The sequence below is a fragment of the Lagopus muta genome, chromosome 27 (assembly GCF_023343835.1).
Source record: "Lagopus muta isolate bLagMut1 chromosome 27, bLagMut1 primary, whole genome shotgun sequence".
Classification (NCBI taxonomy): Eukaryota; Metazoa; Chordata; class Aves; order Galliformes; family Phasianidae; genus Lagopus; species Lagopus muta.
Window position 1 is genome coordinate 1,804,196 of NC_064459.1, and position 62,085 is coordinate 1,866,280.

Genomic DNA, 62,085 nt, shown 5'->3' on the forward strand with positions numbered 1-62,085 from the left:
TTCACTGGCTTCAGGCTGAGATCCTCTTTCTTGCAAGTACAGAAGCGGACGGTGCGTTTTCCTGCTTGGCTCCAATCCCTGTGTGCACGCACAGCTGAAAGCTTGGCGGTGCAAGCCAGCTGCCCCCCCCAAAGGGAGCACTGTCACAGCCGTGTCCCCTTGCCGAGTGCCCTCCCCACATTTCCCTGTACTCACCCCGGCACGGCGGCCGGCAGCTGGCACCGGCACACAGAAAGGTCCCCATGGAGGGGAAGGCATGAAGACCCCCACCATGAGGTTAGCGAGGCAGCAAGGCTGGGGTTGAGTAGGGCAAGCTCCTTGTCTGCCCTATGTATGGGCTCAGACACATGCTCAGTCAGAGCTGCTGCATCTCTCCTACACACAGCGCTGAAGAACCACCTGAAAAGCGAGCAGGAGCCTTTCTACACAAGGACGAGTTTGCATCACATCCTTTCAATGCAGTCCTGATCAGCACCGGCACAACGGCTTCTGCAGCACACCGCACAAAATCTCCCTTTTTTCTCCCCCAGAAAATGACAGCCCCCTCCCACCTCAGCTGCCTCCTGGGGTCCGCAGTGCCGCTGAGTCAGCGCTGGCGCTGCTGAGTCACCGCAGCCACATCAGCCACGATGAGCTCAGCGCGGGGGCTCCAGCACCTCCGTGCACGCAGCCAGAGGCCGATGCTCCATGCCATGTCAGGGGACACGCACAGCTCCGAGCTCAGCCCAATGGATGCCACCGGTTCCTCGGCCCTCTCCAAAATCTCTGGGTGTAACACCACATTCGCACATCCCCCAGATAAAGGCTGTGCTGCCATCCTCTCCCAAAACGCCCCATCACAGGCGATGCCACAAACAGACGTGGCATCATCACGGCCGTCACCGCCGCGCCTTCTTCATCTCGCTCAACCTTTTCCATGACCGAAAAAGGGAGGGGAAAAAAACACCCAATTTCTATTTTTTTTCCTCCGCTGGGGTCATCAGCGCCAAGGGGGGAAGCGCAGACGCCGCCTCCGGCTTCCCTGGCCTGCGCTCCCCTGCACTGGTGACGGGGCTGATGACTCACGGGAAGGGAGGGGGGAAGCGACGTGTGCACGGGGCCGTAATGTTTGTAAACCTAAAAAAAGCCATGTGCAGGCAGGCAGCGTGCTCCGGCCAGGAGCTCCGGCTGCCAGCGGCTCGGAGAGGCTGCGGCCGCCAGCGAGGAGCCCTGGGACAGCAGGGACAGGCAGCAGCTGTCTCTGCACGAGCATCACCAGGGAAGGGTCAGCCCCATTCCTCTGCTACAACACCTGTAACCGGGACGGCTCGAATCGCCACGGGTTTAAAAGCAGAGGCTTTAAATACATGCGCTTTAAGTGCGACGGCTCTAATTGTAACAGCTCCAATGGCAACACCAAGCCAGGGCTTCCGGGGTCATTAAAGCCCTGTGCTCTCGTGTTTCTCAGCCTTCTGCTGCACCCGACTGCCTTCTGGCACGGCACTCACACAGGCCCACGGCTCCCTGTGCCCTCATCCACCTGGGGAGCAAGAAGCTGCTCCAGGGAGTGCGGTGGCCATGCCACCAGCAGCCAGCACTGCAGCCAGTGAGCTGGAGCCGAGCCCTCCAGACATTACACAGCATCCCCCGGCTTCCACGCTGACGACTGCAGCAATTAGAACTTGCTCCAATCAATTTTTTACAGCGTTTGGAGTGCTCGGAGTGGGTTGGTCCACCCCCATCCCCCCTCCCCTGCTCATTTGGCTGCATTGGAAATTGCAGCAGTGGGAGCTCCCAGGTCCCCAACTCCACCACTCGACAGCAAAACCTCGTTGAATCAAAAAGATGCAGTCAAGAGATGTGCAGAAACCATCTTTTTTTTTTTCCTTTTTTTTTTCCCCCCTTTAAGAACTGCCATTTTAGCTGAAGCAAACAAGCATTCTGCATCATCAGCCACAACAGGACCCCCTACAACATCCAGCAGACACCTGCCCACCGTTCCAACACCACATATCCCTCACCCCATGGGCAAAGGGATGGGGAGAGAGCAGCTCCCAGTGCTGGCAGCAGTGTGGTGGGTGGATGTGGAGCGAGGACAGCTTGCAGCTGTTCCACCTCCAGCCCCTTCCTGTTTCATTTCATCTCCCCTTGGATCCCAGCCCAGGGGAAAAAAAAAAGCTCTTTTATCCTCAAAAAAAGAAAAAATAGGGTCTGGCACCCTCTTGCACTGAGCTCAAAGGAGAGATAAAAGAAGCGCTGGAGCCTCAAGGGTGGCACAGATGGGGCTCAGGTTGGGGAGCTCCCACTCGTGCCCTGTGCTGCAGTGGGGACAGAACATCAACCATGGTGAAGGCAGGGCTGTGCCATTAGAAACACACACACAGAACAAGGCTATAGGGTCAGGGACTGAAGTGGGCACAGGATAGGGACCCCAACACACACAGGCAGAGGGCTGAAGACCCCAAGCCATGGGGACAAAGACAAGGGACACATGCAGGCAGGAGACCAAGCAACCTGATAACACAGGACCAAGGACAAGGGAGCCCAGCACACATGGGAAGGGGACGAGGGACCCTGAAACCATAGGGATTCAAACCAGGGAACCTGACACTGCAGAAACTAGGAGGAAGGACCTTTGCATGTACAAGCAGGTGTGGGATAGCAATGTCCCAAGGATGGGGACACCAGCATGCACAAACAGGAGATGAAGGACACTGATGCAGTAGGGATAGGGACCAGAGAACGGGCACACAGGGGAGAGCCAACCCAATAGCCTGGGGCTGTAGGGGCAAGAGAGGGACCTCAGTACCAGGTGACACAGAGCCCAGCACATGTGGGCAGGGAACCGAGGGCTGTGACACTGTGAGGATGGGGGCCCCAGGACACGCAGGCAGAGGACTAGGGGACAAGTTGCTCCCCAATGTGCCAAGACCCCACGGGAAAGGCTCTCTAGGGCACAGACAACAGCACAACCGTGTCGTTGCCGTGCCACCCCACATCTGGGGACAGCCACACCACACCAGGGCTGGGCTGGGGGCACCACGCCACCCTCCAAGATCCCAGCAGCTTCCTCCGTCACCTGCAGTCACGGGTCCAAGGCTGGAGACCGGGACACCCCCAAAAGGTGGCATTCCGGGGCCACCGCCAGATCCATCCCCGGGGCCACCCCCTCACCCCCCGCACCCCCCGGTACTCCCGCACCCGGCGGAGCCTCGCGGTAGCCCCGGCACACGGCTGATGGAGGATCCCCACCGCGTTCGGGGCCGAGCCCGGTGCCGCCGCCGGGGTGCGCCGAGGGATGAGCTGGGGGGGGACGAGGGGGGAGGGGAGGAAGGGGGAGGGGAGGGAAGGGGGGGGGACCCGCGGCCCCCGCCCCGTACCCCGCAGTGACGCAGAGCGGGGACCGACCCGGTGCGGGGTGACAGCCGTGACGTCACCGCGGCCCCCGGCTGCCATGGCGCTCGGTGCAGCGGGGCACGAGATGGGGGAGGGGAATGGGGGGGGGTGGAGGAGGGGGTCGGGGAGGGGATAGGAGGGGAGAACCGCGGAGAAAGGGGAGGGGGTTGGGAGGCAGGAATCGCCGGAAAATATATTAAAAGCGGAAAAAACGGTATTTTTCGGTAAGGATGGGGGGAGGGGGGCACCGGGGCGGGTTGGGCGCACGGGGAACCCGTGTTGGGGGGGGCAGCCGAAGGAGGGGTCCCGCCCCGCCGCCCCGCTTTGTCCCCAACCTCCGCCACGCCGCCCCCGCCCCGGCCCCACCGGGCCCCGCCGCTCCCTACCTCGCCCCGCCGCTGCCCCCGCCGCTACGAGGCGGCCATCTTGTGCGGCGCTGCGCCCGCCCCGGCGCGGGGGGGCTCCGCCTCCACCCGCCGAGCGGCCCCGACCGGGGGTGGCCCGGGGACGGCGGCCAGCAGCGAGCCGTCCCGGAGCGTCGGGCGGGGGAGGCGGGGTGTCGAAGCGGGGGAGGGGGAGAGGGCTGCGGTTTGGGGGGCTGCAGGCCGACCGCAGGGATTGGGCGCGGGTTCGGCTGCAGGCCAAGCACGGAGCAGGACAGCCGAGCAGCTGCAGGTCCAGCGGCAGCACCAGCCACAGGCCCGGCTGGAGACATGGCTGCAGTCACAGCCACGGGAGCAGAGACGGGTCGTGCTGCAGGCCGGCTATGGATCCAGCTGCGGGCCCAGCCAAGGCCCAGCTATAGGCCGCACTGCAGCTGTAGGTCCAACCTTAGGCCCAGCCACGGGCCCTGCAGCCACAGGCCCTAATACAGGCCCAGCCACAGGAGCAGCTATAGGTGTCCAGCTGCAGGCCCGGCCACGAGCCCAACCAGAGACATGGCCACAGAGCAGCGTAGTCTGAAGTTGATAGCAGTAGCCACAGGCCCAGCCACAGGACCGGCTCCAGGCCTGGCTGCAGCCCAACGGCAAGCCCAGCTGCAGGCCCAACCGCAGGCTTGGCCACAGGCCCGGCTGCTGTGAGCTGACCTGGCCAAGACGTTCTGCCAGCACAAAGTGGGTCACAACAAAGCAGGAGCAAAGCATCAAGAGTGGGTGGTGGTTGAAGGTACCAACATAGAACCAGAGTGCTGTGATGCTGTCGTGCTCCATGTTGGCAGTGGGACCAGGCTGTGGTGAACGGGGTGTAGATGGACTTGTGGTCTGTGTGCCCTACATGAGGAGGTGGCAGCAGCACTGTGGTGGTGTGGCAGGTGTCACACAGCCGTCCCCAAAGTGGCTGAATTCACACCCGGCCCGTAAAACAGGGTCCACTGCCTCCATTTAGGCTGTTATACCACAAAATCACAATGGTGGTGTAATATTCCTCTCCCCAGTACCTCCTCAGGGACAAACCTGCCTTGTCCTGGGTTGGAGTGATATCACAGCTTTTCTGCCAGCAAACACTGACCCATTTGGGTGTCAGGATAAACTTCTGTCAGACAGAGTGGTGATACACTGGCACAGCTGCACAGGGAGGTGGTGGAGTCACTGTCCCTGGGGGTGTTTGAGAGCCATGGAGATGTGACACTTGGGTCAGTGGACATAGGGGGTGGGCTGGGGTTGAACTTAGGGATTTTAGAGATCTTTTGCAACCTTTATGATTCCATGAAATCAGGGAAACCCTCCTGCCCAAAAGATGGACAAATTCAGTGCAGAACAGCTCAGGGTCCCGTGCACCAGTACCAGGGTTTCCCTTCGGCATTTGCTCCCTCAAAGCTGATGGAGGGCAGCCAAGAAGGGGTTTGCAGTGTGCTTTTTGTGTTGATAGGGAGCAGTTGGTGAGAAGCTGATTTTTTACACTAATGAAGCAGGAAGACGGAGAGCCATTTGAGGAGGGTGGCATTGGCAGCATCACTGAGCAACGACAAATTTCAGCCTCCAGCATCCTCCTTCTCTGTTTTGCAAGAATACCCATGGCTCAAAGAAACCCAGCAGGAGGAGGAACAAGTGCAGTGCTGGAGTGATGGAGATGCGAGGGCTGAGCACAGGAGGTTCACAGCCAGCGGCGCTCAGGGAGGAACAGGCAGAACCGGTCATGGTACAGCCAACCCTTGGGAGAGGCAAGGGGACGTGGGAACAGCATGCTGAGCCCAGGGCGTGCAGAGACCCGCTGGGAGCTCTTGCCCCTTGACATGAGGGGGGCTTTGGGGAAGCCCCTCTGCTGCCACCATCATCCCCAGCGGTGTCTTATTGAGCCACTTTTAACGTTGCAGCGACGCAGAAGGGCAGCCTCAAAGTCCAGGCTCAAGGATGTTTTTAATGGCTTTTTGTCAAGGGCAAAGTGCGTGCTGCTGGGAGGCAAAGGGGCTGATTTACAATGCAGGGGCAGAAAGCCCCAGTGTCCCCAAAATCAGCTGCTCCCTGGGCCTCAGCTGTCACCTCGCCTGTGGCTTTAAGGCAAAATCCTGCCCTCACAGGCAGCCACTCATCCACCTGCAGCGGCTGTGAGGCCCCAAAAAGTGAAGCAGCAACGCTTGGTGCAGGGCAGAATCCCACAGAGACGAGCAGGGAGCGCTGCCCCATCCACACCTCTTGGCTTAAAGCTTTGCCTGAAGTAAAAACTGTGCTCTGAACAACCAAAAAGAGCCAGGAACCCCCCTGAAATCGAGCCCCAGAGACAAGGGAGGGCCAACCTTCGCCATCTCCTATGGTTAAAGAACCGTATGTGCCGTATCATAAATCAGCTCACTGCAACCACCAACCACCCAAAGCCGGTAAAACCAGAAATGTGGGTGCAAGGTGCTGCACTCTTTGTCCCGTGTGCAGATACAGAAATTGCCCTGACTTGTTGGCCTCACAGCTGGTGCCAGGGGCGCTGGGCAGGGCGGGGTGGCCTGGGGACAGGGCTGTCTCCTTGTCGTGGGGCCCCCCAACAGCACAGGGGTGGGGATGGGGGTGGCGGTGGGAGAGCTCTTGCACAGTGTTTTGCCATTCTAACACGAAGAATTGGCAGAAAGAAACAAGTCATAGTGCTGGGCGATCCCCCATCCCCACGCACTGGCATTTTGAGGGGACCAGCTGAGATTTTGGGGGCCATCACTGCAGCCTTTAAGCCAACCTAAGCCCACAGATAAGCACCCTCTGACCCCGCACATCGCCCCGAACCACAGCGGGGGGGTGCAGGGAGGGCAGCACTCACCTCTCAGTGCCCCATGGCCAAGGGAGAGTGATGCGCTGGGGGGGGGGGGGGGTGAGGAGGGGCTCCCTGCTTCCCCCTCCTGAAGGCTCATGCAGGGACAGAGGGAAGCGCGGGAGAGACGACTTCACTTTGCTACCCTGCTTCCAACAGACAGCATCCATGCGCCCCAAACTCTTGGTAAAAAGGGGTGCTTTCCCCTTCCCCCCCCCTCTTTTTTTTTTCTTAATTCTTTGCAAAACTTCAGCCTTCGCTCGTGCAATTTCAGCCCGAGGCACAGCGGCAACTTTCTGTCTGCCGATACGTACAGAAAGAGCGTTATCCGATTAAGAAAAGGGGAGGGGGGAGGTCGGCACGGCTGGGGTTGGGGACGGAGCGATGGAGCCGCCGCCGCCGTCCTTTGTTCTGCGGCCGCCACTCGGGGGGGTGCGGGGAGGGCAACGCGGGGCTCTGCGGGGAGCGAGGGGAGAACTGAGCCCAAAGGATGTGGGGTCGGAGGTGGCCCCAGAGGGGAGGTGCGCTCCGCTGCGGGAACGGGGGGCCGGGGGGGGAGGGGGCGGTCGGTGGGGGTGTGCGGCGGTGGTCGTTGTTGTTGTAGGGCTGTTGTAAGGGCTGCGTCAGCGTCCCGCTCGGGTGTTACTGCAGGGTACTCAGCAGTGGGGCTGATGGTTACCGCAGGGCTGTGGCGGACTGTTGTTGGCGAGGTCCATGTCAGCATCCCTGCTGCTTATTGTTGTTGTTGTTGTTGTAGGGTTGCCAGCTGTGGGCCCGTGCCGGGAACCTGCTCTGTGGTTGCTGGGTGGCTGTGGGGGCTCTACAGGTCCCACTGTTACTGTGGGGCTGCCTCTGCCCCCCTCTCCCACTCCCACCAGGCTGCCCTGCCCCACAGCTTCCTACCCGCCCCACCCGTGTTTACATTGGATCAGTCAGGTGGCCGCAGCCTCCCGCACTCAGGGCAGAGTCCTCCTTGCACCCCCCTCCCCACCCATTCCAGGGGTGTTCAATCCAGACATGAGGACACTGCCCACCCAGTGGGCACCGAACCCTCACCATTCCCCTGCCAAAGCAGTGCAGTCCTGGGAGCCACAGCCGAGCACTGTGCCCCACTGCAGCAAGCAGCAGAGGGACCCCAATCTCCCCCTCCTCCCCCCCCAGAGATAACCAAGGGGGAAAGAAAACCAGGAGAAGCAGCATCCCTGCACTGTTGTTATCCAAGCACGACTCCCGCACAGGCCCTAACAGCCACCTGGGGGCACAGCAAAGCTCTCCCTGCCCTGGACAAAAAGGATTTAGGAGATGAAAGACACCTCTGACCTGTAGCAGCCCTCACGAGAGATTTTATCCTGTAAGAAGAAAGGGAGAGATGAGCCCGCTGTCTGTCCCAGGAGGCCCTGTCCCCAGCAGTGGACATGGGGAGTGGGGGGGGGGTTCTATGTGGATCTCATCCTCTGCACAGTGAGGTGCCCCCACATCTCTCCTTTGCTCAAGGCAGAGAAGAGCTGCGTGACGCTTTTGGTTTCAAGGAGAAAATAAAAAGAAAAAACAAACAAGAAAGCATCTGGATTTTGTTGTACCCTAAACACAAATAAAAGCAGAGATTTTTTCTTTTTTTTTTCTTTTTTTTTCCTCTGTTTTCCATTGGAATGGACCCAAGCATGTTCACCCTGTGCTGCAGAACAGATGTGGGGGGGGATCTGTGGCACGTGTAGGGCTGCAGCTCCCAGCGGCCTCGTGGATACCCACAGTGCTGCTGCAGGGAGTGCAGCTCAGGGCCCAGCAGTAGTGCCAGCCGTGTGCCCATCCTCGTGGCCACGGGGCTCATTTGGCCTCGGGGTGTTGTGGTGGAGCTCCGTCTCGCAGCGCCTTCACGAAATCCTCCACCTGCAGGATGGGATGGATGGCACCAGCTGTGCAGCACGGCGGGGATGGGCAGCGTCACCCATGGATGAAGGCTGAAGGCTGCAGGTCAGTTGGTGCTGTACCCACCCGTGCCATCAGCGCGTCCTGTGCAGCTGCGTCGTGCTCAAAGTCCCCCTCGACGTCCAGCACCAGGACGGGGACGTGCCTCACCTCTGCGAAATGCACCCTGCGGAGGGGCGGGGGTCAGAACTGGGGAGGGGCAGAGCAGGGGCGGGTAGAACCGGGCAGGGCCCTCACTCAGCGCTGCGCTCCAGCAGCCACCGCTCGTGCTGCGCGTGGAGCTGCTGCAGGTACCGCAGGGTCACGTCGCGCTCCTCCGGCCTCGCCCGGCACCGCAGCCGCTCCAGGCATCTCTGCGAAGCAAAGCGCCGCGTATCGCACCCGCACCGCTTTCCCGGCCCCTTCCTCCTCCTCTCCCTCCCGCACACCTGCGGGGAGGCGCGGAGATAGAGGAACGCGTGCGGGGCGGTGTGCGCGCCCAGCTGCCCCACGAGGAACGTGTGCCACTCCTGGTAGATGGCCCACTCCAGAGCGTCCAGCTGCCCGCCCTCGAACAGGCTCTTGGCGAACACGTACCTGCGGGCGGAGCAGAGGGGGGCTGACACACCCGCAGCGGCACCGGACCCGCACGGGGTCCCCCCCGCCCCGCACCTGTCGCTGTACACGGAGCGTTCAGAGACCCGCACGGGGCCCTCCGGCCGCTCGAGCTGCGCCTGCAGGCGGCCCAGGCACGAGAAGGTCTGAAAGGTGAAGGCCCAGCGCGCCGGGTCGCGGTACAGCCGCTGCAGGAGATTTCCGCCCTGCGGGGAAGGGCCGGCGCTCAGCCGCGGGTCCGCACCCACGCGGGTCTCTCCCCGCACCGCCGCCGCTCACCTCCGCCGCGCCCGCCACCACCTCCCGCCAGCGCGCCACCGGCTCTGCCGCCCGCTGCCAGGCAGGGAAGGCGCGGCCCAGCAGCCGCAGGAACGTCGATTTGCCCACGGCTGCGGGCGGAGCGCGGCGGTTACGCGTGGGACCCGCGCTCCGCCGCCGCCCCGCCCCGCCCCGCCCCGCCGCCCGGTACCGATGTTGCCCTCCAGCGCCAGGCGCAGCGCCGCGCCGCTCCGCCCCATCCCAGCGCCGCCGCTCCCGGTGTCGCCGCGCGCGAATGCCATGCAAATGAGGGGGCGGGGCTTTGCTGCTTCCGCGTGACGTCGTGGCGCGGGAGAAGGGGCGGTGTCAGCGTGCGTGGGCGGGGAGATGGGGCGGGAATATGGTGATTTATGCAAATGAACCACCGCCATAGGGGTGGTCTCGGCTGCGTTGGAACGAGGAAAGGGTGGGAACGGGGAGTGGTGTTGAGGGGGCACCGGGACGGGGTGAGGGAGGTGTCAGCGCGGGGAGACGCTGCGAAGTCGGGAACACCACCGTAGGGTCCGAGCACCACCACGTGGTTGGAGGCATCAGCGACATCTGGGGCACCGAGATCGGGGTGGGACATCGCGATAGGATCAGGGCAACGCCATGGCGCTGGGGTTGTCGTTATCAGGTCGGTCACCACCATGCGGTCAGGGAAACCATCACGGGGTCAGGACACCACTGTGGGGTCGGGGCAGCACCGTGGGGTGTGGGCACCAACAAGAGTTGGAGGCACTCACAGCAGAGTGGGAGCGTGACCGTGAGGCTGGGGGCACCAAGAGAGGGCTGGGGGTCAGGATTGCGCTCATCCTCCCCCCGCTGCTCCCTGCTTTCCATCCCGCCCCCTCCCACCCCACAACACTTCAAAATCTCCCAGAGAGGGGGCAGAGCCTGGAGAAAAGGCTTTATTGCGCAGTGGGGGATGGGGAGGAGCAGTGGGGTGGAGGAGGAGCGGGGTGCCCCAGCCCAGGCACGGGGCAGGGCGCTTAGAAGCACTTTCGGTGGACGATGGAGGGCCCGGCCTCGTCGTACTCGGGTTTGCTGATCCACATCTGCTGGAAGGTGGAGAGGGACGCCAGGATGGAGCCACCGATCCACACCGAGTACTTCCGCTCTGGTGGGGCGATGATCTGTCAAAGCAGGGGCTGTTAGCGTGAGATCGGGACCCCCAAAGCACCCCGAGGTCACCCCACCAAAGGGAGGGTTTGGGGTGGGATGATCCCCATCGCCTACTTTGATCTTCATGGTGCTGGGGGCCAGCGCTGTGATTTCCTTCTGCATGCGGTCGGCGATGCCGGGGTACATGGTGGTGCCTCCGGACAGCACGTTATTGGCATACAGGTCCTTGCGGATGTCGATGTCGCACTTCATGATGGAGTTGTAGGTGGTCTCGTGGATGCCGGCAGATTCCATGCCTGGGATGGAAGGGAGGCTCTCAGCACCCCAACCTCCCCACACCTACACAGGGCTCCCCCAAAGGGCTGCCTATGGCTCATGAGTGCAGTGGGGTGCGCTGGGGTGTGAGCAGTGGGGCAGCATTGGGGTGGGCTCACCGATAAATGAGGGCTGGAAGAGGGTCTCGGGGCAGCGGAAGCGCTCGTTGCCGATGGTGATGACCTGCCCATCGGGCAGCTCGTAGCTCTTCTCCAGGGAGGAGGAGGAAGCAGCCGTGGCCATCTCGTTCTCAAAGTCCAGGGCCACGTAGCAGAGCTTCTCCTTGATGTCACGCACGATTTCCCGCTCGGCTGCAGGGGACAGGTGGGCTCAGCGTGGCTCTGCGGGACCCCCATCCCACCACCCCCATCCCTGACCCCGTACCGGTGGTGACGAAGGAGTAGCCCCTCTCCGTGAGGATCTTCATGAGGTAGTCAGTGAGGTCGCGGCCGGCCAAGTCCAGACGCATGATGGCGTGGGGCAGAGCGTAGCCCTCATAGATGGGCACATTGTGGGTGACACCGTCCCCAGAGTCAAGAACGATGCCTGGGAGGGGAAGAAGGGTGAGGGATGGGGCTCGGAGGCATCCAAAGAGCCCCCGATGGTGGACACCATATGTGGGACTCACCGGTGGTGCGGCCGGACGCGTAGAGGGAGAGCACGGCCTGGATGGCGACGTACATGGCCGGGACATTGAAGGTCTCGAACATGATCTGCGAGGAGGGGCGGTGGGTTGGATGGGGTCACACATCTCCATGCCCCCCCCCACGCACACTGAACCCCGCGGCACCGTACCTGGGTCATCTTCTCACGGTTGGCTTTGGGGTTGAGCGGCGCCTCGGTCAGCAGTGTGGGGTGCTCCTCGGGGGCCACGCGCAGCTCGTTGTAGAAGGAGTGGTGCCAGATCTACGCAGGCAGAAGGGAGGTGGGGTCATCCCGTGGGATGGAACCGGGCCTCTCCCCTCTCCCTGTCCCAGGAGGGCTCTCACCTTCTCCATGTCATCCCAGTTGGTGATGATGCCGTGCTCGATGGGGTACTTGAGTGTGAGGATACCCCTCTTGCTCTGCGCCTCATCACCCACATAGCTGTCTTTCTGCCCCATGCCTACCATGACGCCCTAACGCCAGCGGGAGAAATGGCCTTGTTAGCTTCATTTAAGCAATCAGAGGAAGGAGCAGAGAAAGGAGACATCCTGGGACCCACCTGGTGCCGGGGCCGCCCCACGATGGAGGGGAAGACGGCGCGAGGGGCATCGTCACCAGCAAAGCCGGCTTTGCAGAGCCCAGAGCCGTTGTCACAGACCAGGGCGGTGGTCTCCTCCTCACACATGGTGGGGCTGGGAGAGGCTGGCGCTCAGGGGGACCTGGGGGAAAAGCTGGGGTGGGAGGGAAAAATGCATTAAATGTAGCAGATTCAGCTTTCTGCCCGGCTGCCAGGTTGGGCTCTGCATGGTTTGAGGGTTTGAGTTCTTTTGCTGCTGGGGATGCACAGCTCAGCAAAATCCTATGCGGGCCACGATGTTCAAAGTGGGGCAATGCTCAGCCCCAGCACTGCTCCTTCATCTCGTGCCAGCTGATGCCCAAAGTTTGCTCCAAAGCTGTCAGCTCATGGCTGGGAGCTCCGCGTGGCATCCTGAGCTGATACCCCTGAGTGGGGCAGGAGATGCCCAGCGGTGGCCGATCCCATCTCAGTGACAGCCCCTCTGCAGCCTTTCCCAAAAATGGGAAAAAATGCTCAAATGTGCTCTCTCCAGACTGGAGGAAAGCAGGCAAATAGCCCCAAATAAAATAATAATAATAAAGACAGGGATTTCTCCGTGCCTGGAATCATGCAACCCACGCTGGCTGCAGCCTGGTTCTCTTCGGCTCCATGGACGCCGTGGCTGGAGGGGGATCGTGGTGGGGCTCAGCCCCCCCTATGCAGTGTAAATGAAGCTGGGGGTATCCCAAAGCCCCGGGGCACCCCAAAGCCCCCAGGGCTGTGCAGGGGGGGTGGGGTTGTTCCTTCCTGTTCCCGCGAGCAAAGAGAAATCAGTGCTGGGCAGTACTCACCGCAGACGTGAGAGCTCCTTTCCTCTGGGACCGAGTCCCGATCTGCTTTGGTATAAATACCACGAGCCCACGAAACCTCAGAGGCGGATCCTCTCTACACAAAGACCCTAAATAGGCTAAGTGATGGTGTGTTAGCCATATGGCCATATAAGGTGTTTTATTGCATTAAATTGACCTTGGACTGATGGTAGGACCCAGCACAGTTAATTATTGTAAGGGAAAAAAAAATCTATGTGGGGATGCTTAGGAGGCAACATCCCATTGGTGAGTCTGTTCCTTTTGTGCTACGCTTCAATAAACAGGCGAGACACAAGTCCTTATAAGTGACGTTCAGCAAAAGCGAGGTGGAAGTGCTCCGGTCCGATGGCCTTTGGTCCTCTCTGGTTACAACCCTGCCCGGGAGGGCGGTGGCTGTAGGGATGGCGCAGGACTGTACTGTGCACCTGAGTCATAAAATCATGGCATATCCCAATTTGGAAGAGGTTCAGCATCCCAACAGCACACCAGGTGATGGGCAGTGCGTCACAGCCTCGAGGTGCTGTGCTCATCCCTGTGTCTCGGCGTCTCCATCCTGGGGGTTTCCTCCATGGGATTTTTTTCCCTCCCATTATTGCAGTTGTTGGGACCCCGTGGGGCAAATGGGCCCAATTCAGTGCAAGGCTGAAGGTGCTGCAGGAGTCCTAGAAGTGCTTCGTTCACCCTGACAGGGAAAAGATCCCCTGGGCACCATGCAGCCTCACTAAAACCCCAAACCCTCATCGTTGAGCCCCACGTGGTCCTTCCAAGCCTGGCCCTGTGTGATGGGTGCATCCTCAGCTGCCTTCCAGGAGGGTTTGGAAGCAGGACAAGCCCCAATCCCAGGGGGAGGTGGAGATCTGCTGCCCCCGAGCAGCACTGGGGCCACCCCAGTGCCCCACCATGACAAAGGCACCAGCCCCCATCCCTCACACAGCACCTGCTGAACTGCCTGGTGCCTTTTTAAGGGCAGCCGTCCTCTTCTGGGGCCTCTCAGAAGAGCCTGAGGATGGGAGGAAGCCACGGAGCTGCTATGGGGAGCTGTGGGAAGTGAGGCTGCAGCTGGGGAAACTGAGGCACAGCGCAGGCACTGCCTCTTGCCTTGTTTTGCTGCATCCCGATCCATTCTCGGGGTGAGGGTGGGGAGGTGAGGGTGCAGCAGTGAGGACCCACGAGCTGCGGGGCCGCTGCCAAAAGGGACACAGGAGATCCCACATGGCCTCGGAGCTGTCATTATGTCAGTGAGGATGTGGGCACGGTCCCAGAGCGTCCCACAGCGGTGACTCTGCCCCGGTTCCCCCCGTCCCTGGGGGCTGGATGTGTCCCCAGGTCCCAGCTGAGTGTTCAGTGCTGTCGGCACCGCAGCTCACGCGAGACACCCGCAGCCACTTTCATCCATCCCAGCCCGCGTCACAAGGCCTGCTGCCAAACATGAGGTCACCAAGGCAAAAGGTTGCCATATATGACTGCAAAAAAAAAAAAAAAAAAAAAAAAAAAAAAGCCAAACAAACACACACAAAAAAAACCAACCCAGCAGAGGGGTAAGGAAAAAAAAAAATCAAAAGGGAGTGGTGGGATGGAGGCAGCCTGGCCACAGGGTTCCATTGCACCCACACTGCGGGGGGACCACAGCCACACAGAGCTGACGGCGTCCCAGCAATGGAAAAGGGAACTGTGCCCACAGCCACGCCACCTCCAGCCCCGCTGTGCCCAAACCATAGCGGTCCCAGCCCTCCTCAGCCCCCCGGTTCTCTCCCAGGGCCACGCAGGGCTGTTCCACGGCCACAGCAGTCCCTGTGCTGGGTCTCAGCCTCGGCACGGAGAGGCTGAAGCCGGGACCGCGGTGGCAGAGCCCAGAGCCGGAGCAGACGCAGCCTAAAAAGGAAAGGTTCGGCCACCGCAGCCAATCCAGCTGCCGGAGCGTGGCCGTGCCCGGGCTGCAGGGAGGGCTGCAGGCAGCCTGGGATGCTCGCAGGAACGCCCGGCATCCCACGGCACGCGAGGCCAACCCCAGCGCCACGAGCGGGAGGGGGCCGCAGGCTGAGGGCAGCGGGGGGAACGCAGAGCTCCCCGCACACCGCCAGACCTCCGCACCTCCCTATATGGGTAACATTCGCACGTTCCGCTGCTGAGGGCTCCTGGCTGGGAGCTCGGGCACGGGCTTGGTCCCGTTCCTGTGTGCCTGAGGGCACAGAGAGGCACGGGTGGTGGGAAACCCCCCGCAAAACATTCAGCCCTCGTTGTTGCAGCAAATAAAGCATTTCCTGCAAAGCGTGGTTTCGTTCGGGCGTCGCTTTGTAGCAAACTCCTTTGAAGGTCCGACAGTCCCAGCTGCAGATGGACGGGGTGCTGGGATGGGGGGGATCTCCCTGACGCAACGAAGCGATGACTGAGTGACTCCAAGTGAAAAACGCGATTGGAAAAGGCAGCAGCTCAGAGTGCAGCACCGGGAGCACGGCTGCTGCTGGGAGAAGTGCAGCCCTCGGGCACAGCCACACTGCGAGGAATCCGAAAAATCCCCCGTGAGGGTTTATGGGTCACTGGGACAACATGGAGAGGAGGCAGTGAAATGCCCCCGGCTCCTCTCTGCTCGCTGCCGGGCTCTGCTCAGTCCTGAGGCTGCACCAGGATCTGGAAAGCAGCCCTGCTTCAGGAGCTGCAAGGCTGAAGAGCAGACTGCTTCCTTTCACCCTCGGGCAGGGGATGGACACTCCGACAGCAAAACCCACCTGGGACAACAGCTTAAAGAAATGAGGGCTGGAAGTCAATTCCCAAGGATGCCATGAGATCCCAGTGCTTCCCTCCTGCTGCTGAAACCACACCGATAACTGCAGCAGCAGTTTGTCAGATAAACCATAAATAAACGGATTCCCTCCCCATTCTCAGCAGCTCCTTCCAGCCCAAGGCGTTAACTCAAAGAAAACAGAGAGAAGCAGCCCATAATACAACCTGTCTGTATTAAACTGTACACCAACGAATGTTTGCTGTTTTGTAGGTAGGAGTACAAGGGCACAGTATATCCATGTCTGTGCGTCTCCCGGGTGGGAAGGCAGCTCCAGCCCTCCCCCCTGCCCATGCAGATACATGCACACGATCAGAGCATCCCGACAGAGGACACGGAGAGGTGATGTGTCACACTTTGAGCCTTCCACTTTTCAGTTGTGCTCTTTCAGTGCTGATACAGGTGAGGGCGGAGGCTCAGCGCGACAGCTCAGGGATGCAAAGTCACTGCTTGGCTTTCAACAATGAGGAGCACAGAGAAGGACCCCAGATGGTGCCCTGCATCACTGCAACACCGTGGAGTGCTTGGTTTGGCAAGGACAGGCTTCATAATGCTTTAAGGACTGCAGAGGCAGTCAAGAGCGAGTGTTTAAGGATTCAAGAAACACAACATGCCCAGGAGTTTGGGTGAGCAGCTGAGCCCCACGTGTGGATCAGCCACGGAGTGTACCAGTAACCATGGGATGGGAGAGCCTTCTCTGTCACATCACCAGCACCAGCCAAACCAAAACCTCGCTGGAGTGAGCGCCCCATCCAGGAAAAGGAAGAAAGTAAGCAGATGCCCCCCTCACCATCACTGGAATTAAGCAGTCCTGCATCCAGGAATCTTCTCACCCTAAACTCTTGAAATGGGGGTTCCCAAAGGAAGGGGAGCACAATGGTTGGGCCCCTTCTTGTTCCACTGGGCAGAAATGCGAGCACCAGGAGGGAGGATGGGTTCTTGCATGGAGTGAGAGGTGTTAGGAAGGTTTAATTTTGAACATTAGCAAAGATGTATCTGCTCCAACCAGCCACGCTCGAGGCCACAGTTTACCAACCCAGAAAGAAAGTCAAAGCAGAACATGGGTTAATTTGGGCGAGACCCACTTTGGAAAGCACTTGAAGAGGTTTCACAGCTCAAGGATGCAGCAACTTGCAGGACCCTCCCCATCCAAGAAGCTGGTCAAGCTACAAATTAAATATTTGCTTCAGTGTTAGCTTCTGTCTTTCAATCTCCTGTTAGCTTTTCCCCACACCTTGAACCTCCACACCATTTCCCCAGTCCAACACCAGGCACCAAGTTCATGAGCTGAGGTCAGGGAATCACTTTCACCCTGACTGCTCAGGAGGAAGGGAAAGGGGCACCACATGGTGGAAATCATCTGCTACAGAAGGAACCAAAACTTTACCTAGGCCTAGAGGGAAGGTAGGTGGTTTTACAGTGGGTATTTAAGGCAAGAGGCCTATCGTAGATCCATCAGCACCACATCTCTCTCGACTACTGACACATGATTGCAAGTCTGGAAGAGAAAGAAGAAATGGGGTTATTCAGATATTCCTACAGCTCAGGCGTCTCCTCCGTCTCCTGATGCAATCTGCATCCATTGGCCTTCTGAGAACTGCCCTCTCCTTGCAGTGAAGAAACAAAAGAAAGCTTTTGCATCCCAACTCCAGTGAGAAGCCCCTGTGAGGCTCTCTCCTGTCCTGGGCCACAGAGCAGTGACTCACCACGGATATAAACTCAAGTCAACTGTCCAGTATGCTAACGTCTGGTACTACAGTCCCCAGTGCCCCATGAGGCAACTTACAGTGAAGAGAGGAGGGTCTTTGGAGTGTGGGTGGAATCCTTTCTGTCGACAAGAGGAGATCTCCTCCAGGCCGTGTTCTGTCAGCTTGAAAAACCCTGTCCTAGAAATAAGCACAAACTTCATAAAGCTCGAGCCTCTGCAAGCAGAAACAGCTGCTTGTGCACTTCAAGAGCATGTTTGAATCTGCTTGTCTCAAGCACGAGACCCCACACGCTCTGCAAGGCACTCCTCTGGCAGCTTTGTGGCTGCAGAGCTGCTCCCTACCACAGCTGGGCAACCACACTTACTCCTGGTACTTTGGAGAACACACAATAGCAATGGACTCTGGCAGCATCATCTGGTAGGAGCAGTGTGTGTGCAGGTCGACGCTGGAGAGGAAAGCTGTCTGCGTGGGGTGAGTCTGAAACACAGGGTAAGAGAAGAGAGAACACCAGAGCAGGTTTGGATGGGTTTTTTCACTTGGCATCTGCCAAGTGGAACAGTAAAGAGGCACAGCTCCTCAGATGGCACAGAGGACTTGCTAACATGCTGAAAGTTGTTCTGGATTGCTCCAAAACATCTGCTCCTCCTTTGCATTTGGAAAGAGGACAGGAGAAGCTCTACTTTTCTGGCCACGTCCCTTGCAAACTATATTGTAATACACAGCATTTCCCTTGCCCTAAATGCAGGGCACCCTGCAGGGCAGTCACCTCACACGCTTCTGAAGTGCGGCTATCTCAGGGCACAGCATCACCAGATGCACAACATATCACCACGACATTCCAAGAGACCACATCCCACGAAGATGGCAAAGCTTTTACAAATCACAGACAACATCCAACGCACTCAGCTCCTGCTGAGAGATTTCATAGCCTCACTCTGGCACAAAGGCCTTTCCTTCTTCCCCTGTAAGGCTTTCGTTGCCTTTTTGTAGCAGAAAGCTCCAAGGGATTCCCAAGGGTGCCTGGATGTTGCGGGGCCATCACTGAAGAGTTAACACTGACAGCAGACACCCGCACATATCAGGCACACTCAGCAGGCATTTATTTGTCAAAGTCTGCAAAGCAGCTGCTGCTTTCGAGAGATTACTCAGCAGCACCAAACGTTTTGCTTGGCACACATCCGACTGCCAAAGGCTCCACGGGGACAGGCAGCAGGGAGCCAGAGGAGGAATCTGGAGCTGGCACACCCTGCGGCAGAGCAGCACACAGCTGTCTGCAAAAAGCTGTGTACTATAGGGACACATCACTGCAGAGGCCATGCACCGACAGCAGGAGCTCCAGACAGAAGGCTGGGATGTCCTAAGTCTGCTTTTAGCCCAGTGTCCCACTTCTAAAGGGGTCAGTGTTCTAGGAAGGGATCTGAACCTCCACTAGGCCTGAATTTCTCAAGCAACACAAGTTGTGAGCAAGACTGCATCACAGAGGAAAGGATGCAGATAATGGGAGGACAAGGGGAAATGGTTTTAAGTCGAGGAAGGGAAGATTTAGGTTGGATGTCAAGGGGAAGTTCTTTACAGAGAGAGCGGTGAGGTGCTGGAACAGCTGCCCAGAGAGGCTGTGATGCCCCGTCCAGCCCTGGAGGTGCTCAAGGCCAGGTTGGATGGGGCTCTGGGCAGCCTGGGCTGCTGTGAAATGTGGAGGTTGGTGGCCCTGCGTGTGGCAGGGGTTGGAGCTCTGTGATCCTTGATGTCCCTTCCAATCCAACCCATTCTATGATTCTATGATGCTGACAGCTCCACACCAAATCCTCCATCAAATCCTCCTCCCCCAGCCCATCTCCCCACACCCCTTTCCTTCCCAGCTCAAAGCAACATCAGACTGGAAGTGAAGCAGGGATGAGCGGCTCACATGGATCCAGCCGAGTGTAACGAGGCCATGCTGGTCCTGGATCAGGAAGAGTTCCTCCTCATTCTCTGTGTTGCAATAATCAGGGCCTCCATATTGCTTGGGAATGATGACGTGGGTTATGGTGAACTCGTTCCTCATCTGCAAGGCAGCACAGGGAGGCTGTTACCCTCCAGAAACGCCCCCCAAACAGGAAATCTACTGCCGCCCACTGGTGCAAAGGTAATTTCCTAAGCTTTGGGAATGAAGCATTTCTGTGTTCATCACTCAGGGGCCCAGCAAGGGGAAGAGCAGCTCTACAAACAAGCTCGAGTGCATCTACCATCCACGGTAAGGGAAACTGTATGATAACTGTATCTGAAAAAGGAGTCACAGATTCAGTCTGAGTCAGCCTGTGGCTGTTAGTTCATCTTCTCTGTGAGCACCCACAGGAGCTCAGCCCCACACTCCCATCTGAAGGAAATCTCTGCACTCACTCAGAGCTTTTGCCTCATAATTAAATAGTCACCAAGTATCCGGAGGGAACCAGATTGCAGAAAGTTGCTACATCAAACTATTTCATTTCAAAGGAAACTTCAGTGAGCAAAACAGCCCCAGGTGACAAAGGAGAGAGGCTGGAGCTGCCAGCAGAAACCTCTGCACACAAACTCATTGAGGGAAAACTGCCTTCAGCCTGTGCTTGCACAGCCTTGTCTTGGTGAGGGTCCTGGCTCACAGATGGGACTCATGGCAGAGAGAGGAAGCTGAACACTCACAGGAACTGCTGGCTGTCACTCCACATTGAGGCACATTTCCTTACACACAGACTGAGGAAACCTTTGGGTTAAAAGCAGAGGCAGCCTGGCCCCTACACTCCTATGAAATCATCAGTGAAACTGCACTCTGGCAGAGTCCTCCAACCACTTCCAAACCTATTCTACTTAAGGAAAAGGCCTCTGTCCTGCTTCCAGGGGCTTAATTACTATTATCATCTTACCAGCTTACCACAGAGGATCCCACAGGTCTCCACACCTCGGGCTGTGTTAGCATCAGCCAGCTGGAGGAATTTATGGCACAGCTCTCTGGGGACAATGACCTGGCGAAGGGCTTCCATGCCTGCAGCTGTGGGGAGAATTGGGAGCACAATGAGCAATGATAGCCAGTGCCACTGGAGAGGAGTTTCCTCAGTCCAGACCTAGAGGGACTAGACAGAAAGAAATCAGCCTGGAAACATTAAGTGCTCTGCTAACTCTAATGCCTACTCCTCTATTGGCAGTCACAGGTAAATAAAGTCACAGTGACACTCCATAAAAGACAGTCAATACCTCTTTCAAAATAAGGAAAGAGATATGTAGAAAGAAAAGAGGTTTAGAATTCTATTAGTATGTGTTTGGCTGAAGAAAATGAAAACACGAACACTCATAAAATGTTACTTAAAAGTAATGCTACTTAAAAGTAAGATGTTTCTCTGGTTAAGAACCAGTTGTTTAAAAATGTCTGGATTGCTATTTTGGATCTATTTTGGCAAAAAAGGAGAGTTCAGCCAGTCTAGCCAGGAATTAAGCCCCAATCTCCAAAAAGTATTTGGATCTAGGAAGGTCAAAAGCCAAACAGGTTGTAGATTTTAGGTCAGCAGAGAAAGACTGAGGCTGGATTATTAGAAAACAGTTTCTCTCCAGCCTGCAAACCTTTGCTGGACATTGGGGAGAGCACCCCCAGTAGCCTGGAAGACCAAATCCCCAGAAAGAATGGAGATCTGAAGTTTGGAGTTCCAAAAGCCTCTCAGACAGCTCAGCTCCTTGGCTCTGTTTGGCTCAGCCCCAGAAAGGGAGAAGAATGCACAGGAGATGTACTAACTGTGTTCTGTGCTCCCCAAAGCACAAGGTTTCAAAGATCTGTCCACAACAGGAGGTTTGGCTGAGACAGTGGGGGATGGACTCCCAGAGTGAAGTGGAGAGACAGGAACCCTTGGGGTTAAATCAGTAGGTGGCTTTTCCATGCCAGGGATGAGGGGTCCATCCAGAGACTCAGCACTTGGCTCAGGCTTTCCAAATTCCTGCACTATCCTCAAACGTTCCTTTTCCAGCTCCTGTCGTCGAATCATCTCCTCGAAGGCAAGAAACTGCTCTTGCTCTGCCTGCTGCTGCTTCATTAAGGCTACACGATTTCTTTCCTCTTCTAACTGTTGCTGCAAAGCCAAGTTCCGTGCGTCTTCCTCTTCCTTCTCTTTCTGCAAGACAAAATACACCAAAGGACATCAGCAGACTCGAAGGACATCAGCAAATATCACTCCTTTAGAACTGCAGCTTCCAGCCTGCTTGGAGACCCTCAGCAACCACAGACCATCCCTAAATGGTCTGCAGAGATTAACCAACAAGATGTACTTCTGCACAGATCAGCACTTCTATCAGAAAACCAGCAAGACCAGAGCAGTAAACTGCTGCCTCACCCAGGCTGTTGTGTGGGAACATGATTCTAGATTGATTTCTCTCTCTTCTCTCCAAAATAGCATTTTCATAAAGCAAAACTGACTGCAGAGCTTTCTGCTTCGCCCACAGAACCCCAGATCCCTGCTCATACTGTCATGAGGCATCTGCAGAATTTCTGAGCCATAAGACCTCACACACTGAAACAAAAAGAAAGCCAAATAAATGTCCCAGCTCAGACTGCAACAAAATGAGACGCAGGGACACCTGTGACAAGTTCACCCACGTAATGACAGCAGAGACAGCGCCATGCTGCAGGTGATGAGGATGGACTCCGAAAGCTGGGGCCTCCCAGAGTTCGTCTTTCAGAGCGCTCAAGGAGCCCTGGAGACCCCTTCCAACCCCTTGGTGGCTGAGAATGGAAACCCTTCCAAACCTTTTGAGGCTCTGCACGCTTCCCAAGAAGCAGAAGCCTCCAATCTCCTCTCACTCACCTTCTGCTCCATGTACTTAGTGTAGTCCTTCGTGTACCTCTGTAATAGCTCCTTCTTGAGGACTTCAGCTCTAGGAAAGGCTATTTCCTTCAGCTTCTGAAGGGAAGAAACACAATTCTAAGTGCAAGAGCACCAAGGCAAGAAAAGCAGGCCCAGAATGGATGAAAGAAGCAATAGATTCTTGGAGAAAATAAACCCCAAAGCGTTTTCAACAGCAGCCACTGAAGACTTGGAACATTACTGCTTACTTTCATTGTCTCCTTCCTTTCAGGTACGACGGCAGTTTTGTAATCACGATGCTTTGGCAGCTTCTCAATGAAGAGCCTATAAACACAGGAGAGAAACCTGAATTCCTGAATCCCAGCAGAATGGTGCCAGCAGAAGGAAACGGCATTTGGGGAGGTATGTATCATTTGCCCCCAGCACAGCATCTCTGCTCTGCCACTTCCCTGAGCCCTGTGCAATCAGGATGGCTGTCTGCCTTTCTGCAATCAACTCTCCACCAAACAGTGGCTTTCTGAGCTCTCTGTGGCATGCAGGGTTCTTGCTCAGCCCCAGGAGAGCACCTTGCACAGGGCTTTTCTCCCATCTGGGCTTTGGTGATGATCCTCTGGGTTAAATACTTCCTTAATTTTTATTTTTTTTGGAAAACCAGTTTGATAAACCAGTCTAAAACCATCGATAAACCAGTCTGAAACACCAAGGATGCTGTCGGTGTTTCAGGAAGGACTTGGGCACCTGCCTTCACCTCTGAGAACATCCAAAGGGAGAACAGACAAGCTCAAGGACTCATCTTAACTCAGTGCTCACACAGTCCTGCATGGGGGGAGAGAACAGTTTCTGCAAGGGAAGGAGAAATTAACTCAGACCTTGAATAGGAAACCTGCAGAAAGGCTGTGCACAACCCCACGAGGTCAGGGCAATATTTCAGGCCTTTTTCTAGGCAGCAGAGCTGGTTCTAAGCAGATTTCTGGGAGAGAAACTCAAGACTGAGCTCGATATTACCTCGCTCCCAGCACAGATACAAAGAGATTAATTTGTGGTTTCTCTACAGATAAACCTGCACCAGAATAGAAGCTCCTCCTCCTTCCAGGGTGCAGCTTAGGACACAGGAAAAGAACACTGCAAGCACAGCAGCCAGGTGGGAAGCCCACAGACACAGGGCCGTCTTCTCAGCACCACGGTGCTTCCCAGGCTGCAGGCATCCCATCATTACCCCCAAGTGTGAGTCCAAACCCAATGCTCCCTGAGCAGCTCAGAGCCGTGCCCACTGCCCAGGGGAGCTGTGCCACCCCCTCCACTCTCCAGTGCAGAATCCCTCCCTCACCCCCACCTGCCTGTTGCAGCTCTGTGCCATTCCCTCAGTCCCTGTTGCTGTCACCAGAGAGCAGAGCTCAGTGCTGTCCCTGTGCTCCCTGTGAGGAGCTGCAGCCACCACGAGGCCTCCCCCCAACCCCTGTGCTGAACAAACCAAGGGACCCCATCTCCATAGCCTTCCTTTGGATGCTCTCCAAGAGTTTTACGTCCCTCTTGTATTGTGGTGCACTCAGGGCGTGTGGTGAGGCTGCACCAGTGCAGAGCAGAAGGGGAATAAGAGCAATGATCAGGGACAGAGCAGGGAGCAGCTCCGTGTGCAGGCAGAAGGAAGAAGAGTAGAGAGCACAGCACAAACAAGCCAAGCAGAGCCAAGTGGGAAAGCCACGGTGTGAGCAAAGAGCTTTCCTCCTGCTATGAAACCACTGCATGTGCACTAAATAAACCCATCTGCTTTAAAACCCAGCCCTCTGGGAAAAGGAAGACCTTCTCACAATCCCAGCCCTTGGTTGTACTTGTGGTTACCATGGAGAGCATGAGGATGCCAGAGACCGCGGGATCAGCACAGCCATGGCACGGAGAAGCTGTGAGGTCCCTGCTTGGGGCTGGTGGATGCAAAGTAGGTCACTGTGTCAAGGAGACAAAACAAGGCAGTGATCACTGCCAACAGATTGAAGATTAAAATGGAAGGGATTCATTAAGAAGGATTAAGAGCAGATGCTAGCCTGGGGAAGACAGCAGAAACAGCAGAGGCAGCTGGCTTTCCAGAAGGCAAGAAGGGGAACAGCGAGCAGCGGGGTGCAGGGAGGACCTCAGGCAGCCAGAGGAAAACCTTGAGGGAAGACTAGCAGCAGGCTGAGGAAGGAATAAGGAAGGAATAATTCTCTGAATAAGAATGCTTCACATTTCCTACCCACAGCCCAGATGAGGCTTGGCAAGGCTTAAACCCTCAGCCCCCATCACCAGAAGCTTTGGGTTGGTTCAAACCTCTGCCTGTTGCGAGTCCGCTGTGAACGGAGCGGCTGCTTGGCACTGAGCAGCCACATCGTAGGCTATTTTTAAGCACTGCTACAGCACACATGCCAAACCAGTGTCTCTCGAGTCCCTTTACACCCCTCACAAACCCTTGGAGCCAATCCTAGCAGCTCACAGTCACACGGACAAACCAGGAATCCACATCTCCCAGGAAATTCGTCTCACGTTTCCCTGCTCTGCTCTGCCTTGGCTCAAAAAGGCTCCAGCAAACTCCTGCTTCGAGAACAAATCCATTCTGAATGGTGCAGAAGCTGATGATGAAGACAAACAAGCAGATGTCTTTCAAAGTGACAGCACTGACATCTTTAAAGTGCAGCCTGGTTGTTCTTAGAGACACTCGTGCCTCCCTCCTGCCCACTGCGGGATGGGCACGAGCTTCATTTCAGCATGGGAAACAGAAACACCGAAAACACGTCGAGATCAAGTGGGAGACTGAGCACCAAGAATGGAACTGGCTGCTTCAGTGGGAATCTCAGTGTAGATCCACCCTCAGATTATCCCATATCGATCGAAAATCCTCCCCAAACAAATGGCTCTCGCTCAGGTGTCACTACCTGAGGAGTTCCTGCAGGGAAATAAAGGGACATCCAGCTTCCCAAAGCCATGCAGTCGACACAAAGCCAAGGACTTGCTCCTGAGGATGGCACGCTTGCTCCTAACAAAGACACCACGTGCAGAGCTGTAGCCAGGAGCCTCTCACACACTTCTCAGCGCTGAAGTCCTCCTCTTCACAGAGCTGCAGCCTGCACTAGTCCATACTTTCCTGCTGGGGAGCTGAGGAGAGGCAGCCAAGCCCAGAGTCACACCAGTGACCACGGATTTGGGCTGAAGGAGCCAGAGAGGGGGGTGGGAATAAATCAAATCCCATTTCTAGAAATGGGAGAGCAGAGCAAGCTCCACCAGAGACTCCAGTTACAGCGCTTTGCTCCTGCCTTCCAGATCACAGTCTCAGGGAAGGACACCTCAAACAACGCTCTGCCAAGCCTCTCACTTCCACAAGAACATTACTCTTCCATTTAAAGAAATGAGATGATGGCATTAACTTTGTATCTTCAGATAATGCAAGCTGGCAGCTCATACTCATCAACATGAGAAATCACACCACCAAAAGGGAAAGCTTTTCACCTTTCCTGCAGCCTGAGAGCCAGGCTAATGTAAATGCCACAGGCATCTGAAAGTTGCTGGAAGAACAGCACGCCAGCACCTAGCATTGCTGTAATGAAAGAGCAAAGGCACGTTTCGTTCATTTGTTTAGTTAAAGAGCTTCTCCTTCAGCCTCAGCTATGTAACCAGCCTGGAAACCTTCCCGATGGTTTTACACTTTGCAGCTCCCTACGCAGCGACAATGACCATAAAAGCTCAGGAAGTGCAGGGCGGGAAGAAAAGCTAATCAGAGAAAAATGTGTTGGGTTGAAGGAGGCTGGGGCAGGAACCCTGTGCACACAGGCAGGCAAGAAAGGAAAACACCCATAGAACTGCCAAGCTCGTTCTGGATACTTGGGTAGAACAGCAGAAAGGAGACTCGACCCTCTGGTGAGTGAGAATGGGAGGATTTGGGGCAAAAAGCCTGAGGGAACAGGATACTCAGTGCTGCCAGGGTATTTCCTGAGCATCACTACTTTCAGCCCTTTGAACACAGCAAGAGACACACGTTTGCACCACTCGTACTCCGAGCTGCCCAGGCAAAAGCAGAGCTGCTGCCACGTCACTGCATCGGCACGGCGCACGCTCTGCTCTGCAGCGTGGCTTTCGGACCCAAGATGGTTTGTTCCCAGCCAGCCCTGGAGGTGACAGCAGGAACAACTCCACGCTTGTCCACATGGACAGCCCCTGTGTTGGAGACCCGGCAGCTGTGATACCAAACAGGGTCTTGGTGGGTTTATATACAACCTCTGGCTTTTCAGAAGAGTGTTCAGAGCCTGGAGATCTCACGTACCGTCCAAGTCAGAAGACTGGGGTCAGGTTGTTCAGACCTGGGACTCTTTTCCTCATGTCCTTCCTCAGAAGGGTCTGGGTGCAAATATACCTGCACGGTGTGTGGGAGGAATTACACTATTTTCTAGAACAAAACCTCCAGTGCTGCACAGCTGATTTCTGTGCTGAAGGTGAAACGTGGTGACTGCTGTAAAAGGTTGTCGTAGCTTAACCATAAAAAAAGCTTCTCCTCTGAAGCTGGTTTATCAGAGAACCACAACCAGCCTTCATCTGCTGATATTGTGACCTTTGACCATGGATGCCTGCCAATCCATATGATATCACAGTTCTTGAGATCAACCTAACCACTCCACAGCAATAAAACACCAGGAAGTTTTTAAATAAAAGGAGCCAACACCTTCCTCCTGCTGACACAGCTATATAAGGTCAGTCTGATCTCAGGGAATTTTTACTGGCATTCTGCAAAGCAATGAGCAGTGCTTGTACCTTGCACCTTTACAATGTTGTCACCCTAACCAGGTCACCTGTATCAGTTCAAAAGGAGCAAAGCTCTGGACAGAACCTGGTTCTTCCAGCTCAACAACGTCTGTACACACTCAAAATAACCAACTGAAACCCCACAACCCCTTGCATCAACACAACTTAATTGTAAGCAAAGTAGAGCTGCTCTTACGTGATGTACTTGTTGTACAGGATGAAGGCATGCTCAATATTGCCCTCCTCTGAGTAAATGGTGGCCATGCGGAGGATTTCCACGCCGGAGCGATAGTAGCGCCGCAGTGGGACATCCTCACTCACTTCCACAGCACTCCCCACCCGGATCAGGCTTTGGACACGCTCCTGTGGTGGGAGGCTGACATCAGCAAGGTTGGACATAACGAGGCACATCAAACCTGCCGCAGCGCTGAGCAGCTCTGCAGTGGGAGAAAAGCCGAGGGAGTCAAAACCACCACAGAACAGGTTATGTGTCTGGTTTCCCTGACAGAAATCATCCCCCCAGCTAATGCAAAGGTCAGGACGTCCTGAGGGAGAAATGTGGGAGAAACCAGGCTCTTTTTGGACACAGCACTTGGATATAAACCTTTACGACCTGAAAAGCGGCCATGAGCTCAAGCTCATTCCTTGAGTAACCCATCTCAAGCTAAGGTCTGAGTGATGCGAATCCTACCCAAAACTGCTCCTGCTTTCTCTTCGTCTCTCTGTGCAACACAAGTGCCAGCCACTGATTTGGGGTCAGTCGGCCAACACGTCTTCCTTGGATGTGAGCAGCAGCAGCTTTACACAGGGTTCCTACACTGCACACCCCTAATCGCTCACGCGGTGGTGAGGAGAGCTGCAGGCCGTGCTCCCAGGCACTGCTGTTGGGCAGAACCGCCCCTGTCCGTCGAGCCGGCTCCCAATTGGTCTCACTCGGACTCAGACTGCTCCGTGCCGCAGAAGGCACCGCTGTCACCCCAGGAACGCCCCCTCCCCTCTCCCTTTCCCACAGTGCCCCAAGAAAGGCAAACGAGTCCCCGCCGAGCTGCTGCCGCCCCACCCCGCTGCCCCCTGGGAAGCATCTCCAGCCCCACAGCCGCCACGGCGCAGGTGGTGGAGCGGCCCGCCGCCCCCAGGACCCCGCAGCCCTTCACGCCCAAAGCGGAGCACGAAAGGACGGACGAGCGACCGGACGCTCCCAGCGGAGCACCCCCCCCCCCCACCCCCCCCGAGCGGGAACGGGCGGTAGGGCCGAAACGGGGCACGACCTGCGCCGGGTGGACAGCCGCAGCCTGCACGCAGCGCTTCCGGGTTGACGCCGTGACCCCGCCCCCTGCTGTTTCAGCACCCAATCACGACTCCTCGTCACATCCGGGCATCTCGCAGCTGCATCATGCTTCCGCCCGGCCCAGCGGCTGCCATTTTGAGGCCGGGCGGAAGTTCGGCGTCGTCACGCCAGAGGGGCGCCGAGCCTTAAAGGGGCCGCTCTCAGTCCGGCCTCGAGGCTCACCCCTGCAGGGCTTCTCGTCCCCACCGGGCTGGAGAAACTGGCCCAGAACATACATTTAGGATGTAAGCAGGGCACAAGTTTACTCTAGCAAATGTGAGTGAAAAAATAAATTAAAAAAAAAAGTCACCCAGCTTCAGGCCAAATCCTATTTCTTCACATGTATTAAGGAAATGATCAACAAAAGCCCTTTTGTGGAAGGTAAAAGAGATGCTCCTGATGATGTTTCTTTAGAATTAATCCAGTTCCATTTATTCCCTCCATCACTTGAGAAACGGAGTCAGGACTGCAGAATATCACATAGCAATTCAAAAATTCAGAGTCAGTTGTCAAAAGTAGACACAGGAGAGTGTAAAAAAGGGGGAAAAAAAAAACAAGAGAAAGAAGAGAGCTGTGCTGATCTCAAGAACATCTCCATCCACTTGCAGTTCCCACCACCCAGCTCAGCTGCTGGTGGATGTCACAGTTCACTCAGTTTGGAGCCTCTGCGCAACTCCTTTGTGGAAACACAGCCCTGAGTGGACGCTGCTGTGCCTCTCAACTCTGCCATACGTTTCTTATGCCGCCGCCGCCGGCGCTTCCTGGCCACGTGTGTCTCCTGTGGTTGTTGCTGGAGGGGACTTGGAGCTAGGAAGCACACTTCATTGCGCTGCATGTTGTAAGGCAAAGAAACTGGACAGTTCCTCGGACCCAAACTGCAAGGCCACCTTTTCTCAGCCATCCCAGGTTTGTGCACAAGCTCCTGGCGTTGTTCGGGCACTCCGTGATGTCGCTTTTTCTTCTTTTTGGCACAGCCAGAATTCCTGAAAGAAGATTTGGAAGTCAGTACCTGGAGAATTCAACCCCCTCCTGTCTCTCCCAGGTTCTGCTGAGGAGTTTTGGATCCTTTCAGCCCTGTGGCTCAGTCCCTTTTGCCTCAGACTAAAATGTGCAACACGCAGAAGAGCTGTCGGCTCATCTCCTAGACGCTGCTTTTTTACAGCTGTGCAGCATCAAGGGCTGCTTCCAGCAGGAAGCATTTTGTACGCTCAGCAGAAGCGGGGCTGAAGAAGCCACTGTCCAACAGCCAGCGGGCACTGATCCCAGCAGATAGCTTTGTAGCCTCCACACCATCCAGTGGAGGCCAGACCAGGGCATGTGACCCAAGCAAAGAAGCAGCTCTTCAGCTGCCTTCACTGCTCCCCTACCATCCCTGCCAGATGGGGTGACAGAAGAACAGCTCCCACTGACCCAAACAAAGTGCTCTTGTCCCTGAAGTATCTCACAGTTTGAGAACATTGCAGCTCCGCCAGGAACTAACCTACACTGTAAGGAATGCCACTCCACATCTGCAGTGTGTTATTCAAAGGCAAAGAGCTTCATGCTGCTGCAGACACGAGGAACACTTCAGCATTACCAAGACAGAGGGAGGATCCCCTGCCTCCACAGCCCCTACAAATGGCAATGGATGCTCTCTTGTATGTAGTGAAGTTGCAGCTAAACTTGTGAAAACATGAGTTTAAGTTACTTAAGGAGGAAAAAAAGAGCTTTTTTTGTTCTATCTGCTCAGCTGTACAGTAAGCACGGAGGAAAGAGGCGAAAACCCACCTGGACGGTGTTAACAGGAGGTGTTCTGGACGCTGTGGGTGATGTTCTGCCTTCTGCTTTCTATTGTTCAACACAGTGCCCACTCTTCCTTTGAGGGGGACTGACCCCAAATTCTTCATTTCACGTTTCCTTAAACAGAACTCTTGGTCACAGCTGGGCTCACAAACCATTCATCGAGTGATCACAACAGCTCTCTCACGCTTCAATCAATCCCTTTCAAAACTCCCAAGGAAGGCAGCTGGTCAGGCCGTGCAGATCTGTAACCCCACGTGTCCCAGCTGCCCACCTTCTTCCTCATCCCAATTCCACCCTACCTCAAGCAGCAGCAGTCAGCCAAGCTTAAAATCTAATTATTGCAGCTCTCGTTGTGTGTGTGCACTCACATTCCAGATCTTCTCCGGAGATCTTCAATGTAGTTCATCCTCTCGATGGGGTGCCCTCGAGCTCTGTTGAACACTGGAGAAAGAAAGGTCTGAGTTCTAACAGCACTCCAATGGAACGAGCGCAAGCCCAATTAAAACCAGAAGCCCACAGCAGGTATTTTGTATCTTGACAAGAAGGACATACATGTACGTACACTCTATTGCGGCGTTGGGCTCCATGCCTTCAACGTCAATCAGGTACCTGAGCAGACCAACAAGACAGCTCTAATCACACAAGTAACCCCAAAGACATTTACAGATCAGAGACAATTCAAAAACAAGTGGGAATTTTTTAGAGCTTCTGTTCACAAACCAAATTTGAGTATCAGCATTTTGTTGCCTCTTATTCCCCATTTCAACAACTCCCTGCAAACATCTTTTCTAAGCTCAGAGCTTCAGGTCCTTGCAGGCCTTGGATTACACACTTTTACTGCTGAAACAGCCAGCACCCCCACTTAATGCCCTCTGACCACAGACAACTCACCTACAAACCAGGTAGCCAGTTCTGTTTAAGCCATGTGTGCAATGCACTCCAATGAGTTTATCTGTAACAAACAGCAACCAGGTCATATTTTTGCAGTGTTGCTTTTCCTAAAACCAAGTCAGAGCAAAGCAAGCTCGACATTTGTCCTCCAACAGTCACAAGTGTAAATAAACTGAAAGGATCGTGCAACAAAGTCCCATTTGTGGTTGGTGATCACAGCTGATTTGGCTCACTGGCTCATTTCACCCCATATCTGCACGGTCACACAGCTCACTGCAGGGAGGACGTTTTTAAAAGCTCTATGAAAGGCTACCCCACATTTCCCAAGCACAAACAGCTCACTGTTCACACCACTGCTCATCAACTACCACTGCTTACAGCGAGCCTACAGACACAGTCCCTGTCTCAATTAACACATGACCCACTGCTGCTTCTCAGCCAGCATGAACTCCTCCACCTCAACAGACTGATCTCATTGCTTCGACATTCAAACACCAAGTGGAGGAAAAGAAATCCATGCTGTGCATGAAGGTTAAACGAGAACACCAATCTCCAAGGCTACAGTGCCCTTCCCATTGACAGCACTGGGTAACAGAAGGGAAATTCACATTACCGTTGTCTTTGTTGTCTCTCAAAAAGTTTTCCACAACACACTTGAATTGAAAAATAGTCTGATTGTTTGGTATTTCGTGTCCCATTGTCAGGATCTTTGAATACCTGAGTGTAGCTGGCAGCTCCTACAAGAAACAAAGGAGGACAGTAGTTACTCCACAGTTCTCACCTAGTAGAGAACTGCTGATGAACAGATACAACAAATTGGCATTCCAACTGAAACCAAAAGAGCAGCAACAGTTTTAGGTAAGAGGACTTCACCCCTTTAACACATTGTCAATATTTCCGAACAACCCACTTGTGCTTTCACTCCTTCCACCCTGAGAAGGGCAAAGCACTGAGGTGGGAATAACTTTTCCTGTACATATCCGCACATTTAACACCATGAACCAAAAACCACTGTAATCAGCTTCTTGTTCAGCCCACAAAAACAACCTTAGGGTATCCAAAAACCTGTGGTGGCTGTAGAAAGAGAAGGGCTGGAGACCTCAGTGTCACACCTGATCAAATACAAAGACTCCATCTCAACCGCTGTGAGATGCTTCCCCGCGTTCCCTTGGAAGGGAATTGAGGCGTTTCGTGCTCTTTAAAGTTACCTTCTCACAAAAATCATCCCACTCTGCAGCAATATCAAGGTTTAAAAAGACCATTTCTCTCCCCTAGGCAGAGTCCAACACTGACCTCTGGTCCGTAGTAGCGCGTTGTGTACGTCAGGTCAATGATGAGGCCCAGTTCTTCTTTCTGCTCTTTGATTTTCTCAATGAGGTCATAAGGCGAAAATCTCTCCTCTGGATGAAGGTTCTGATTAAAGCTCTGAAGGAAAGCAACATTCAGCAGCAAATGTCAACCACAGCTTCACTGTGACTGGTGAACTGCTACACCTCCCAGCAATCACAGAATCATAGAATGGCTTGGGTTGCAAAGGACTGCAATGCTCATCTGGTTCCAACCCCCTGCTGTGTGCAGGTGACCAACCAGCAGCCCAGGCTGCTCAGAGCCACATCCAGCCTGGCATCGAATGCCTGCAGGGCTGGGGCATCCACAGCCTCCTTGGGCAACCTGTGCCAGTGCCTCACCACCCTCTGGGTGAAAAGCTTCCTCCTCATATCCAACCTAAACCTCCCCTGCCTCAGTTTAAAACCATTCCCCTTGTCCCATCAGGATCCAACTTCTATCCGTCATCCACCATCTGCTCAGGGATGAAAGAAACAACGAAGACAAATCACTGAACTGTAGGGATTGGAAGGAACCCGTAGAGATTTCAGCCCACAGCCCAGCCTGATCGGGCTTTGCATTGGGACGAACCGGGCACGGACGGCCCCTGTCCTCAGCTCCCGGTGAGCGCAGCCCCGAGTGAGCAGCAGCCGTGAGTGACAGCGCGGCTCGCGGTGCTGCTCGCCGCTCCCCCTCAGCACCGCGACCCCCGGGGCGGCCCTCGGCCCCCGCTCACCTTCCTCAGGGGCACTTTGAAGGCGATGAAGCGGGTGCCCGGCAGCCTGCGGCCCAACGGGACGTAGTCGGTCCACCTGCAAATGGAAGCGGAGGGACGTTAGAACCGCAGTTGGGGCAGCCCTTTCGCAACGCCGTGCGGAGCAGCCCGTGCTGCACTCACCGCTCGGGGACGCGGGAACGGCCACGGCCCGGCATGCTGACAACGGAACGGAGACACGGCCGTGACTTCCGCTTCCACCACTTCCGCTTCCGCCGCCATGACCTCGCGCGCCATCCGTCTGCGTGACGTCATCAGGAGGAGCCGAGATAGCTGCAACCACAGCGCCTCTTGGCGGAGCGGGGTGGGAACCTCTGGAAGAGCTCTGCAGGGATTCCTCCCAGCCCCTGCGCTTTGTGACAGACGGATGGGTGAAAGCAGACAGCCAGCAGGTGGAAGTCTGGTGGCTTTCAGAGACAAAGCACCGCAGCCATGCGATGCCACTGGCCGTCGGAGTGTCATCAGTCACGTCCCTCCCTTCGTCTCCACTCACTGCAATGGGAGCTGAGTTGGCTGCACCCGCAGGGATGCAGGGGCACCCGCAACCTCTCTGGGCAGCAGTGCCAGGGCCTCAGCTCCCCCTCTGTGAACAACTTCCCTGACATCTAAACCAAATCTCCCCTCCTTTACGTCCAAACCATTCCTCTTTGTCCCTGTCACCATCTCCCTTGTGGAGCGGGGGCTCCCTGCAGCCTTCTCTTCTCTGTGCTGAACACCCCCGGCTCCCTCAGCCTTTCTCCATAGCAGAGGCGCTGCAGCCTCTGAGCGAAGCACCCAGAGAAAAAGCTTTTCTCATTTGGGATTGCTGTAGGGCACACAAGAGGCAAACTCCCCATCTGAACGCACAGCCTTGGCTTTGCTGAACCTCCACCCCACAGCCCGTCCTTTGCACCCATCTGTCTGCCTCAGAGGGAAGGAAGTGGTGCGGGACCACATGGAAGGCCTTGCACAGCTCCAGGGAGACGACATCAGTTGCCCTCCCGTTGCCCATCACTGCCGTCACGGCATCCCAAAAAGCCACCAGATGGGTCAGGCACGATCTGCCCTGGGTGCTGCCGTGCTGGCTGGCCCGGATCACTTCTCCATCCCTCAGCTGCCTCAACATCTCCTCCAGGAAGATCTGCTCCATCACCCCAAATACACCCCAAAAACACGAGGTCTCCGTGACTTAAGCACCAGGCAGGTGTAGCGTGGAAACCTCTTACCCTGAACAGAAGCCAATGTAAGGACTGGGGACATTTTCCCCCTGTGTCCTGCACGGATCAAGCAAGCTCTCACACAGTTGGGAAATGATGTTGTTATTTATTGATGGAATAGAAGACTGGAATTGAAATGTGGACAGCCACAGTGGATGGCAGCAGCGGCTGTCCAGGTATGGGACGTGGTGCCCGGCCCCAGGGAGACTGCTACCATCCCCTGTAGGACGGGGGTGGTGGTGGTGGCGGTGCCCGGCGGGGCTGGGGCTTATTCCTGGTGTACATGGCCGGGCTGGGGGGCCGCGGGGGCCGCGCCGGGGGCAGCCGAGTCGGGGCACGCTTGGGCCTGGGGGGCCGTGATGGGCTGGAGCTCCGCAGCACCCGGGCAGGACGTCCTGGCACCCGTGGAGCCCGCTGGTGCCGAGACCGTCTGTGCTCATGTGCTGATTGTCCACCGGCAGCAAACCGGGCCTTGGCAGATTCCATGAGGCGCCTGCAGAGACAGGAACTGCTGAGGGCCCGGGGAGCAACCCGCTCTCCTTCCTCCCGGCACCGCACAGAGCAGCGCGGGAATAAAGAGCTGGGATGGGGATGGGGGAGCAACTCACTGTTGTTTCTTCCGCCGCCGCCGGATGCAAATGCAGCAGACAATTATCAGGAGCAGAATGGGAACAAACACACCAATAGCACCTTTCAAGCAGAACATGGGGACGTCCTTAATGTAGATGCCCTTGGTGGCTTCTTCACCTCCTGCACCTGAAGGAACAATTGTGGTCACTGCTGCGCCTCGTGCCTACCTGGCGATCTCACCAGAGCTCTGACATTGCCATGAAATGCTCCAGGAGGCCACAGACACAAAACACAACAACAGAACCTCCAAGCCTCAGCCACAGAGCTCTGGGCAGGCCTCTACCTGCAGCGCCAGCTGCTGGCACGTCCTCTGTGCCTTCACGGGAGATGGGCAGTGTGTGGCTGCTGCCCTCCTGAAGCACGGCCTCGTCCACAGGCTCTCCATCGATCTCTAGAGAAAGAAGGCAGCAAAGTGGGAGGACTGTAAATGTCTGCTCATATCTTTGTAGAACGCCAGATTCCCGAGTCTCCCCGTGAGCAGACAGAAATGTACCCACCAGGCACTTCCTTCTCCCCCGTCATTGCCTTCAGGACATGAGCAAACCGCGGCGAATATCTTCCTCGTCCCGGTTTCCCTCTCTGTCTCGCAGGACCTGAACAGAACGGAGCAGGACACATTTCAGAGAAACCCACTGCTGAGCTGAGCGCTCTGTTGGTGCAGTCCATCCGGGCAGAGTACCCACCCCTGGGAGGCCAGCGGGGCTCCTGCGCGGGAGGCAGCTGCGCGTTTGGCACGGCCCTCTCTGGAGGCAGTTCTGCAACAAGGAACCACGAGAGCTTTCCGTCATACACCACAATCTGTGTCACTGCGTGACGGCACAGCTGAGGAGCAGGTGGTACCCGGGGATGGTGCAGGGACAGGGCACGCGCGTGCAGCTCTGTGCTCCCGCTCCTGCAGGCCTGGCTGACATTAGGGCTGCGAGCTGGCAGCTCGCAAAGCAAGTAAAAAGCCGTCACATACCCATGCCATCTGCTAGAGCTTCCGACCCTGGAGCCGGCTGGGATTCTGCACCCCATTCACTTCCACTCACATCTGTAAACAAACAGCACAGAGCAGCTTGTGTCACACACGTCCACATCCCCATCTCCAGATGGGAACAACGGCGGATTGCTCCACAGCACCCCTCTCTCCCTTCCACGCGGCAGCATCTCAACCTGAGCTGCTGGGTGCCTGCAGTGGCACCGTGCTGATACACAGCAATCCATGTGTGGAACTGTCTGGAGACGGGGAGGGGAAGAGAATGGGAAGGGGAGCCTCCAAGGCTCTGTTCTGGCAGTGATTTACCTCCAGGTTCCACCTCAGGAACAAAAGCCGAGTCCGACCAGGCAACCGCATGAAAAGAATCGGCGTAGTCATCTAGAATCACCAAGAGATGAGAGAAGTTTCCATTAAACGTGTGCAACACCACCACAGTCCGCATGGAGCAACATGTGGCCACTCAGCCTTTCTTAGTGCAGATCTCTGATGGGCACAAAGGAAGGTGAAACCACAGCACGGGAGGAAAATGTGCCTGGCTCTTCCCTTGGGCTGGGGGCCGAGGGGGACCCTGTGTTGGGAACTGGGTGCTGGCTGCCTTCCCCTGCCCAGCACGTCCCCCATGCAAGGACAGCCCCAGGGCAGCCTGCCGTCTGGCCATGGGGACGCAGCCTGACTTCTTGCCCCCCGTGCCGCTCACTTTTGCTCACCCACCTGCTCCTGGTGCTTGCCACGGAGCAGCACTGACCATACAGCAACTTGCAGCCATCAGGAGGAGGAGTATGAGACGGGCAGAGGCCATAGCTCCCCACACTCGTCCCATGCTGTCACCACCACGACTGTAGCCACAGCAAGTGCTGGCGATGGGGCAGGCACAGAGCAATGCCTGTGCCCCACGGGACCATGTCACAGAGGAGCATTGTGACCTCAGGGCACGGAACCCCCCGCTGCCACTCTTGAGCTCCCTTGGCAGGTAAGGCAGCAGGCTGCTCTTCTCCTGGCACTGCGGCCCTCCAGGGGATCCCAGTGCCCCACATCTCACCCAGCGCCCATTTGGGCATTTCCCCACAGAGAGATTTCCTTCACGGACGCTGACGGTGCTTCCGACACCCGACGCCTCGTTATTTGGATCCCTTGTGCCTCCACCGGCCACCGTTGCAATGCAGCCCACCTTCCGCAAGGCAGCAGTGCCGGTGTCCTTCCAACCCCTCGCTGTCCCTAATGTCACCTACATGGTGCCTCAGGCCTCCGTCTGGCCTGGGATACCAGGCGTCCAGGGACAGGGAGTGCAGCTCCCACCTGGGGGGCTGCCTCTAATGGTGGGTCAGCTCCCAGCTGCGGGGATGCCCCAAGTTGTGGTTCAGCTGCCACCTGGGGGGCTGCCCTCAAATGTGGTTCAGCTGCCACCTGGGGGGCTGCCCACAGTTGTGGGTCAGCTGCCACCTCTGGGTATGCCCTCAAATGTGGTTCAGCTGCCACCTGGGGGGCTGCCCACAGTTGTAGGTCAGCTGCCACCTCTGGGTATGCCCTCAAATGTGGTTCAGCTGCCACCTGGGGGGATCCCCTCTGTTGTGGGTCAGCTGCCACCTGGGGGGATGCCCCGAAACGTTGGTCATCTGGCACCCGTGGGGCAGCAGTTACCCCTGGTCATGCGCCTACCTGCAAAGACGCAGCCAGGTATGCCTGCCCCCAGTGCCCCTGCCCACTGCTCCAAACATCCCCTGGTGGCAGGGACGCAGCAGCCCCAGCAGCCGACGGGGCAGCAGCCTGGGGCTGCATTCCATGGGGAGCCCCCGCAGCCCACAGGCAGCTGCCCGCTGCAGGGCCCCCACCGCCCCGGCTCCTCAACTGTCCTCCGAGGACCTCCGGTGTGCCCAAGTCCCACCGCGGCTCCGCTCAGCTGCAGCAGCGCAGCGCTGGAATCAGGTGGTGAGTTTGGGGCTGCAGAGCGGGCGGCAGGCTGTCCGCACCAGGTGGCGGTGGGAAAGATGGCGCTGCCTCACTGGGGGTGTTCTTGCTTTTCCAGCAGCGACGACGAGCTCAGACATCCAGGAGGACATCACTGCCGTCAATGACCTCCTAACCTGGATGAACAACGGTGAGTCTGGGGGCAGCAGAGCTGGTGGGGGGGCGTTTGCACCGAGCGGGTGTGGGAAAGCTGGCGTTACCCCCGTGGCGGTTTTCTTCCTCTTCCAGAAATGGCACCCAAAACAGAGGTCCCGGATGACGTCCCGGATGACATGCCGGACATGGATGAGCTCCTGACTTGGATGAACAATGGTGAGTTTGGGGGCTGCAGAGCTGGCGGGGGTTGTCTGCACTCAGTGGGTGTGGGAAAGCTGGCGTTACCCCTGTGGGGATTTTCTTCCCTTTCCAGAAGCGGCATCCAACACAGAGATCCCGGACAACATCCCGGACATGGATGACCTGCTCACGTGGCTAAACCCCGGTGAGTGTGGGGGCTGCAGAACTGGCGGGGAGGTGTCTGCACTGAGTGCCTGTGGGAAGGCTGTCCTCATCCTTCTGGGGATGTTCTTGCTTTTTCAGAAGTGGCGAGTCCTCAGGAGGTCCCCCAGCAGAACCAGGACCCTGCTGATACCCAAACAAGGGGGACCGAAGGAACTGACACTGCAGCAGAGGAAGGAGGTCACGATGAGCTGCTGCCTGAACTGGACAGCCAGGAAAGGGAAGAGCTGCTGCAGTGGATTGATGCCACACAGCCACCGAGCCCAGACATCCCGAGCAGCAGAAAAACACCACCGTTCATCACAGCGCTCCCTGACTTTCCCTGGGCCAGCAGCAGGGAGCGAAATGGAGAGGCAGAGGCAGAGGCCTGGATCAGCAGCGACCTGTTGTGCACACATCCATCGTGCTGCAGGCAGTCCCCTGGGCCGCTGCTCTGTGTGCCTTTCCTACCGCCCTGCAGCACATCACCAGAGCTGCCCGTGCCGACCCCCCTGGATGTCCCAGCACCTCCTTCACCCAGCACAGCACATCTGATGGAGGAGGCGCAGCAGAAACAGCCCCCAGTGGTTCTCCGCCTGGCACTGCCACCCGGCAACCACCACCAGGGTGGCACAGAGCCGGCTGAGAGCCCGGCGCCCGCCTGCACCACCAGCGGGCACCAGCGGCGCACTGGCAGCAGCCCAGCCAAGAAGAGGAAGCTGCCGCACGGCCAGGACGCTCCAGGGCAGAAACGCCAGCGCTAGGCGAAGCTGGGTGGGCTCGGCACAAACGGGAGCGTCTGCGGAAACCGGCCCACGTGCTGCAGCAGGAGGCAACCGACGGCCAACAGTTCAGGCTACCTGTAGCTCTGGGCTCCTCGCCAGCCCCGCTGCACACACAGCAGCAGCAGCAGTGCTCCAGGGGCACCAGCACCGGCCCCAGCCCTACCTCTCCAAACCTGGGCTGTCCACCAACACCACCCTGGGCTGGGACAACGTGGGACTCTATTAGATTTCATTCGTTATGATATGTTATGTTATTCCATCTTCAATTACATTAAATAACATCACATCACTCAATGTTTTGTATTCACTTTGCTACATCTCTGCCTGCAGTCGTTCATGCAGCCCCAAAGCCCCCAGCCACTCTTGGGCCTGGGCAGCAGTGATGTGCTGAGGCTCCGCAGCACCTGGCCCACATGGAGCCCACTGGTGCCGAGACCGTCCGTCCTCTCTTGCCTGTGTCTGGCTGTCTGTCTGTCCTCATGTGCTCAGCATTCGTGGACAGCACACAGGAACTGCTGAGGGCCCGGGGAGCCCCCCGCTCTCCTTCCTCCCAGCACCGCACAGAGCAGCGCGGGAATAAAGAGCTGGGATGGGGGAGCAACTCACTGTTGTTTCTTCCGCCGCCGCCGGATGCAAATGCAGCAGACAATTATCAGGAGCAGAATGGGAACAAACACACCAATAGCACCTTTCAAGCAGAACATGGGGACGTCCTTAATGTAGATGCCCTTGGTGGCTTCTTCACCTCCTGCAGCTGAAGGAACAATTGTGGTCACTGCTGCGCCTCGTGCCTACCTGGCGATCTCACCAGAGCTCTGACATTGCCATGAAATGCTCCAGGAGGCCACAGACACAAAACACAACAACAGAACCTCCAAGCCTCAGCCACAGAGCTCTGGGCAGGCCTCTACCTGCAGCGCCAGCTGCTGGCACGTCCTCTGTGCCTTCACGGGAGATGGGCAGTGTGTGGCTGCTGCCCTCCTGAAGCACGGCCTCGTCCACAGGCTCTCCATCGACCTCTTGAGAAAGAAGGCAGTAAAGTGGGAGGACTGTAAATGTCTGCTCTTGTCAGGATGACATCCTCAGCAGGCGTTACTTCTCCAAAGACAGCAACATTTTCTACATATCTTTGTAGAACGCCAGATTCCCGAGTCTCCTGGTGAGCAGACAGAAATGTACCCACCAGGCACTTCATTCTCCCCACAAAAAGTTCATCTCCTTCCTGTTTAGCATCTCCCTTGAAGCAGTGGGAGGCTGCAATGAGGTCTCCCCACATCCCTCTGCCGTCTGGGCTCAACAGATGAAAAAATGGAAGGAATCAAAGATCAAGAACCAAAAATCACCCGATGTGCTCTTTCCCTTTGGGTTCCTTGCCAGGGGATCGCCCTGAGCTTCACAGCACAGATCTGGCCGGGACCTGGTGAGCCCTCTGATCGTCTCTGTGGCCCTCCTCTGAAGCCTCTCTAACAGCTCCCTGTCTTCCTTGTGTTGTTGGCCCCACACCTGGGCACAGTCCTCCAGGTAGGGCCTCACCAGGGCAGAGTGACAATCTCCTCCCTGTCCCTGCTGGCCACCCCTTTACTCATGGAGCCCACCATACCCTTTGCTTTCCAGGCTGCAGGAGCACACTGCTGGCTCTGTGGGAATACAGGAGAAACTGCTCAGGGCTGCAGAATGCTCTGCTGCCATGTAAAGCTGGATGGGAAGGTTGTGGGGTCGGATGGGACAGCTAGAAAGAGAAAACTTGTGAAGGCACTTGTGTAAGTGATGTGAGAACTCGCCATAAACGATTTGGGTCGTTCACATCTGAGCCCGTGCACCAGGCGCTGCAAATGGCGCCCACCACGTGCAGCAAATGAAGCCGAGGCTGAGCGAGCCCGGCCCGCCAGCGCCGCCCACTGAACTGCGGAGAGATTGTTTGGCGCCCGCAGCGCTCTGCAGACAGAAGGCGAGCAGTCGGGAACTGCGGGCAGTTCGCTCACGGACGAGCAGCAAGGAAATCTGGCAGCGTTACGGTTACTTTTAACGTTTCGGAACCAGCCTGTATCTACCTCAGCGTTAGTTCCTTTTCTCGAAGGGATCAGCAACAATGTGCCCGAGTCCTCCGAAAATCCTCCGAGGTTCTCTCTCGATGGAGAGCTTTGGCACAAAACTGGCGCGAAACTCCGGGAGGCTGCTATTATTGAGACAGAACGGCTGCTCAACTTTTACCTGGTCGGCACCAAGTCGCGGAAGGGCTTAAACGCATTCGACAAGGAACAATTCCTTACAACTATTCCCCGTCGCCCCTCCTCCGACCCCCTTCGGTGCAGAAAGCAGCCCAGCTCCGCATTCGACCCGCGGCTCCGACCGCACCGCCGCCCGCGGGCAGGAGAAATCGCAGCCCCCATTCCTCCGCGCTGCTGCCCTCGGCTCCGCCCCCGGCGCTCGTCCCGCTCCCGCCGCGCCGCTCTCTGAGAGAACTGCTTCTTCCTTATGTCCAACCTAAACCTGCTCTGCTACAACTTGCGGCCATTTCCCCGTGTCCTGCTCGTTGCCTGGGAGAAGAGGCCAAAGCCCTCCTCATCACAGCCTCCCTTCAGGAAGCTGTGGAGTGCAGTGAGGTCTCCCCTGAGCTCCTCTTCTCCACACTGAACAACCCCAGCTCCCTCAGCCGCTCCTCATAAGACCTGTGCTCCAGACCCCTCACCATTTTGTTGCCCTTCTCTGGACACGCTCCAGGACCTCAACATCTTTCCTGTGGTGAGCGGCCCAAAACTGAACACAGCACTCAACTTGCGGCCTCACCAGTGCTGAGTACAGGGGGATGATCACCCCCCCGTTCCTGCTGGCCACACTGTTGCTAATGCAGGCCAGGGAATATTGGCATGGAGGAACTCATGGGGAGGGGGTCCAGGCAACACCTCAGTCCCAGGCACAGATGGATAGGCAACAGCCCAACCAGAGTGCCCGAATTTTATGTTTTGAAGGGCCTGATGGTCGCATTGCTCACGCTGCTCCTCACATCTTGCCAGTTCCCTGGACTTTGTGGGGTCGTGATCATTTAAGTCAATGGGGCATGATTTGGCAGACACATTTTCAGGAAGGGCCGTTGATCGGCAGCAGCCTATAGCCCTAGCTTGGAAAACAGAACAACCTGTTAGGGTAGATCAGTGGCCCTTACCACAGGACCAGTTGCTGCATTACATGAGCTGGTTCAAGAACAGCGAGCTGCAGGTCACACAGTGCCCAGTACCAGCCGCTGCAATACTGCAGTCCTTGCTGTCCTGCAGAAGAGTGGGAAATGGAGGCTTTCACAGGACCTGCGCGCTGTCAATGCAGCCTGGTCTTCCTTCCCCTTCAGTGTTACCTTCAAATTGGCCTATAGCAGTTATTCATCTAAAAGACTGCTTTTTACCATTCCACTTCACCCAAAAGACGCACAATTCCCTTTCTCAGGGCCCTCTGTCAACCAACAAAGCCCTGCTCAGCGGTATCACTGGACTGTGTGACCACAAGGAATGCTTAATAGTCCAGTTAGAGATGAACACAGGACGGGACCTTCAGGGAGTTATTTCCAGGTTGCAGAAACTTGAGTTGCAGGCCAAACACGTTTTTGTGCTTTTTAGTAGGCTAACAGGATTTCTTGTCATTAGGCTATGTTTGCCTTGTCTCCTTTCTCACATTTAGAGTATGGTCAATCGAGGCCTCGATTGAGTTATAATGATTATGTTACTAATCTAATTAGTGTTATTATTTTATAGTACTGTAGTAGTTTGCAAAGAAATAAGAAAGGGGAATTGTGGGAATACAAGACAAACTGTTCAGAACAGAAGCTGTCGTCTCCAGCCCCAGGGAGACTGTGACCCTCCCCTGTAGGATGGGGGTGATGGCGGTGCTGGGGGCTTCGGGGCTTATTCCTGGTGTACATGGATGGGCTGGGGGGCTGGCGGGCCGCGCCGGGGGCAGCCGAGTCGGGGCAAACGTGGAGCCCTCTGGAGCCGAAACCGGCTGTGCTCATGTGCTGATTGTCCATGGGCAGCAGACCGGGCCTTGGCAGATTCCATGAGGTGCCAGCAGAGACACGAACTGCTGTCATCAGCCACATCCCTCCCTTTGTCTCCACTCACTGCAATGGCAGCTGAGTTGGCTGAACCCGCAACTTCCCTGACATCTGAACCAAATCTCCCCTCCTTTTTGTCCAAACCATTCCTCTTTGTCCCTGTCACCATCTCCCTTGTGGAGCGGGGGCTCCCTGCAGCCTTCTCTACTCCGCGCTGAACACCCCTGCCTCCCTCAGCCTTCCTCCATTGCAGAGGCGCTGCAGCCTCTGAGTGAAGCACCCAGAGAAAAAGCTTTTCTTTTCTCATTTGGGATCGCTGTAGGGCACACAAGAGGCAAATTCCACATCTGAACGCACAGCCTTGGCTTTGCAGAACCTCCACCCCACAGCCCGTCCTTTGCACCCATCTCTGTCTGGCTCAGAGGGAAGGAAGCGGTGCGGGACCACATGGAAGGCCTTGCACAAGTCCAGGGAGATGACATCAGTTGCCCTCCCGTTGCCCATCACTGCCATCACAGCATCAAAAAAGCCACCAGATGGGTCAGGCACGATCTGCCCTGGGTGCTGCCTTGCTGGCTGGCACAGATCACTTCTCCATCCCTCAGCTGCCTCAACAACTCCTCCAGGAAGACCTGCTCCATCACCCCAAATACACCCCAAAAACATGAGGTCTCCATGACTTAAGCACTACACAGGTGTTGCGTGGAAAACTCTTACCCTGAATCGAAGCCAATGTAAGGACTGGGGGGATTTTCCACCCTGTGTCCTGCACGGATCAAGCAAGCTCTCACACAGTTAGGAAATAATGTTATTTATTGATGTTCTGCTGTAACAGAAAACCACTGTTGATAGAAGCAGACATGGGATGTGGTGCCAGGCCCCAAGGAGACTGCTACCATCCCCTGTAGGATGGGGGTGGTGGCAGTCCCCAGCGGGGCTGGGGGCTTCTGGGCTTATTCCCTGTGTAGATGGCCAGGCTGGAATGCTGCATCGGGGGCAGCTGAGCCACAGCACAGCAACGTGCTGGGGCTCCACAGCACCTGGACAGGACGTCCAGGCACACGTGGAGCCCACTGGCACAGAGACCACAGAGACCACCTGGGTGGTGATGTGCTGTGGCTCAGCGGCACCCTGGCAGGCTGGATTGACACATGGGGAGGTGGCGGTGGCGGTGCACAGCAGGGCTGCGGGCTTCTGGACTTATTCTTGGATGCAAATGCATCAATTATTAGCAGCAGAAATGCAAAAACCACAGCAACAGCACCTTTCAAGCAGAACATGGGGACGTCCTTAATGTAGATGCCCTTGGTGGCTTCTTCACCTCCTGCACCTGAAGAACAATTGTGGTCACTGCTGCGCCTCGTGCCTACCTGGCGATCTCACCAGAGCTCTGACATTGCCATGAAATGCTCCAGGAGGCCACAGACACAAAACACAACAACACAACCTCCAAGCCTCAGCCACAGAGCTCTGGGCAGGCCTCTACCTGCAGCGCCAGCTGCTGGCACGTCCTCTGTGCCTTCACGGGAGATGGGCAGTGTGTGGCTGCTGCCCTCCTGAAGCACGGCCTCGTCCACAGGCTCTCCATCGATCTCTAGAGAAAGAAGGCAGCAAAGTGGGAGGACTGTAAATGTCTGCTCATATCTTTGTAGAACGCCAGATTCCCGAGTCTCCCGGTGAGCAGACAGAAATGTACCCACCAGGCACTTCCTTCTCCCCCGTCATTGCCTTCAGGACATGAGCAAACCGCGGCGAATATCTTCCTCGTCCCGGTTTCTCTGTCTGTCTCACAGGACCTGAACAGAACGGAGCAGGACACATTTCAGAGAAACCCACTGCTGAGCTGAGTGCTCTGTTGGTGCAGTCCATCCGGGCAGAGTACCCACCCCTGGGAGGCCAGCGGGGCTCCTGCGCGGGAGGCAGCTGCGCGTTTGGCACGGCCCTCTCTGGAGGCAGTTCTGCAACAAGGAACCACGAGAGCTTTCCGTCATACACCACAATCTGTGTCACTGCGTGACGGCACAGCTGAGGAGCAGGTGGTACCCGGGGATGGTGCAGGGACAGGGCACGCGCGTGCAGCTCTGTGCTCCCGCTCCTGCAGGCCTGGCTGACATTAGGGCTGCGAGCTGGCAGCTCGCAAAGCAAGTAAAAAGCCATTACATACCCATGCCATCTGCTAGAGCTTCCGACCCCAGAGCCGGCTGGGATTCTGCACCCCATTCACTTCCACTCACATCACTCTCAATACAAAGAAAATGAAAACGGAAAACTTACCTCCATCATCTCTTTCAGCACCAGCAGCACTATTTTGCTAATGTGGTGACTGACTGTTACAGCGCACAGGCACGATGCGATCACACGTGGGTGAGGAGAAGCTTCACTGATTGTTGGGAAGTCCATGATCTGCAGTGACCCACAGGGGCGGATGCAGGAGCAAGGCTGAGGTCTGCACAGCCTGCATGGCATCCAGGCTTGAGGGGGCTGCACCCGTGGGGCTCCACAGCAGTGGGATACGCTTTCCAACAAGCCACATCCGCGGCCATTTCGTCCACCTGTCAGCTGTATCACACTGGGCACACAGGATAGCCAGCCGTGAAGGGATGCAGGTTTCGGGCCGGGCTGTAGCTGCTGCAGACAGAAGAAATACTGAGAGCACAGCACAGCCACCTGCTCTCCTCCCTACCCAGCACCTGGCACAAGTCAACCTCAGCCCGGCGCTGAATCGCAGCTTCCCCGCCTCCCCACCCTCGCAGCCCTTTTGGTTCCCCGCCCCCAAACGTCTCCCCTCCCTCGCCGCCATTTTGGATCCCCGCCTCCCAACGTCTCCTCTCCCTCGCCGCCATTTTGGATCCCCGCCTCCCAACGTCTCCCCTCCCTCGACGCCATTTTGGATCCCCGCCTCCCATCCTCCAGCGCCATGTTTCTCCTCCTCTCCCCCAAGATTCCTTCCCCGGCGCTGTTTCGCCACTCGCACCGCGTTCCCTTTGCCATTTTCCCCCTCGAACGCAGCTTTCGCACCTCCCACCTTCCCGCCTTATCTCCCCGGCGCCGTTTCTGTCAGCTCCCGCCTCACACTTCCTCCCCGGCTCCACAACGTCTCCCCGCCCTCCCACACCCGAACCACGTACCCGCAGCACTGTCGGCGCCGGACGGGCCGGGGGGCTCCTCACGGGTCGCGGCGGGGCCGAGCGGCGACGCCGTGACGAACGGACCGGCGATGAAGCCGATCCCCACGCTCGCTCCCCACGGGCCACTCCGCCCCGCCCCACAGCGCAGAACGAGCGCGGGAACAGCGGTAGCTCCGCCCCCGTGCGCCGCGGGGCTCTGAGGCGGTGCCGCTGCGACTCGCAGCCACCTCCGTAGGCGGCGTCAGCGCGGCAGAGGCGGGTCGGCGCCAAGCGTCCCCGAACGCTCCGTGAGCCGGGTGCGCTTCGCCGCCGCCCCGGAGCGCGCGCCGCTCCTCTCGCGTTTCCCGACCGTTCGTCGGTCGAGCAGAAAACTCCCTCGGAGCCAGCCGTTACGAAGCACGTTACAAAGCAGCATCCTTTCTATTCGGCTCCGCCTGCGGCGTACAGCCGGTACGAAGGAGCTTCGGCTCGCAGCCCGTCCTCGCGTGACACAGGCAGAGATTTCCCAGTCGGAGCGCGCACTGAGCCGCCTGGGAGACGACATCGCACCTCCGCAGTTCCGGACGCGCTGCTCTGCATCACGGCCTCACAGCAGGGCGAGAACGGAGCCCGAGCTCGTGCTGCCTCGCAGCCGGGGAGGAACTGGGATTGGCAGAGGGAGACGTCGCGTCCTCTCCTCGTCACTGACGCGGGTCACGGAGGCTTGTCTGCAGTGCCGCAAGCCGTGGCTTTAGGTGAAAAGCGAGGCTGATAATGCAGCGAGGTTGCAGTCCGGGGACTCACAGAGGTTGGGATGGAAGGCTCCTCGGTCAGGCTGCCCAGAGCCCCTCCAGCCCGGCTGGGCACCCGCAGGGTTGGGGCACCCACGGCCGCTCCAGGCAGCAGTGCCAGGGCCTCAACTACCCCTCTGAACAACGTCTAAACCAAGTCTCCCCTCCTTTACATCAGAACCGTTCCTCTTTGTCCTATCCCCAGCTCCCTGCATGGAAACTTCGTTTCCCTCCTGTTAATCCTTGAAATAACGGAACATCTGCTCCATCACCGCAAATTCACACGAGGTCTCCGTGACTTAAGCGCTACGCAGGTGTAGCGTGGAAACCTCTTACCCTGAACAGAAGCCAAAGTGGGGACTGGGGGCATTCTGCATCCTGTGTCCTGCACGGATCAAGCAAGCTCTCACACAGTTGGGAAATGATGTTGTTATTTATTGATGGAATAGAAGACTGGAATAGAAATGTGGACAGCCACAGTGGATGGCAGCAGCGGCTGTCCAGGTGTGGGACGTGGTGCCCGGCCCCAGGGAGACTGCTACCATCCCCTGTAGGACCGGGGTGGTGGCGGTGGCGGTGCCCGGCGGGGCTGGGGCTTATTCCTGGTGTACATGGCCGGGCTGGGGGGCCGCGGGGGCCGCGCCGGGGGCAGCCGAGTCGGGGCACGCTTGGGCCTGGGGGGCCGCGATGGGCTGGAGCTCCGCAGCACCCGGGCAGGACGTCCTGGCACCCGTGGAGCCCGCTGGTGCCGAGACCGTCTGTGCTCATGTGCTGATTGTCCACCGGCAGCAAACCGGGCCTTGGCAGATTCCATGAGGCGCCTGCAGAGACAGGAACTGCTGAGGGCCCGGGGAGCCCCCCGCTCTCCTTCCTCCCGGCACCGCACAGAGCAGCGCGGGAATAAAGAGCTGGGATGGGGATGGGGGAGCAACTCACTGTTGTTTCTTCCGCCGCCGCCGGATGCAAATGCAGCAGACAATTATCAGGAGCAGAATGGGAACAAACACACCAATAGCACCTTTCAAGCAGAACATGGGGGCGTCCTTAATGTAGATGCCCTTGGTGGCTTCTTCACCTCCTGCACCTGAAGAACAATTGTGGTCACTGCTGCGCCTCGTGCCTACCTGGCGATCTCACCAGAGCTCTGACATTGCCATGAAATGCTCCAGGAGGCCACAGACACAAAACACAACAACAGAACCTCCAAGCCTCAGCCACAGAGCTCTGGGCAGGCCTCTACCTGCAGCGCCAGCTGCTGGCACGTCCTCTGTGCCTTCACGGGAGATGGGCAGTGTGTGGCTGCTGCCCTCCTGAAGCACGGCCTCGTCCACAGGCTCTCCATCGATCTCTAGAGAAAGAAGGCAGTAAAGTGGGAGGACTGTAAATGTCTGCTCATATCTTTGTAGAACGCCAGATTCCCGAGTCTCCCGGTGAGCAGACAGAAATGTACCCACCAGGCACTTCCTTCTCCCCCGTCATTGCCTTCAGGACATGAGCAAACCGCGGCGAATATCTTCCTCGTCCCGGTTTCTCTGTCTGTCTCACAGGACCTGAACAGAACGGAGCAGGACACATTTCAGAGAAACCCACTGCTGAGCTGAGCACTCTGTTGGTGCAGTCCATCCGGGCAGAGTACCCACCCCTGGGAGGCCAGCGGGGCTCCTGCGCGGGAGGCAGCTGCGCGTTTGGCACGGCCCTCTCTGGAGGCAGTTCTGCAACAAGGAACCACGAGAGCTTTCCGTCATACACCACAATCTGTGTCACTGCGTGACGGCACAGCTGAGGAGCAGGTGGTACCCGGGGATGGTGCAGGGACAGGGCACGCGCGTGCAGCTCTGTGCTCCCGCTCCTGCAGGCCTGGCTGACATTAGGGCTGCGAGCTGGCAGCTCGCAAAGCAAGCAAAAAGTCGTCACATACCCATGCCATCTGCTAGAGCTTCCGACCCTGGAGCCAGCTGGGATTCTGCACCCCATTCACTTCCACTCACATCTGTAAACAAACAGCACAGAGCAGCTTGTGTCACACACGTCCACATCCCCATCTCCAGATGGGAACAACGGCGGATTGCTCCACAGCACCCCTCTCTCCCTTCCACACGGCAGCATCTCAACCTGAGCTGCTGGGTGCCTGCAGTGGCACCGTGCTGATACACAGCAATCCATGTGTGGAACTGTCTGGAGATGGGGAGGGGAAGAGAATGGGAAGGGGAGCCTCCAAGGCTCTGCTCTGGCAGTGATTTACCTCCAGGTTTCACCTCAGGAACAAAAGCCGGGTTCAACCAGGCAGCGGCATGAAAAGAATCGGCGTAGTCATCTAGAATCACCAAGAGATGAGAGAAGTTTCCATTAAACGTGTGCAACACCACCATGGTCTGCATGGAGCAACGTGTGGCCACTCGGCCTTTCTTAGTGCAGATCTCTGATGGGCACAAAGGAAGGTGAAACCACAGCACGGGAGGAAAATGTGCCTGGCTCTTCCCTTGGGCGGGGGGCCCAGGGGGACCCTGTGTTGGGAACTGGGTGCTGGCTGCCTTCCCCTGCCCAGCACGTCCCCCATGCAAGGACAGCCCCAGGGCAGCCTGCCGTCTGGCCGTGGGGACGCAGCCTGACTTCTTGCCCCCCGTGCCGCTCACTTTTGCTCACCCACCTGCTCCTGGTGCTTGCCACGGAGCAGCACTGACAATACAGCAACTTGCAGCCATCAGGAGGAGGAGTATGAGACGGGCAGAGGCCATAGCTCCCCACACTCGTCCCATGCTGTCACCACCACGACTGTAGCCACAGCAAGTGCTGGCGATGGGGCGGGCACAGAGCAATGCCTGTGCCCCACGGGACCGTGTCACAGAGGAGCATTGTGACCTCAGGGCACGGAACCCCCCGCTGCCACTCTCGAGCTCCCTTGGCAGGTAAGGCAGCAGGCTGCTCTGCTCCTGGCACTGCGGCCCTCCAGGGGATCCCAGTGCCCCACATCTCACCCAGTGCCCATTTGGGCATTTCCCCACAGAGAGATTTCCTTCACGGACGCTGACAGTGCTTCCGACACCCGACGCCTCGTTATTTGGATCCCTTGTGCCTCCATCAGCCACTGTTGCAATGCAGCCCACCTTCCGCAACGCAGCAGTGCCGGTATCCTTCCAACCCCTCGCTGTCCCTAATGTCACCTACATGGTGCCTCAGGCCTCCGTCTGGCCTGGGATACCAGGCGTCCAGGGACAGGGAGTGCAGCTCCCACCTGGGGGGCAGCCTCTAATGGTGGGTCAGCTCCCAGCTGCGGGGATGCCCCAAGTTGTGGTTCAGCTGCCACCTGGGGGGGCTGCCCTCAAATGTGGTTCAGCTGCCACCTGGGGGGATTCCCACAGTTGTGGGTCCGTTGCCACCTGGGGGGCTGCCCCAAGTTGTGGTTCAGCAGCCACCTGGGGGGATGCCCCGAAACGTTGGTCAGCTGGCACCCGTGGGGCAGCAGTTACCCCTGGTCATGCGCCTACCTGCAAAGACGCAGCCAGGTATGCCTGCCCCCAGTGCCCCTGCCCACTGCTCCAAACATCCCCTGGTGGCCGGGACGCAGCAGCCCCAGCAGCCGACAGGGCAGCAGTATGGGGCTGCGTTCCATGGGGAGCCCCCGCAGCCCGCATGCAGCTGCCCGCTGCAGGGTCCCCACCGCACCGGCTCCTCAACTGTCCTCCGAGGACCTCCGGTGTCCCAAGTCCCACCGCAGCTCCGCTCACCTGCTGATACCCAAATAAGGGGGACCGAAGGAACTGACAATGCAGCAGAGGAAGGAGGTCAACATGAGCTGCTGCCTGAACTGGACAGCCAGGAAAGGGAAGAGCTGCTGCGGTGGATCGATGCCATGCAGCCACCGAGCCCAGACATCCCGAGCAGCAGAAAAACACCACCGTTCATCACAGCGCTCCCTGACTTTCCCTGGGCCAGCAGCAGGGAGCGAAATGGAGAGGCAGAGGCAGAGGCCTGGATCAGCAGCGACCTGATCTGCATACGTGCACTGTGCTGCAGACAGCCCCCCAGGCCGCTGCCCTGCGTGCCTTTGCTACCGCCCCACAGCACATCACCAGAGCTGCCTGTGCCGACCCCCCTGGATGTCCCAGCACCTCCTTCACCCAGCACAGCACATCTGATGGAGGAGGCGCAGCAGAAGCAGCCCCCAGTGCTTCTCCGCCTGGCACTGCCACCCGGCAACCACCACCAGGGTGGCACCGAGCCGGCTGAGAGCCCGGCGCCCGCCTGCACCACCAGCGGGCACCAGCGGCACACTGGCAGCAGCCCAGCCAAGAAGAGGAAGCTGCCGCACGGCCAGGACGCTCCAGGGCAGAAGCGCCAGCGCTAGGCGAAGCTGGGTGGGCTCGGCACAAACGGGAGCGTCTGCGGAAACCGGCCCACGTGCTGCAGCAGGAGGCAACCGACGGCCAACAGTTCAGGCTACCTGTAGCTCTGGGCTCCTCGCTGGCCCCGCTGCACACACAGCAGCAGCAGCAGTGCTCCAGGGGCACCAGCACCGGCCCCAGCCCTACCTCTCCAAACCTGGGCTGTCCACCAACACCACCCTGGGCTGGGACAACGTGGGACTCTATTAGATTTCATTCTTTATGATATGTTATGTTATTCCATCTTCAATTACATTAAATAACATCACATCACTCAATGTTTCGTATTCACTTTGCTACATCTCTGCCTGCAGTCGTTCATGCAGCCCAAAGCCCCCCAGACCCAAGGCCCACCTCCAGGGATGCTGGCGTGGTTGCAGCGAGCCCAGAGCTGCAGCTCCTGCCGCACCTCCTCACTGATGTTCGCCATCACCATCGTGCTGCCTCTGCCCCCATGGCCTTGTTTTGTGCCTGGGGAAGGAAATGGCCACGTACTGAGCATCGGGAGTGTTGACATGGGGGCACTGGGCAGGATTGGTGGCCCTGGGAGGCTATTGGGGGCCGCAGAAAGCACTGGGCTCATGTGGAGCACTGGCTCAGTTTTGGGCTCTCCAGCTCAAGGCACTCTCCTCTGCAAGCACTGCAGGGAAGCTGCTCTGGGGGGAGGTTGTACTGTGCTCTTCACCAGAGCTCCCTTCCAGCCCCTGCGCTTTGTGACAGGCGGATGTGTGAAGGGACACAGCCAGCAGGTGGAAGTTTGGTGGCTTTCAGAGTCAAAGCACCGCAGCCCTGCGATGCCAGCGGCCGTCGGAGTGTCATCAGCCACGTCCCTCCCTTCGTCTCCACTCACTGCAATGGGAGCAGAGTTGGCTGCACCCGCAGGGATGGGGCACCCACCTCTCTGGGCAGCAGTGCCACGGCCTCAGCTCCCCCTCTGTGAACAACTTCCCTGACACATAAACCAAATCTCCCCTCCTTTACATCCAAACCATTCTTCTTTGTCCCTATCACCATCTCCCTTGTGGAGCGGGGGCTCCCTGCAGCCTTCTCTTCTCCGTGCTGAACACCCCCGGCTCCCTCAGCCTTTCTCCATAGCAGAAGCGCTGCAGCCTCTGAGCGAAGCACCCAGAGAAAAAGCTTTTCTTTTCTCATTTGGGATCGCTGTAGGGCACACAAGAGGCAAATTCCCCATCTGAAAGCACAGCCTTGGCTTTGCTGAACCTCCACCCCACAGCCCGTCCTTTGCACCCATCTCTGTCTGGCTCAGAGGGAAGGAAGCAGTGCGGGACCACATGGAAGGCTTGCACAACTCCAGGGAGACGACATCAGTTGCCCTCCCGTTGCCCATCACTGCCATCACGGCATCCCAAAAAGCCACCAGATGGGTCAGGCACGATCTGCCCTGGGTGCTGCCGTGCTGGCTGGCCCGGATCACTTCTCCATCCCTCAGCTGCCTCAACATCACTTCCAGGAAGATCTGCTCCATCACCCCAAATACACCCCAAAAACATGAGGTCTCCATGACTTAAGCACTACACAGGTGTTGCGTGGAAAACTCTTACCCTGAATCAAAGCCAATGTAAGGACTGGGGGGATTTTCCACCCTGTGTCCTGCACGGATCAAGCAAGCTCTCACACAGTTAGGAAATAATGTTATTTATTGATGTTCTGCTGTAACAGAAAACCACTGTTGATAGAAGCAGACATGGGATGTGGTGCCAGGCCCCAAGGAGACTGCTACCATCCCCTGTAGGATGGGGGTGGTGGCAGTCCCCAGCGGGGCTGGGGGCTTCTGGGCTTATTCCCTGTGTAGATGGCCAGGCTGGAATGCTGCATCGGGGGCAGCTGAGCCACAGCACAGCAACGTGCTGGGGCTCCACAGCACGTGGACAGGACGTCCAGGCACACGTGGAGCCCACTGGCACAGAGACCACAGAGGCCACCTGGGTGGTGATGTGCTGTGGCACAGCTGCACCTGGGCAGGCCGGATTGACACATGGGGAGGCTGCTGGTGCCGAGACCATCTGCGTTCATGTGCTGAGCGTGAGAGTGAAACCACAGCACAAGAGGAAAACGTGCCTGGCTCTTCCCTTGGGCTGGGGGCTGAGGGGACCCTGTGATGGAAATGGGTCCGGGCCACCTTCCCCTGCCCAGCACAACCCCCATTCAAGGACAGCCCCAGGGCAGTCAGCCAACTGGCCGTGTGGAGACAACCTGACTTCTTGCCACCGTGCCGCTCACTTTTCCGGTGCTGCCAACAGAACAGCACCGACCTTAGAGCAAGTTGCAGCCATCAGGAGGAGTATGAGATGGGCCATAGCTCCCCACACTCGTCCCATGCTGTCACCACCACGAATGTAGACACAGCAAGAGCTGGTGACGGGGCGGGCACAGAGCAATGCCTGTGCCACCACGGGACTGTGTCACAGAGGGGCACTGTAACCTCAGGGTAGAGGGGCTGACCCCAGCAGTCATGGAAGCCCCCGCTGCCACTCTCGAGCTTCCATGGCAGGTAAGGCAGCAGGCTCCTCCTGCTCCGGGCACTACGGCTGGGGGACCGGATCGGGGGCCGTGCCGGGGGCAGCCGAGTGGGGGCGCACTTGGGCCTCCAAGGTGGTGACATGCTGGCGCTCTGCAGCACTCAGGCAGGATGTCCTGGCCCACAAAGAGCCCGCTGATGCCAAGACGGTGTATGCTCATGTGCTGAGTGTTCATGGGCAGCAGAACGAGCTTTGGCAGATCCCGTAAAGCGCCTGCAGACACAGAAACTGCTGAGGGCCCAGGGAGCTCCCCACTCCCCTTCCTCCCGGCATCGCACAGAGCACCGTGGGAATAAAGAGCTGGGATGGGGGAGGAACTCACTGTTATGTCTGCCTCTGCCGTCGAATGCAAATGCAGCACAAAATTACATCCGAAGAAACACAGCAATAGCACCTTTCAAGCAGAACATGGGGACGTCCTTAATGTAAACGACTTTTGTTGGGTTCTCCATCACCTGCACCTGAAGGAACAAATGTGGTCACTACTGCACCTCGTGCCTACCTGGCGACCTCACCAGAGCTCTGACATTGCCATGAAATGCTCCAGGAGGCCACAGACACAAAACACAACAACAGAACCTCCAAGTGTCAGCCACAGAGCTCTGGGCAGGCCTTTACCTGCAATGCTTTTCAGAAAAACCCTCTGCTGAGCTGAGCACTCTGTTGGTGCAGTCCGTCCGGGCAGAGTACCCACCCCTGGGAGGCCAGCGGGGCTCCTGCGCGGGAGGCAGCTGCGCGTTTGGCACGGCCCTCTCTGGAGGCAGTTCTGCAACTAGGAACCACAAGAGCTTTCCGTCATACACCACAATCTGTGTCACTGCGTGACGGCACAGCTGAGGAGCAGGTGGTACCCGGGGATGGTGCAGGGACAGGGCACGCGCGTGCAGCTCTGTGCTCCCGCTCCTGCAGGCCTGGCTGACATTAGGGCTGCGAGCTGGCAGCTCGCAAAGCAAGTAAAAAGCCGTCACATACCCATGCCATCTGCTAGAGCTTCCGACCCCGGAGCCGGCTGGGATTCTGCACCCCATTCATTTCCACTCACATCACTCTCAATACAAAGAAAATGAAAACGGAAAACTTACCTCCATCATCTCTTTCAGCACCAGCAGCACTATTTTGCTAATGTGGTGACTGACTGTTACAGCGCACAGGCACGATGCGATCACACGTGGGCGAGGAGAAGCTTCACTGATTGTTGGGAAGTCCATGATCTGCAGTGACCCACAGGGGCGGATGCAGGAGCAAGGCTGGGGTCTGCACAGCCTGCATGGCATCCAGGCTTGAGGGGGCTGCACCCGTGGGGCTCCACAGCAGTGGGATACGCTTTCCAACAAGCCACATCCGCGGCCATTTCGTCCACCTGTCAGCTGTATCACACTGGGCACACAGGATGGCCAGCCGTGAAGGGATGCAGGTTTCGGGCCGAGCCTGGCTGTGGCTGCTGCAGAGAGAGGAACTACTGAGAGCACAGCACAGCCACCTACTCTCCTCCCTACCCAGCACCCGGCACAGCCCAACCTCAGCCCGGTGCTGAATCGCAGCTTCCCCGTCTCCCCTCCCTCGCCGCCGTTTTGGATCCCCACCTCCCAACGTCTCCCCTCCCTCGCCGCCATTTTGGATCCCCGCCTCCCAACGTCTCCCCTCCCTCGCCGCCATTTTGGATCCCCACCTCCCAACGTCTTCTCTCCCTCGACGCCATTTTGGATCCCCGCCTCCCAACGTCTCCCCTCCCTCGACGCCATTTTGGATCCCCGCCTCCCCTCGTCTTTTCTCCGTCGCCGTCGTTTCGGTTCCCCGCCTCCCATCCTCCAGCGCCATGTTTCTCCTCCTCTCCCCCAAGATTCCTTCCCCGGCGTTGTTTCGCCACTCGCACCGCGTTCCCTTTCCATTTTCCCCCTCGAACGCAGCTTTCGCACCTCCCACCTTCCCGCCTTATCTCCCCGGCGCCGTTTCTGTCAGCTCCCGCCTCACACTTCCTCCCCGGCTCCACAACGTCTCCCCGCCCTCCCACACCCGAACCACGTACCCGCAGCACTGCCGGCGCCGGACGGGCCGGGGGGCTCCTCACGGGTCGCGGCGGGGCCGAGCGGCAACCGGCGATGAAGCCGATCCCCACGCTCGCTCCCCACGGGCCACTCCGCCCCGCCCCACAGCGCAGAACGAGCGCGGGAACAGCGGTAGCTCCGCCCCCGTGCGCCGCGGGGCTCTGAGGCGGTGCCGCTGCGACTCGCAGCCGCCTCCGTAGGCGGCGTCAGCGCGGCAGAGGCGGGTCGGCGCCAAGCGTCCCCGAACGCTCCGTGAGCCGGGTGCGCTTCGCCGCCGCCCCGGAGCGCTCGCCGCTCCTCTCGCGTTTCCCGACCGTTCGTCGGTAGAGCAGAAAACTCCCTCGGAGCCAGCCGTTACGAAGCACGTTACAAAGCAGCATCCCTTCTATTCGGCTCCGCCTGCGGCGTACAGCCGGTACGATGGAGCTTCGGCTCGCAGCCCGTCCTCGCGTGACACAGGCAGAGATTTCCCAGTCGGAGCGCGCACTGAGCCGCCTGGGAGACGACATCGCACCTCCGCAGTTCCGGACGCGCTGCTCTGCATCACGGCCTCACAGCAGGGCGAGAACGGAGCCCGAGCTCGTGCTGCCTCGCAGCCGGGGAGGAACAGGGATTGGCAGAGGGAGACGTCGCGTCCTCTCCTCGTCACTGACGCGGGTCACGGAGGCTTGTCTGCAGTGCCGCAAGCCGTGGCTTTAGGTGAAAAGCGAGGCTGATAATGCAGCGAGGTTGCAGTCCGGGGACTCACAGAGGTTGGGATGGAAGGCTCCTCGGTCAGGCTGCCCAGAGCCCCTCCAGCCCGGCTGGGCACCCGCAGGGTTGGGGCACCCACGGCCGCTCCAGGCAGCAGTGCCAGGGCCTCAACTACCCCTCTGAACAACGTCTAAACCAAGTCTCCCCTCCTTTACATCAGAACCGTTCCTCTTTGTCCTATCCCCAGCTCCCTGCATGGAAACTTCGTTTCCCTCCTGTTAATCCTTGAAATAACGGAACATCTGCTCCACCACCCCAAATTCACACGAGGTCTCCGTGACTTAAGCGCTACGCAGGTGTAGCGTGAAAACCTCTTACCCTGAACAGAAGCCAAAGTGGGGACTGGGGGCATTCTGCATCCTGTGTCCTGCACGGATCAAGCAAGCTCTCACACAGTTGGGAAATGATGTTGTTATTTATTGATGGAATAGAAGACTGGAATAGAAATCTGGACAGCCACAGTGGATGGCAGCAGCAGCTGTCCAGGTGTGGGACGTGGTGCCCGGCCCCAGGGAGACTGCTACCATCCCCTGTAGGACGGGGGTGGTGGCGGGGGCGGTGCCCGGCGGGGCTGGGGCTTATTCCTGGTGTACATGGCCGGGCTGGGGGGCCGCGGGGGGCCGCGCCGGGGGCAGCCGAGTCGGGGCACGCTTGGGCCTGGGGGGCCGCGATGGGCTGGAGCTCCGCAGCACCCGGGCAGGACGTCCTGGCACCCGTGGAGCCCGCTGGTGCCGAGACCGTCTGTGCTCATGTGCTGATTGTCCACCGGCAGCAAACCGGGCCTTGGCAGATTCCATGAGGCGCCTGCAGAGACAGGAACTGCTGAGGGCCCCATGCAAGGACAGCCCCAGGGCAGCCTGCCATCTGGCCATGGGGACGCAGCCTGACTTCTTGCCCCCCGTGCCGCTCACTTTTGCTCACCCACCTGCTCCTGGTGCTTGCCACGGAGCAGCACCGACCATACAGCAACTTGCAGCCATCAGGAGGAGGAGTATGAGACAGGCAGAGGCCATAGCTCCCCACACTCCTCCCATGCAGTCACCACCACGACTGTAGCCACAGCAAGCGCTGGTGACGGGGCTCTTTCAGAGCCAGCAGCACTATTTTGCTAATGTGGTGACTGACCATGACAGCCCACAGGCACGATGCGATCACACATTAGTTTAAGGAGAAGCTTCACTGACTGTTGGGCCATCCTTCATCGAACGTGACCCGCAGGGGCGGCTGCAGCAGCTAGGCCGGGGTCAGTACAGCCTGCATGGCATCCATGCTTGAGCAGGCTGTGACCATCTCCTGTAGGATGGGGGAGGTGGTGGTGCCCAGCGGGGCTGGGAGCTTCTGGGCTTATTCCCGGTGTACTCGGCCGGGCTGGGAGCCACTGGGGCCATGCCAGAGGCTGCTGAGTTGGGGCACTCTTGGGCCTGGGGGGCGCCAATGGGATTGAGTTCCACAGCACCCGGGCAGGACGTCCTGGCACCCGTGGAGCCCGCTGGTGCTGAGATCGTTTGTCCTCTCGGCTGCATCGTGTTGTCTGACCTCATAAGCTGTCCACGGGCAGCAGACCAGGCCTTGGCAGATTCCATGAGGCTCCTGCAGAGACAGGAACTGCTGAGGGCCCGGGGAGCCCCCCGCTCTCCTTCCTCCCGGCACCGCACAGAGCAGCGCGGGAATAAAGAGCTGGGACGGGGATGGGGGAGCAACTCGCTGTTGTTTCTTCCGCCGCCGCCGGATGCAAATGTAGCAGACAATTATCAGGAGCAGAATGGGAACAAACACAACAATAGCACCTTTCAAGCAGAACATGGGGACGTCCTTAATGTGAATGCCCTTGGTGGCTTCTTCACCTCCTGCACCTGAAGGAACAATTGTGGTCACTGCTGCGCCTCGTGCCTACCTGGCGATCTCACCAGAGCTCTGACAATGCCATGAAATGCTCCAGGAGCCCAGAGCTACTGGTAGCCTTATTTGTTGGCCATGGCCATGTTTCCTGCTACAGAACTTGGGCCGGTTTCTGCAGAGGCTCCTGTTTGTGCTGAGCCCACCCTGCTTCACTTAGTGCCAGCATTTCGGCCTTGGAATGTCCTGGCCCAGGGGCCGCTTCCTCTTTGTGACTTGGATGCTGCCAGTGCGCTGCTTGTGCCCACTGGTGGTGCAGGTGGGCACCAGGTCTCAGCCAGCTCAGTGCCGTCCCTGTGGTGGTTGTCCAGCACAGAGCAGTGTATGCAGCTGGGTGAAAACCAGTGTGAACTGAAGTGAACCCATGCAGAATTTTACAAACTCCATGCAGACTTCAAGGAACCCCAGCAAAGACTAAATCCTGTGCAGTCTTCAGCAATCTCAAGTGGAACTTAAGCAATGCAGGGCAAAGACTGGTGAACCTGGAAAGAAGAGTAAGCAAAAATCTTTGCAATAACTGCAAAGAATATACAAAGCAAGTGATGTGCAATGCAATTGCTCACCACCCACTGATGAATGCCCAGCTGATTCCTGAGCAGCAGCAGACTGCTGGCCATCTCCCCATCTCCCCCCAGTTGGTTGTGACGACACCAAGTATGAGACATCCCTTTGGTTAGCATCGTCCCACTTCTGTCCTGTCACGGTTAATCAGTTGAGACACTTGCTCCGTCATTCTTGATATTGCAGCAACGGCAGAATGAATTGGGGACAGCAATTGTTCGTAGTTTTGGAGCGTAACAATTAATTCATAAATTAAGAGTGTTCTCTGTTGTTCCTGGTATCTGTCACACGCTGACGTTAGTGTAGCAGCATATTTGTCCGGTGCTGTTGTCACAATTTTCTGCCATATCTCAGGTGTTGTCCTCACCTTTTCAGGGTCGCGGTTTTGGTGTGGTTGGTTAGGAACAAAGTCAGGGTCATACAACATTTCCACCACGCCTATTTCCCTCAAATACTGGATACCCTTTTCAACTGTATCCCATTTTTTCATTGCAATCTTCAAGCCATTTTTGAAGGGATACTTTTCCTTCACGGCTATTAACACTCGTTCCCAGAGGGAGGCAGCCTCATCCGAACATCGACTAATTCCTCTATCAATAGCTGGATCCCTGGCAATGGCACCTAGTTGGCGAGCTTCATTACCATCCAGAGACAAGCTATGGGCCCCACTGTCCCAACAGTGAACCAACCAGGAAACAATACTTTCATTCAGGCGCTGTGTGAACTCCTTTCTTGAACCTTGGATTTCAGTCATCTTTAGAGGCCGGCGAGTAGTAATAGAGACTTCCTCTTCATCACTCTCTTCTGCATGTCTCTTAGTTTTCGCTTTTGCCTTTCGCGATGGTGGTGGTTCTGAGGAGGGCCCCTCGCCTGGATCTTCCTCCTCCTCCTCCTCTTCTTCTCTTTTTCGTTCAAGACGCGAAGACACTCGTTTCCATTTCTTGCCCTCCACAGGAGCAACCGGTATTGTTACTGGTGTCTCCTGTGATTGATTAGATTTGACTTGGGGATTTTCCCCTTTGGCTTGAACCTCAGCTCGGAAACTCTCTCTCTCCCGAATGGTATTATATAGGGCACGGTAAGCACAAGCCAAACCCCAAATAAGTTGTACCTCCTTAGATTTATGTAAGCCGCATAGTCCCTGACTCAAATACTGGCTTAGTTTCTCAGGATCCCACAGGTGTTCAAGAGTAAAATCCCATGACACTGCGGGTCCCCATGCTTCTAAGACCTTTCCTAAACCTCTCCATATTCCCTGCCAGTCATCATTCTCTGGTTTCGGAAGAGACTCCTTCCTCTTATTATTCACAATTATGAATACAATCAGAGAACTTAATGACATGCACACCAACATGAGTATTAATTCAAGATTCGAAAAACGTTTGACAAACCGAGAAGAAAACCTGGAGACTGGTCTGAACATTGTGTTGTTTGTAAAATTAGCTATTCCATTTGGGATGTAGTTGTTTGTGAAATTAGCCATTCCTTCTGGGATGTAGTTGTTTGAGAAATTAGCCATTCCTTCTGGGATGTAGATGTCAAAGTTCAAATCATACCACATTGCAAATAGGTAAAACATAGGTGTCTCCATCAGTGCCCTTAGGTAGTTATATATGAATGCAATTCCACAACACGTAAGTGTGAGATGGATTATTGGCCAGTAGGTTGTGAGTAACACCATTGCTTTAAATCCTTTACCCAGCACCCCCACGATAACGAGTGGGTTCATCGCTGGTGCTTGCTAAAAAAGGGTTAATGAATTGAAGCTAACAAGAGGAGGGGAAAAAAAAAGAAAAAAGGCACTACTCAGACTAAGCAGTGCTCAAAGTTTACAAATATCCCAGAACACTGGCAGTACGCCTAATCTTTCAAGGTCAGGTTTTCCAGCACAGAAACCTGAACTACTGATAATGCTCCCTAACGAAGCTCCTAAGAGCAGAGAGAAAAAGAGATTCGTTCAAAAAGCTAAAAAGCAGTCGAGCCCCACGTTGGGCGCCAAAAATCTGTCACGGATTTGACCAGATCAATCTATGTCCGTGACAGGGGCGACAGGCCTCTGCCCTCCCCCCCCCCCCCCTACCCCAGTCCCACAAAAATGGGAAGGAAGGAAGGGAGGAAAAGAACAGCGGCAACAATCTATGGAGGAAAACTTATTTTACTATAATATTGGAATACAAGATAACACAATAGATACAATTTAATTGCAATTGAGATTAATAAATCAGACAAGATGAGAGAGAGAGAGTTCCCGGGACCGATTCAAACCTGAAAAGCTTGGAACGGCTAGGAAAGCACCCTCCAGCACCCACTGCAAGGCAGCAAGAGAGCGCCCCCCCCACCCGGAAGGGCCAGATCCCGTGACTTCTGTAATGTACAGGGATAGGTACTTGGAATTGGGGCAGTGACACTTTAATGCCCCGTACACTACATGATGTTTTGATGTGGAATACTGAAACCCAAAAACAAACAAAAACAAAAACAAAAACAAAAAACATAGAACCATGACATGTCCCCTCACTGGGAAGGCTGGGGAGGAGCCCAGATTCTATAGCTTCTCAGGGTGGATAGTGATGCATGGACAATTCAGCCGCTCTACATGAGCATTTGCTGCCCCTGTCACCAATTCTGCAGGACCTCTTATGACTGTGAAGAGGAAAGGGACCTGGGGGTGCTGGTTGATGCTGAACACGAGCCAGCAGTGTGCCCAGGTGACCAAGGGGGCCAACGGCATCCTGGCCTGCATTAGAAATAGTGCAGCCAGCAGGAGCAGGGAGGTGAGCATCCCTCTGTACTCAGCACTGGTGTGGCTGCATCTCAAGTACTGTGTTCAGTTTTGGGCCCCTCACTGCAA

General features: G+C 57.1%; 6 protein-coding genes across 14 annotated transcripts in view; all 6 read right to left on the bottom strand.

The window, feature by feature from the left end:
- Nucleotides 1-3,119, bottom strand: part of TET3 (tet methylcytosine dioxygenase 3) — a 17,922-nt gene extending 14,803 nt beyond the window's left edge. The window contains 1 exon segment of the mRNA XM_048928140.1: nt 1-3,119. This exon segment is cut by the window's left edge and continues 165 nt beyond it. The gene's annotated coding sequence lies outside the window, so the exon portion shown is untranslated.
- A 4,565-nt stretch (nt 3,120-7,684) lies between these two features.
- DGUOK (deoxyguanosine kinase) lies at nt 7,685-9,695 on the bottom strand. Of its 3 annotated transcripts, XM_048928041.1 has the most exons (7): nt 9,596-9,695; nt 9,406-9,515; nt 9,184-9,332; nt 8,961-9,108; nt 8,770-8,885; nt 8,599-8,698; nt 7,694-8,493 (listed from the first exon to the last, which is right to left on the bottom strand). In XM_048928041.1, the coding sequence occupies exons 1-7, from the start codon at nt 9,684-9,686 to the stop codon at nt 8,431-8,433; spliced, it is 777 nt and encodes a 258-aa protein (XP_048783998.1). In that variant the 5' UTR covers nt 9,687-9,695; the 3' UTR covers nt 7,694-8,430. The 3 variants fall into 3 exon arrangements, with proteins under 3 accessions (XP_048783997.1, XP_048783996.1, XP_048783998.1); XM_048928040.1 differs by having other exon boundaries at nt 7,685-8,493; nt 8,827-9,108; XM_048928039.1 differs by having other exon boundaries at nt 7,692-8,493; nt 8,770-9,108.
- Nucleotides 9,696-10,309: 614 nt separating this feature from the next.
- Nucleotides 10,310-12,987, bottom strand: ACTG2 (actin gamma 2, smooth muscle). The gene is made up of 9 exons (XM_048928207.1): nt 12,916-12,987; nt 12,068-12,239; nt 11,853-11,981; nt 11,659-11,769; nt 11,492-11,576; nt 11,248-11,409; nt 10,983-11,174; nt 10,663-10,844; nt 10,310-10,559 (listed from the first exon to the last, which is right to left on the bottom strand). Exons 2-9 carry the CDS (start codon nt 12,191-12,193, stop codon nt 10,416-10,418), a joined length of 1,131 nt encoding a protein of 376 aa, XP_048784164.1. The 5' UTR covers nt 12,194-12,239; nt 12,916-12,987; the 3' UTR covers nt 10,310-10,415.
- Nucleotides 12,988-15,867: 2,880 nt separating this feature from the next.
- Nucleotides 15,868-27,288, bottom strand: LOC125685341 (STAM binding protein). The gene is made up of 9 exons (XM_048928326.1): nt 27,181-27,288; nt 22,472-22,547; nt 22,224-22,319; nt 21,161-21,533; nt 20,301-20,425; nt 19,328-19,465; nt 17,786-17,898; nt 17,499-17,598; nt 15,868-17,210 (listed from the first exon to the last, which is right to left on the bottom strand). Exons 1-9 carry the CDS (start codon nt 27,246-27,248, stop codon nt 17,154-17,156), a joined length of 1,146 nt encoding a protein of 381 aa, XP_048784283.1. The 5' UTR covers nt 27,249-27,288; the 3' UTR covers nt 15,868-17,153.
- Nucleotides 27,289-27,308: 20 nt separating this feature from the next.
- DUSP11 (dual specificity phosphatase 11) lies at nt 27,309-33,311 on the bottom strand. Its single transcript, XM_048928327.1, has 10 exons — nt 33,209-33,311; nt 33,047-33,122; nt 32,278-32,409; nt 31,598-31,721; nt 30,985-31,045; nt 30,656-30,702; nt 30,462-30,534; nt 30,079-30,207; nt 28,253-29,294; nt 27,309-27,421 (listed from the first exon to the last, which is right to left on the bottom strand). Exons 1-9 carry the CDS (start codon nt 33,241-33,243, stop codon nt 28,952-28,954), a joined length of 1,020 nt encoding a protein of 339 aa, XP_048784284.1. The 5' UTR covers nt 33,244-33,311; the 3' UTR covers nt 27,309-27,421; nt 28,253-28,951.
- Nucleotides 33,312-34,374: 1,063 nt separating this feature from the next.
- Nucleotides 34,375-50,139, bottom strand: LOC125685339 (serine/arginine repetitive matrix protein 1-like). 7 transcript variants are annotated; one of them, XR_007373428.1, is made up of 9 exons: nt 48,976-49,348; nt 48,698-48,769; nt 48,512-48,607; nt 48,298-48,405; nt 47,994-48,141; nt 46,288-47,878; nt 45,434-45,787; nt 45,046-45,117; nt 35,467-35,504 (listed from the first exon to the last, which is right to left on the bottom strand). XR_007373428.1 is itself a non-coding variant. In XM_048928324.1 (8 exons), the coding sequence occupies exons 1-8, from the start codon at nt 49,811-49,813 to the stop codon at nt 34,492-34,494; spliced, it is 960 nt and encodes a 319-aa protein (XP_048784281.1). In that variant the 5' UTR covers nt 49,814-50,135; the 3' UTR covers nt 34,375-34,491. The 7 variants fall into 7 exon arrangements, 5 of the variants coding, with proteins under 5 accessions (XP_048784281.1, XP_048784280.1, XP_048784277.1 ...); XR_007373429.1 differs by lacking the exon at nt 35,467-35,504 and adding an exon at nt 44,917-44,955 and having other exon boundaries at nt 48,976-50,139; XM_048928324.1 differs by lacking the exons at nt 45,046-45,117; nt 45,434-45,787; nt 46,288-47,878; ... (3 more) ...; nt 48,698-48,769; nt 48,976-49,348 and adding exons at nt 34,375-34,774; nt 34,890-35,037; nt 35,195-35,302; ... (2 more) ...; nt 36,197-36,268; nt 49,705-50,135 and having other exon boundaries at nt 35,409-35,504.
- Nucleotides 50,140-62,085: the final 11,946 nt, after the last annotated feature.

Coding starts and splice junctions, on each gene's coding strand:
- DGUOK (XM_048928039.1), bottom strand. CDS start 9,686: ATGGCATTCGCGCGCGGCGACACCGGGAGCGGCGGCGCTGGGATGGGG. Junction 9,516..9,595: donor GGCGCTGGAGGGCAACATCG/GTACCGGGCGGC, acceptor CTCCGCCCGCAG/CCGTGGGCAAATCGACGTTC. Junction 8,699..8,769: donor CTGCTGGAGCGCAGCGCTGA/GTGAGGGCCCTG, acceptor GCCCCTCCGCAG/GGTGCATTTCGCAGAGGTGA.
- ACTG2 (XM_048928207.1), bottom strand. CDS start 12,193: ATGTGTGAGGAGGAGACCACCGCCCTGGTCTGTGACAACGGCTCTGGG. Junction 10,845..10,982: donor CTTCCAGCCCTCATTTATCG/GTGAGCCCACCC, acceptor CTTCCATCCCAG/GCATGGAATCTGCCGGCATC. Junction 10,560..10,662: donor CCAGCACCATGAAGATCAAA/GTAGGCGATGGG, acceptor CTGCTTTGACAG/ATCATCGCCCCACCAGAGCG.
- LOC125685341 (XM_048928326.1), bottom strand. CDS start 27,248: ATGGCCACCATTTACTCAGAGGAGGGCAATATTGAGCATGCCTTCATC. Junction 22,548..27,180: donor CTGTACAACAAGTACATCAC/GTAAGAGCAGCT, acceptor CTGTGTTTATAG/GCTCTTCATTGAGAAGCTGC. Junction 21,534..22,223: donor CTAAGTACATGGAGCAGAAG/GTGAGTGAGAGG, acceptor TTTGTCTTGCAG/AAAGAGAAGGAAGAGGAAGA.
- DUSP11 (XM_048928327.1), bottom strand. CDS start 33,243: ATGCCGGGCCGTGGCCGTTCCCGCGTCCCCGAGCG. Junction 33,123..33,208: donor CGTTCCCGCGTCCCCGAGCG/GTGAGTGCAGCA, acceptor TTCCATTTGCAG/GTGGACCGACTACGTCCCGT. Junction 31,046..31,597: donor GAGAGACAACAAAGACAACG/GTAATGTGAATT, acceptor TGTTTGTTACAG/ATAAACTCATTGGAGTGCAT.
- LOC125685339 (XM_048928324.1), bottom strand. CDS start 49,813: ATGGGACGAGTGTGGGGAGCTATGGCCTCTGCCCGTCTCATACTCCTC. Junction 36,269..49,704: donor GTGGCAAGCACCAGGAGCAG/GTGGGTGAGCAA, acceptor TGGTGATTCTAG/ATGACTACGCCGATTCTTTT. Junction 34,775..34,889: donor CGGCGGCGGAAGAAACAACA/GTGAGTTGCTCC, acceptor CTGTCTCTGCAG/GCGCCTCATGGAATCTGCCA.